Raw genomic sequence first — 72,089 nt, forward strand, 5'->3', positions numbered from 1 at the left:
TATAGCAATAATTATAATAATTATTATTATACACTAGGAGCCAAGTTTGTCACTGAAGTATAGCAAGATAAGATGGAGAAATATTAATCTTTGTATTTTTCTTACTTACCCTCACTTCCCAACCTTCCTTAAATTACTCAGAACTATTTACATTCCCTGAAGGAGAACTTGGATTATAACAGTAGGAAGGGAGAGGAAAAGATACCATTCGTGTTTATTTTTGGTTTCCCAATGAGGCTCTAGAGAACCCTACGGAAAGGTCTGGAGGGGAGCAGAACATCGATTGGAAAGGTTCGGAAAGAGAAGACAGGGATTGTTTTCCTTCTTGGCCTGTTCACACAAGTTGTAGGTGGGGAAGGGGAGAGAGAGACACATACCCACATATTGGAACACCTCCTGCTAATGTGGATCTTAATGAGATAGAACACAGAGAAACGGTGCTAACGTGCCTTCAGCACAAGGCATTAGGGGAAGTTAGCTCCGCCTCGTGGCAACAGAGAGAAGGCTTGAAGAAGTTAGCCTTAGAATGGAGTGTTAATGATGGATACGAGTCTCTGTAGATGGGTACTGTGGGAACAGATTCAAGAGGAAATTACTATCTATCTGGCACCTAATTCAATTCTCTACCACACTGAAATATATGAGACCTGTATAACATCGTTACAGTGACTACTGATGATCTCAGTCCACATGAACTTAGCAACCTCAAACTTGGCAAAGGTTGGTGGGCCATGTTCACCAGGAAGGTCTCTAACCAGGATCCCTTCAGTGTCTCCTTATTTTCCTCTGACGCTCTCCTCTTTGCTCCCCTGGCCCACTCTCCTGATTTGACATTCTCAAGTCGCTTTGTTCTCAGACCTACTCTCTGCTTGTAGTCACCCATCACTAACCTGAAAATACATACCTCTGTTAAAGTGTTCAGTGCATCTTCACTGTGGGAGTATAGACATAACGTTCCCATCTTTGTGGTCAAGCCTTTCAGTGACTCATTAGTAACTGATGGGGAAAAATTTCAGACCTGCTAGAACAATCAAGAAATAGTTTGGAAAAGTTACAAATGACCTTAAAGATAGTCTATTCTGTTTTTATAAACTATTGATATCGAGACCCAAAGGGAATGGATAATTTGTCTAAATCTGGAAGGTTCTAAGGGTTAGATGTGAAACTTGGACCTGGATGTAAGTCAAGTAATCTTCCTCTGCCACCTGCTAAGGGAATGAGGAGAGTGTTCAGCAGCCACACCAAGGTAAGAGTCTGTAGGTTGTCACCTTCCCTATATCCTTTATCTGAAGGCCAACCCTCAATCTGGACTTGGTGTGGAATTTCCACTAATTTACTTTTCCAAATTAAGGACCAAATCCCACATATTAACTCTATACTAACTAGTGAACAACAATAATTTATCTTCCTTGGGCTCATAATATACTACACATGGGAGTGAATTAGGAACTGGATAGTCTCAAATTTAATGAGACTAAATTATAATTAGTAATAAGGGTCTTATCCAATGTCACTTTGAAAATTGTTGACAAAATGAGGAATCATCTCATTTCCATTTTAATGCACTTAGTAAGGAGCCTGAATATACCAAAGAATTAATGAAATTTGCAGAACTATTTTTAGAAAGCATAGCTATACAGTTGTGATTCAAAAATAATCAATGACTTAGAAGAATCTACTTAAAATTTTGAATAACTTATCTCAAATCACAGATTGATACACTTATAGGTAGAGAACCTTAAATATATTAATACAAAAAGCCATATCTGGGAAAAAGAGGAAAAAATAGAACTAATCTTTGGTTGATTTACAATGTATTGTTACAGAAGAGGATATAAGATGCAATTTGGAACTGGTGCAAGAAAAGTCAGTGTTGGGAGCTAAGACTGGATTTTCAGAAAAATGTAGAGAAAAAAGAAGTCATTCAAAACAAGGGCAATAGAGCGATTGTCTCATTTCGTGACTAAGGTGCCTGAAAGTCAATATGAACATGATGATCAAAGGCTCAGTTAGGTAAAGACTAAAGTAATAAATGATTAACAGTCATGGTAAACACAAAGAGAAATGCACAATGACATAAATAATAAGAGAAGCTAGAGAGAATTTTCTGCACCAGTTACAATGAAAAAAAAATGTAGAAGGCTCATACTTGAAGACATGTTTCCAAAAATGAATTGGAATCCTAAAACTTCCAGTTAAAGAAAACCTAACATGATGATAGTGATTTATTTAAAAAATGAGTTGACAGACCAGTAAGTGGCTACAAATATCTGCAAATTCAGCTATGAAGGTTGGTACACTTAAAATGAGCCCTTTCCATCATTTTTATTCTGTCAAAGAACATAAGTAATTGGAAATGCCTAGTATATGCCTTCTCTCAGTCTTCATGATAGTTGAAGAATACTAATCCAACAAAATTGAACCTAAAATACAGTCTTTGGATAATACTTATGAGGAACTATATTATATTTGTCCAATTTTAACACCTTGCTTGTGAACACTGCCCTCAGATCCCAGCAAGAGCAGCCCCCATTCTGGCACCATGTTGGAAAAGCCAACTTTTGGCTTTCCTCAGGCCATGCCCCTTCACCAAGCAGGTGTCTGAGGGTCCAAGGGTTATTCTCACCTGTAACCCGTGCCTCCCCTTTTAGACCATACTTCAGGTACCCAAGAATCCAGAATTTTCTTCCCAGAGTTCCCTGAGGCCACTTTTAGGCCTGTGCTGGCCTCTTCTTTGCTTCTTTCTCTCCAGAAGATGGAACATGCCACCAGTACCTGGCCCTAGGAAGCCAAGGAGAGGCTGGCTGCAGTGTGTATGTGGAGAAAAGCAGTGTTCAGAGCTTGTGATTAAAGGCAAAAGTGTCTGCTGGTGTCTGAGGCCCCCATGGGGCAGGAAGGAGCCCTGAATGGACTGGGAGCCCATGTCCCATTCTCTGAAAGCCACCATGTTCTTTGCAGAGCTCTGAGGAATGTAACACGTGTAACATGAATCTGGTCTTTCAGTCAGCATGAGGACTCTTTGTTTTCAAGATTGTAAGATAGAACAGATTTAATGTAAACGTTATTAGCATGATTTACATATTTGAAATATTTAAACATGTGGTAAGCGATCTTGCCTTTGGCTGGCAAATTTCTAGAGGCATGCTTGTTGCTTTCCCCCCTCCAGGCTATTTGAGGTATCTGGGGGCAGACTATACCTTATTTCTCCAGTGTTTTTTATCATACCTGACAAGATGCCTCATACAGGCCTGGGGCTTCAAACTGAATTGAAGGAAAATTCAGAGACACGTAAACTGAAGGTAGGAGAAGGTGAGGCACATATTTTCAGCAGTTAGACTTTTCATCAATCTGCCCCCTTTCTCTGACTCTCCCACCACAGAGAGGAATAGTCAGGAACTTTATGTCACACTAGGAACCTGGGGTCCCTGATGAACAAGGTCACCACAGCAGCTTCCGTATTTTGTATTTTACAACCTTTCATCCTGTGCTCCATATACCACCCAGGTCCCTGGAACCTTCCTTTAGAGTCTGAATAGCATTTCAAGGACAAGGCAGTTAGAATTCCCCTTGGCTGTTTTTGTCCCTCCTCAAGGAAATCAACAAAGGCTCCAGAACTTTAACTTTGTATTTCTGGATATACAGTATTTCAGAAAAAATTTATTGCTTCTTTTATTGAGGTTTTAAAGGACTGTTGATAATATCCTGTCAATGCACAGTTTTTAACCATACAATGGAAAGTGAACTTTTTTCCAATGGCTCCTTATTATCCTCTTCCTTCCTCTCCCCCTCCTTCCCTCCACCCTTCCCTCCACCCTTCCCTTCCCTCCTTCCTTCCTTCCTCCCTACTTTTCTTTCAACATAAACTATAATCATTTAAATGCAATTATCATTCTTTTGAGTAGAACCGCACGTAATTCTCGTTCCCTTACAGCGCACACATAATATAGACATCACATTATTCTGTATCATATTATTTTGTATAAATTACACAATTCTGAAAACAGTGTGTTTCTTCATCTTTAATTCACCCTGAAAAGCAATGATATTTTCTTCTGTCTGTTACTATTTACGTATGTCACTATGACTCAAAAAAAATGGCCAACTTGGGCTAGGGTCACAAATGCAGTAATAATTATGAGCAAATTAAGGAACCCGGGACATATTTATATTTTTGCTATTGTCAGTCATAATCCCTACCATGTTTATGAAACTAATAAGACTTCTTTGTTTTTTATGGTAGCTCTGGTTGGCTGTCAGAGATGATATTTTTAAAATTCCTTTGCAGGTAGTTACATTCCTACAAGATTTACCCAAGCTAAGAAATCATTACTCGTTGACAGGCTCTCCCGAAGACCTCCAATTCACAGATTTTCCTTGAATCCCTGTTTGTCAGCCATAGGTTAGGGCAAATTCTGGAAGCTCTCTGAGCTTCAGTTTCCATGTTTGCAAATAGAATAGTTTTACCTATTTTACAGGGTTCCTGTAGGCATTCGAGATATCAGTTAAGGTGCCTGCATGCCATGGGTAAACAGTAAGTGTGGTTTCCTTGACCTTGCTGTCTCTCTTCTCCCCAGTGGTATATTCTCTATTAGCCATTTGATGTCTGAGTTTGATGTTAGTCCTGTAGTTGAAGAGTCAAGCTTCAGTTACCAAATCTATTTCTTCTTTCTGAATTGGTCCCCTTGCAACTGGTTTGACTTTTTGGTATTAGGGTTGATAGAGAAGTGATTTTTCTCCAGGCATATTATTTATCATTTTTTTTCTGCTTTGGTCAAAAATTAAAAAAAAAAAAAAGATACCCACAAACATTGATTTTTCCTCCACAGCAGATGGTAATAGCAATTAGAGGGAGTTAGAATCCTGACCCTCGGTGGCAGGCAAGTCCTCACTGTGTGGCAGAACTGGGTAGAAGATGATCTGGACATCACAACCAGAGTGCACTCGTCCAAAACAATCCCTCCTATCAGACAATGATTCACCAGGTGTCTGCTCCAAAGTTAACCTGGCAGAACACAGAGAAAGATACATTAACACCTGTATTTTCTCTTATAATCCACTTCCATAAATTATAACATTTAGATGCAACCCTCTGCCCCAACGAAGCATTAAAAGGCACCATGATGGTCACTTCCCAAATCAGTTTTAAATAGTAAAAAGGAAGGCCAAGTTTCTTGAAGGCCCATGATATATCCCTGAGTGAGGGTTTACTGATACCTGACTTACTCAGCAACACCAAAAGTTTCTGTCAAGAGACTTTCCTATTGTAAGTTCATCTGGAAAATGGCTTCTTGGAATGGGGCCTATTTCTTTTGTGAAAATGCTTCATCGTTTTAACATGAAATTATGGGCATTATCCACAATCTTAAACCCAAATTATTTGATTTTGTATTGAACACAAATAAAAAATGAGAGCGTAATGTTGTTTCTGGATTTTCAGGCAGACAATCTGGTTACCTTAGTTTAACCTTCTATTTTCTATTGATGGAATAGAAGAGCAAGACTGATCATTTGTAACTCTCCACTTCTATACATGCTGTCTGTGGGAGCGAGGGGAACCTCCCATTCTGTATCTCTTTGTAACTTATTATTTTTAGAAAATGGAACCACATCCCTTCTCTTATATAACCCTCATTTTCACATGTCTTACAGATTGAATGGCTAATTTGTCGGCATCAATGTCCCTAACAAAGTAGTGCTAGGTCTTCTGCAGCAACAAGGGATTACTTTTAAATTGGTCCTTCTTAATGAAGGACCATAATAAGTAATATCACTCTGTGTCCTTGGCTTTACAAGGTTGGGAAGAATCACAGTAATCTGAATCCCAAACTGGCCAGACCAAAACAAGCTTAGCTTTTCCTCGAGTTTCTTACCATAGCTATTTCTGGGATGTTCCTCCAGAAATTCAAACTTATTCCTCCAACCCATTCGTGTTGCTTCTTGCCCCCAGGTCTTGTGGGAATGCCCTGGAACATGATTACACTGCTTTGGATTCAGCCTTCCCAATCCTCATGTATTGCCCAGTGATAGACAATGGAAATGTTTTTCTAGACAAACTCCACCACATATGGACGAGAGTTTCCATCAGGGCAAATTTTCAGAACTCCATAATCAGATATCAGTGTAGTTCCGAAAGAATGGGCTCTTCAGTCCTGAATAAGACCACATATGGGGCCTCAACACTATAATCCACGTTGGAATTCATACACTGGAATGAGGTGAGCAAATGTTCCCATTTCCTTCTGCTGTCTGTGTACAAAGTTATAGCAAGAATAACATATACAACTCCTAAAAATAAAGAGTAAATCTCAGAGACAATAATAATCAGAATTGTATTTAGGAAAGAAATCATTCTCAGAATGAGACTTCGGATTGTACAGTCAACCCCCTACCTGCTGACTTCTCAAGCATGAATCACTGTAAGACGCTCGAACCTCTGTAGACCCATCCTCCCCTATGAAAGAGAACTGGCAGGGAGTTCTGGCTGTCACTTCTACATATGGTGCCCAGTCGACAAAATATGTTTCAATGCACTGCTTGCCTCCCTGTGATAAAAGGCATTTTGGCACAAGACTCTATAGAAAATTGGGCACCAAATAGGCCTTTGAAATCCATGACCATCAAGAGGCACAAATTCTACTCTTTCTAAACGTAATGTGCTCGGCCATTTATTTGCCAAAGCATCACGCATTACAAGACTAGACCAACATATACTGTAACAGTGCAAATATGGACCAATTTTTTACATTCAGGGTTCTTATTTGATTTTTTTTTTAACAGAATCAAGACATTCCAGTCACGTGAACAGGTTGGAGACTTTCTTTAGTTGAACTAGTTTGTTGCTTGTTTGTTCTCGGTTATAAGATATAACTGTAAGATAAGGAACTGAAAAGAATGTCATTGGAACAGTGACATTTTCTGAGAGTTAGCGAGCACTCTAACCTGTTGAACATGTTACACCTAGAAGAGGACAGATCCAGTGTAGGGGTTGGCAAACTGGCACACAGACCCAGTGGGCCTGCTGCCTGTTTTTGTAAATAAAGTTTTATTGAAACATAGCAATGCCATTGATTTCCAAGTTGTCTGGGGCCGTTTTCATATCCCAATAGCAGAGCTGTTGCTATAGAGACTGTATGGATCACAATGCTTAAAATATTTAGTCCTGGGGCGCCTGGGTGGCGCAGTCATTAAGCGTCGGCCTTTGGCTCAGGGTGTGATCCTGGCGTTATAGGATCGAGCCCCACATCAGGCTCCTCTGCTAGGAGCCTGCTTCTTCCTCTCCCACTCCCCCTGCTAGTGTTCCCTCTCTCGCTGGCTGTCTCTCTCTGACAAATAAATAAATAAAATCTTTAAAAAATTAATTAATTAATTAATTAATTAAATAAAATATTTAGTCCTTTACAGAGAAGGTTGCCAATCCCTGATCTAGTGTACCGCTATCTTTCCTGTGAAATTATTTTATAAACTTTCTATTAAAGGTGAAGGCGCATAAACACTGGTTTGAAAAGATGCTATACTCCAGGATTAGGTCATCCTGTGAACTTCCCTCAGTGAGAGTCCGTATGAGGATATGTAAAGATCTCAAGAACAACAGTACAATGTTGTTTGTGTATGTGCTGATGGGACAATTGTCTCATTTCAGCGTGTTGTGACACAGACTGTGTCACCCCAAGGAAATGTTCTGGGGTTCAGCTCTATTGAAAGTGGAAGACATAAGGCCCACTGCTTGCTAATCTCATTGCCTGGAAAAGAGGGGAAAAATTTTTTTAAAGAATATTTCTCTCTAATCATCTTTCCCTTTAAGTGGATTGTTTGAGAGACATTAAAATAGCTGAAGCAGCCTGGAGAATCTAGTTTAACAAACAAACAAACCCAGCATGCTCTAAGTTCAAAAGGTCTGCTGCATATTCACGATCTATCTCTCTATACATATTTTATTTAACCTTCTGTAAATATTGTCATTGTGGAGTGCTTTGGACAGGCTAATGCGTTGGGATGTTTTGTTAATGGAAACAGAGACAACAATGCAGAAGGCAACCCCAGGACGGGAAGAGGAGGAGGCAGACGGAGAGAGGAAGGGGCAGACTGAAGGCAGAGCCCAGGGTGTTAGAGAGAGAGAGGTGAGGCCCAGACCCTGCATAGAGCTGACTTCTTCATTAGCACGACCTGGAACCATGCCAGAGCATTCCACAACTTCAGGAGCTCATCGGGTTTCCTCCCCTCTCCCCCTTCTCTCCCTCTCCCTGTCTCTGCAAACTTAAAAAGCACAGACAGAATGGTATTTCTCCCACAGTAGAATGCACTCCTCTTCATTCGAAAATCAAGTCTGCAGAAAAATGGGAATTCGCTTTTAGTTCTGGATAATCACAGACTAACTTTCCTTTTAAGCATCTTCTGTTCCTTAGTAAGAGTTGAAGCTTTAAAGCTCTCCCTGTGTTCACGATTTCCTTCCTCCACGGTGTGTGCAGTTGGCTAGGTTATGGGTGACCGTCCCCCTGCTTCCTGTCCCACCTAAGCAGCCCCGCTGGCTCCCTGGGCAAGGTGTCTGGGCTGCCACCTGTGTCTTGTGCATTCCTAGCTCCTTTTATTAAAGAGCAACACTGCCGGTGCTTGAACTGGGAATATATTCTCTTCCTTTTCTGCCTCCTTGTTTCCTTCTCCTCCTCCCTCTCCCTCTGTCCCTTCGCCTTTACTCTTTTTGTTGTTGTGGTGGTGGTGGTGGTGGTGGTGGTGGTGGTGGTGGTGGTGGTGTTTCCCACAGCAAAAAAAAAAAAAACAAAAACAAAAACTGCCCGGGACGGCCCAAGTCCACGCTGGCGGCTGGCGTTGGTGGTGCAGGTGTGCGGAGCCCTCCTCCTCACGGTCGCCACAGCAACCCGCCGCTCTAATCTGCTGAATATGAAAGGGAGAAGCAGAAAGAGAAAAGCCATCCACCCCCTTCTGCTCCATCCCGGAGTCCAAAAGAAGGATACCGGCTCCAGGCATTCCTGATCATCCCCAGCCATCGCCCAGGCAACAGTCACAGGGAGCTGGCGGGCCTGGCGGGAGCCAGTCCCCTCCCAAGTTCCGACCTCCTCCTTCCCCTCCTCCGCTTCTCCCATTCTGGGCCTCCCGAAGCCCCGCACAAACCCACATCCCACTCTGGCCTCCCTGCCTGGTACAGCCAGCCAGGGATCACCGACTCACACAGGGCGTAATTCCATCAAGTTCTTCTAATGACGTCCCAACAACACGCGCACGCGTGTGTGTGTGTGTGTGTGTGTGTGTGTGTGCATGTCTGTATATATGCGTGTGGATTCATGCCTGCGTGTAGGAGACTTGCACCTCTAGTCACCTTTCAGATGAACTGTGTTTACGTGCTACAAAGATCAAAATGGACAGAGCTGGTAGTTTGAAAAAGCAGTCCCTTGCCACTTGCATTAATTCCTGCATTCCGGGCTTGCAGTGGGTTTGCAGGCCGCGGGCTCCCTAGCTCCATATCCAGCAGTGAAAGCTCCCATGTGTCTCACCACCGTCATGTTGATGCAGCTGGGTTTGACACTGCTTACCTCAGCAGTTTGTGGTGCTGGTGGTGCTGGTGGTGCTGGGGGGGGGGGGGTTGGTTGAAAGACAGAAGGCTTCCTTGTGATCCCAGCCTTTTCCTATCAAATGACACTCAGCCATGGTTTGGGTGACTTATTTACTGGCGCTGGACCAGGAAAAACAAAAATGAACGTTCACAACTAATAAATCCTCCAGCTTAGATAGCCCCGGCAACAGTGGTGGGATTACATCAAAATGTTCCGCCTGATACCACAGGGCTCCCTGGCAGTGTGGAACCTAATAAGTCAGGGGTAGGCAAAGTGGGTAAAACAAGACAGGAACAGAGAAATGTTTTATATGCGGGGTCTTAGACACCCTCAAAACCTTTGAGCTTGAATCATAGGATGGGCTTCCCCAGGGGGAGGGTTCTAAATGAGGAAAGAGGAGGCAGTGTGCTGGAATCCCTGGACTAGGAGATGGCTAAGCCTGCCACCTTTTGCTTTTATCCTTGGAAATGAAGCCACACGCACATTAACCATGATGCAGGAGGCGGGCCTGCGTTGACTGGACAGCAAAATCGCAGCTTTCTCAGCTGCACTGGAAGAAACTATTTTTATAGAGGACACAAGGTCAAGAATGTTTAGCAAACAAAATTGTATGTCATCCACTCCTAGATAATTCTCCAAGGACCTTCCTCCTCCCAGGCCCTTATTGAAAGTGAGGGCATCTCTTTATGGCTAGTGCGACAGTGTTTTTTATTTGTTTTGGAATTGATCTTCTGGACAGAAGCACTTTTTTTTTTCATCAGTAAAAATCCAGAAAAGCCAGCCACAAAACCACTGACTTTGGTTAAGATTTCCTCATTTTGTCCCCCTATGACCACCTCTAATTCCATAAATAACTATACTTTCTGTGATGATTAACTCTGCTAATTGAACTTTTGTAGTTAATGGTTAAGACTTCACATGCAAGGTTCAATCTTTGGATAGAAATGTGGACAAAAAGTGGGGAACATTTTAAACATCACCCAGATGTTTAGTCTACGTAGTGCTAAATCCTTGACTATTTGGAAGGATAAACGATAACTATGATTGATTTTGTTCTGCCCTTTTAATTTTGGTTTTGTTTTCATGACCCTCCGAGAAACAGTGAGGGACGGCTCTTCCTTCATGACAGATTAAACCACACCCACCCACTAGTTCTGCCTGCTATTATGCAGAAAAGCAATACTATTTTTGTTTTGCTTTTGCATCGCGATGCAACTGGGCTCTGACATCATGGCAGTGCCCGGAACATGCCTGTAGCAAGTAGGTAACATGATCTACTTGCTTTCCAAAGCACCTGACACAAAAGCATCTTATAAAATCCTTCAGAGTTCTGCGGAATGATTATCTTCGAAACTTGTTCTTTGGGATAAAAGCAGATACAGGAAATATACAAAGGTCGATTGTGCCATCTTTGTGTGCTTAGAATTTTCACTGTCTACCAGTGAAGTAGTTGTTCAAATTCTTCTACTAGTTCACAGGAAAGTAATTGAATCTCTCTCTGATTGAATCCAGCTCAATTATTCTCTCTGTCATAGAGATATTATCTATAGTCATTGTCTCCTGGGAGAATCAAGTATTGTCTGAATGCTATTTAGAAATCCTTAGGAAAAAAGGCATTATGCGATCAAATCAACTTCAAATTCTGTTTAATTCCTTGAATCCTTATTTTGATTACTTCGTCTCTGTTATTACACTAATACTTTGGAGGCACCCAAAATGTGCGAGACACTATGTAAGCTCTTGGGATTCAAAGAGTTTGTGGTTTAGAGGGGGAGATAGGAGCATAAAAATTATGGCCAACTTTTATTGAGTGCTTACTATATGCCAGGTACTGCTTTAGACATTTTATATGTACTAATACATTTAAGTCTTAAAACAACTCTATGAGGTAGGTAACATTATTTCTCCTGTCTTTAAGAAAGGAAATGGAGACACAAGAGGTCAAATTACATACCCCAAATCACGTGCTACCTTCTTTTTAAAGCAGTGCTCGGAAAATATATGACTGCTTTGCGTTTATAACCCACTGAGTTCAGTATCCTCAATACACCGTTAATAAGCAAAAGCTTGCCAGATGGAAAAAGGGATGGCGAACATATTAGTAGAGGGAATTTAGAACCCCCAAATTAAGCCCTGACATCATCCTAACCTCTCAGGGTTTCTAAGAACTCTCACTTAGGTGATGGATAAGATCTTGCAGTAAAAATGTTTTCAAGGTTGTCTCTATAAAGTGCCACTCATGCATATTTCAACTTAGTTTCAGGAAAATTTGTTTTAGGTTGTTTCAAACTTAAATATATTAATTTTTCTAAAGTGCTTAAGAGAGCACATGGTATAAATGAACTTAATTGGGAGGTTCTACGCTAACTGAAAAAAAAATCTAAAGAAGAGTTGGGATGTGGGTGGCACTCTAAAGGATAGAGAGACAAAAGCCACCCTGTGTGAGAATCAGGAAACAGAAGAGCTAATCCTGGTGGTCTCTGAGCCTTCCCTCAAGTCTGTAAGACCTTCATCTAAAATACACGGGGGGAAAGGGCTACATGGTCCAAGGAACCATTAAATATTAAAGCAGGGCCCTGACACAATCAGATCTGTTTTACGTAGCAAGGTAATTTCTGTAACAATGCAAAGGATGAGAGAAGAGGTGAGAAGGTTGCAGCAGAGAGGCCAACTGAGACACCAGTGCAAAACCAGGCCAGGGCTGCTGCTGCTGCTGCTGAGGTGTCCGTGGGATGGGAGATGGGAAAATTTGGACAGATATTTAGGAAGTAGAATTTCCAGACCATTGTCCTTGATCGGATAATGAAATGTGGTCCCTGACAATGTGAGGAAATGGGGGTCCTGCTAGTATGAGGAAAAGTGATGAGTCCTTGATTTGGGGCATGGATGGCGAGTATATGACGGTATTCACTAGCAGGAGGATATTTGGAAGGCAAGGTGTTAAGTTAGTTTTAGGCTTGTTGAGTTTAAAGTACTCAACATGCAAGGGTGCATACAATAGGCAATTAAAGGCATGGTGTGGTTCCCGAAGAGATAGATTTTATTTTATTTAATTTTTTAAAGATTTATCCATTTATTTTTGAGAGAGCGCGCATGCACACGAGTGGGGGAGGGGCAAAGGGAGAGGTAGAAAATACCCAAGCACCCTCCCCCAGCTGAGCACAGAGCCAGAGGTGGGCCTTGATCCCCGACGCATGAGACCATGACCTGAGCCAAAACCAAGAATCGGTATCCAACTGACTGAGCCACCCAGGCACCTCCCCCCACCACCCAAAGGGATAGATTTTAGAGTCTTATACAGAGGGATTAAGTATTTCAAGAGATGGGAGTATATGGGAACACTAAGGAAAAACAGAGTTGAGAGAGAATATATGTGGAGTCAAGGACAAAACTTGGGAAACTCACGGGAAAACACTTCGGGTCACTTTAAGTAAGATTTTAGACAGTGAGGGCGCCTGGGTGGCACAGCGGTTAAGCGTCTGCCTTCGGCTCAGGGCGTGATCCTGGCGTTATGGGATCGAGCCCCACATCAGGCTCCTCCGCTAGGAGCCTGCTTCTTCCTCTCCCACTCCCCCTGCTTGTGTTCCCTCTCTCGCTGGCTGTCTCTATCTCTGTCAAAATAAATAAAATCTTTAAAAAAAAAAAAAAGAAAACTGATCGAGCTTCTTTCACTGTCTAAAATCTTTTTCTTTTTTTTAAAGATTTTATTTATTTTGACAGAGATAGAGACAGCCAGCGAGAGAGGGAACACAAGCAGGGGGAGTGGGAGAGGAAGAAGCAGGCTCCTAGCGGAGGAGCCTGATGTGGGGCTCGATCCCATAACGCCAGGATCACGCCCTGAGCCGAAGGCAGACGCTTAACCGCTGTGCCACCCAGGCGCCCCTCGATCAGTTTTCTAAAAACAGATCCAAAACTCTTTTCTTACCTCAGAAGTACTGTTCCTCCATGATTTCTTCCTGTAGCTTCTAATCCATCATCAAAGCTAATCTACATTTTGAAATCATCACCCAATTCAAGATAATGTTGGTCTTGAAACTTCACAAGCTTAGACATCTTGGCACTGTCAAGCTTTTGAAACATAACTCAGTCCCTCAACCCTGTAGAGGTCACTAAGAACATTCTCGTGCCTGAAAGCTGTGGGTGCTATCAATCACTGATTAAAAATGCCATCTCTTGCAAAGGCTGGCTCAGCAGAGGGGCTCAGCACCGTCTTGATGAGGAGAGAAAATGAATCCTAATTACTACCTTTGTTCTCTTGAAGCTGGTTTCAAGAAACACAGAAAGACTACCTTCTGTTTACTTACCTCTCCTGACTCTATTCTTACAGGAGGGCATTTAGGCGCTCGATTTGTAGAATCACTGTGGGGTGCGATATGCTTCTTTTACCCGTGATTATCATTGAAAAGTGTATTCAACCTCCCAATGCTCAATATTTAAAAATTAAAAAAAATTAAAATGCAGCCTCTGTGTGGTTTATTTATAATAGGCTGTATTGAAAAGACAAAGTACTAATTGGAATACGATCCTCAATAAAACTGCAATGAAATGAGTTGCCCTCCCAGAGTTTATTTTTTCTTTTATCCTCACTAATAGAAGCAACCATGTGTTCGGGCTTAAGGTCATCACTTGGGAGCAGATATTAAGTGACCTTGCTTAATTTTGTAAGTATAAGGGAAGCAGGCTGTTGGCCTTGGGGAAAAGATGGATGTGACCTTTTGTTTAACTTAATAAATAAGCTCTTCTTTCTGTTATATAACCCGATGGGGAGAAAACAGACAAATCTGAATAAGGAGAGGGGCCCAATAAATTCTCCGTCTCATCTCCTTGAGACTGAGATTAGAAAAAGGCTTGGGACAGACTAGAAGGGCCCTTACTCAGGATCCTGAAATAAAGTTACCTCAAGATAGTGATTCTCACCTGGGGCTGATTTTGTCCCCTGGGAGACATTTGGCAGTATCTAGAGATAGTTTTGGTCGTCACGACTGGGGAGCCGTGCTCCTGGAATTTAAGAGGTAGAGGCCATAGATTTTCTTAAACATTCTACAATGCACCTGACAGTCCCTCAAACAAAGAATGATCTGGTCACAAATGTCAAAAGTGGTGAGGTGGGAAACCCTGCCTGAAAGGTAGAGAGACACAGAACTGATGGCTTACACCTTCTATTGTTGGGAGAAAGAGAGGAGAATGCTGGCTTTGGCCCATGAATGGCAATCTCTGAAACCAGTTTTGTTCCAGTTCTTTGTGGCTGGCAAGTGTGCTAAGAAACAGCCCCTTTGGGAATAGAACTAAATGGTGACTAAAGCCTGTCACAGTTGTATGCGTGTGCGTTGCTAACGGAGGACAACCCAGAGGGATCATACCTCTTCTGTGCTCAGTATACAACTTTGAAGGTAACTCTGAATCTTCACCATGAGACCAAAACCAACTTTGGAATTACTTTGTCCACGATGAAAAGTTGCTGGGTGATGGAACTGGTAACTTTGGATCTTAGCAAGGTGCTGAAGGGAGACTCTTCTTCACTGAAAATAATCCTAGAAATTGGGGCTCATTCAACATCAAATAAGAGGAGTCAACACCCTTCCCAAGAACCTTAAAGGAGTCACTTTGCTTCCCACACTGCCCATGAGGCCACTTCTGTTCAGCAAACAGTTTTTCTCCATTGTACCAAGCTCACCAAGGGAGGATTGAACCAGCCTGGAGTCTCTTGCTGCCTCCCGCATCGTACTCCCCCACATCCTCACACCCACCACCAACCTCCAGGAACATACAGAAGGAAAAAAGTGAGGACTACCATCTGCATGCCTGTGTGGAACCTTAACTTATATCCCATGACCCAACAGAAACATGCTATCTTTTCCCAGTAGGATAAAGAAGGCTAAGGCAATTATGGTTGGCATGACTTATCCTCTACTTTCACATGGACAAGACCCAGAGTGCAAGATTTTAAGGTATTAGGGCCAAAAGTGAGTCTAGAGAATTTTGGCCCAGTGTTTTCCAGAGTGGTACATATCACCGTGCTTGTATAAAGGAAGATTTTATGTGGTACATGGATATGACTTTCAATAGCACTAAATCCATACCTTTCAATTCTGTTTCAATCTTTCTAATTAGGGTCAAGTTTCTTTTTTTTTTTATAATGATTTTTTATTATATTACGTAGGGTCAAGTTTCTTAATACTGAGAGGCAAGAGAGAACTTAAAATCTCGGGAATTGGGTTTGCATTATGACTCTGTAACATAAATTGACTCTGCGACCCAATGTTGACCAATGAAAAAGTAAGTGGAAGACTTTTGGGGAATTCTTGGAGAGATTTTTCTACTCTGAAGTTTTTTTTTTTTAATTTAATTTATTTATTTGACAGAGAGAGAGCACAAGCAGGAGAAGCAGCAGAGGGAGAGGGAGAAGCAGACTCCCACTGAACAAGGAGCCTGACACTGGGCTCGATCCCAGGACCCTGGGATCATGACCTGAGCCAAAGGCAGACCCTCAACGGGCTGAGTCACCCAGGCGCCCCTGAAATTTTTTCTTTCAGCCCCTCTATTATATTGTTATTGTGGAGCAAACTCTGTGAAGGCAGGAGGACTCCAGCTTTTCCTCCACTGTATGTCCAGGTCTGGTCCTACCCAGCACTGCTGCCATCCACAGGCACTTCATACATATTTGCTGGGTGAACAAATAAAAGAATCATATGAATAACTTACTAGTGATCTTTTTTTCATTGTAATGATGGCTTTCAAGTGCACAGATTTGCCCCCAGGCTTAATGTTAAATCACCTGTGATTTTCCCACTAAACTTTTGTTTGTTAATAGATTCGTTGGGGTATGATTGACATAATATAAACTGCAAATATTCAAAGTGTAGAATTTGATCAGCTTTGACATATGTGTACACCTGTGAAACCATCGCCACAATCAAGATAATGAACACATCCATCATCCTAAAAATTTACTGGTTCCCCTTAGTAATCTCTACCTCTTATCTCTCTACCTCTCCTCCCCAAGAACCATTCATATGCTTTCTGTCACTACAGAAGCATCTGCATTTCACAGAGTCTTACAGAAATGGAATCTTTTTATCAGGCTTCTTCCACTCACAATAGTTATTGAAAGATTTGTTTGTGTTGTTGCACGTATCAGTAGTTCATTCTTCTTTGCTACTGAGCAACATTCCATTGTGTAAACATACCATGATTTGTTTATCCATGTTTACCTTTTGAGTTTTGTCCTGTTTTAAGCTTCTATGAATATTCACGTACTTGTCTTTGTATGGATGTATGCTTTCTTTTCTCTTGGGTGAATACTTAGTAGAGAAATGGCTGGAGAGTATGGTGGGTATATGCTTAGCATCGTACAAACTACCATAATATTAATCAATGGTGGCTGTTCAATTTTCATTCCCGTCAGCAGTGTTTCAGAGTTTTGGTTGTTCCCTATCCTTGACAGCACTTGATGTGGTCAAACACTTTAATTTAAGGTGTTCTAGTAATCATGTCATGGTATCTCATTTTGGTTTTTATTTGCATTTCCATAATGACTGATGATGTTGAAAATCTTTCCATGTGCTTATTTACCACCTGCGTATCCTCTCTGGAGATGTGTCCCTTCTGATCTTTTGCCATCTCCTTATGGGGCGGTTTGTTCTTCCATGACTGCATTTTTGAGTTCTTTATATATTCTGCATACAAGTCCTTTATCAGATACATGCTTTCCAAATATGTTCTCCCAATCTGTGGTTTGTCTTTTTCTTATTTTAATGTATTTTTTGAAGAGAAATTTTTAAATTTGATAAAGTCCAGCTTATCATGTGTTTCTTCCGTGGATAACAGCGTTGGTGTCATATCTAAGAAATCTTTGCCAAATCTGTGGTCATGAAGAGTTTCTCCCATGTTTTCTGCTAGAAGTTTTATAGTTTTAGGTTTAAAATGTAAATGTATGATTCATGTGATTAAGTTTTTATATGGTATGAGATATGGATCAAAGTCCATTCTTTTTTTTTTTTTTTGGCTTATGGATATCCAACTGTTCCAGCATTATGTGTTGAAAAGACGATCAACTATCATTTGCCCACAGCATGGTATTTACATCTCTGTAAACAAACAAGTAAAAACATATACATGAGGCTTCAGTTTTGGACTCTCCATTCTACTTGTCAATCTGAATGCAAATATCACACTGTCTTTATTACTACAGCTTCACAATAAATCTTGACATTAAGTAGTGTAAATCCTCTCACTTTGTTCTTCTTTATAAAAGTTGTTTTGTCTATGCTAGGACCTTTGCATTTCTATATGAATGCAGAATCAGCTTGTTAATTTTGGGAAAAGATAAATAATAAATAAATAAATAAATAAATAAATAAATAAATAAATAAATATATAAAGCCATGGTTTTGCCTGGGACTGTGTAGGACATACAGGTCAGCGTGAAGATATGAAGAAACTGATGACTTGCCCAGGATCATCGGTAAAGTGGATATCATTGTAGCCCTTCCCTCATATGGTTATAATGGGGATTATATGAGGGAATTTCTCTAGAGCACTTAGAACAATGTGTGGCATATGGTAAGCACTCAATAAAAAATCCTATTATTCCCTTTCTTTAAACCTTCAAAGGCAAACTCCATTGTTTAGAGAACAAAATCCCAAAGCCTTAACATTTCATCTAACATGCATTATCACCTGGATGATATTTTCTTTTCCGGACTCACTTAGCATCACTCTATCCATTGAACACTGCCTCCTGTCCATACCAAAATACTATCTATGCCCCAACCATGCCATGCTATTTTTGGTCACTGTTTCTTTTTTCACATACTGTCTCCACTTCCTAGAAAGAGTGCTTTTTCTCCTTGTTATAATTCAACTCACCCTTCCAGACCCACATGAAACACTGCTTACCCTATGCAATTGTTGTAAGACACAGTACTCAGAGCTTCCTGTTTCTCTGAGCTACAATAGTATATACATTGCATTATAATTATATTTTTGCATACTTGTCTCCTCGATACACACATTTCCCAGGAGACAGTGTGAATATTTTCAGAGTAGAACCGAGTGTTACTTATTTTCACAGTCTTTGTGCCTAACACAGTATCTAGTACACAGTATATACCTAATGATTTTATACTGAATAATATGTAAACTTTTATTCCATATATGGTAAAATTGAAATTTACTTTGATAAGCATTCATACTTGCTATCTGCATCGACATTGCCATTAAAAAAATAAAAGCAATAATATTTCTACTTTAGCAATACGCATGATTTTTGTTTTTGTTTTTGCCATTAAAGTTTGAGCTTGAGAAGTAGTGCTCTGAGACAATAAAAACTCCTAATTTTTTCCCAGTAGAAAAATAAAAACAAGACAGAACTATAAAAGTGCCTGGCACAAAACTAAAAGGGAATCCCTCTCTTTTGCTCTCTTGGCTCCAGCAAACATGGGGGTATAGACAGGAGGCAGTTCAGCAATAGCTCAGCCTAGGGCATTGCCAAAGAAGCCCTTAACAAGAGAATGGGCTCCTTGTTAGAGCAACACTAAGGGATATGAGTGAAACTGAAAGGAGGCACTCAAATAATTCCCTCTGCAACCTCAAAGGGCCACCACAATTCCCCTGTGTTTAAGAGGACCCCCACATCCAGGAAAAAAAGATTCCAGCCTGTGGAAACAACCCCTAGCCAAAGGCCTGAGCCTCCCCCATGGGAGGGCCCAGCAGGAAATGCCTCTTTGCCTTGCAGGGGAGTTCAACACTTCAAGTTACCAGAGATATGTGTTTGTGGTTTATATAAAGGTGGGGAAATTCTACTTTGGACCCACACCTTAAATAATTAGCTTTCCCAGTGGTAAATTTTGCAATTAGACCAATATGTTTACAGTCAAGTATATGGCATATATATTTGACAAGAGAAATTTTCCATAATTCAGGTCTAGAAAAATTATCCTTAATCCAGATGTGGGAGAAAATAAATTGAGAACATAAAATATTTTAGGTCTAGTCCCATGATAGGCCAAACCCAATATTATGGCGAGCCAGGGCCCCTTTTTGGAGCGAAGTACTTTCCTGCATGAAGTAAATAACTTCTTCCTAAGCATGAAATGTTACTCTCCAGAGGGTATTTTAGTTGCCTGGAGTTTCTGTACGATGGAGATTGTTTAGTAAATTTGAGCTGAGTCCTGTTTCTTTTTCCATCTCTTAGACTCTAGTCTAATATTTATCTAATGCTGCTTAAAAAAAAAAAAATCCTGTTCAATTTGATTCTTCAGAAATGAGGCAAATTATCTCAGTGGAACAAACAAGCAAACAGAAGGTAGTTTTTAAAGATACTCAAAAGTTGGGGGGAAAACATCCAAACTTAAAAGGAGATATTATAAACAGAAATCATCTCAAGTGTTTCAACATTTAGGAACTTTGGGTTCACTTCCACCTGCTGTGTCTTACTGGAAGGCAGACTAAGGAAATAGCTGCCCAGAGGGGGAAAGAAGGCTATGCTAGAAACTTCCTGCTGGAGAGAACATTCATCAACCTCCAAAGCAAGCATTATCCACTCCTTGGCTTACGCTGTTTTGCTAAGGGTTATACACAGTGAGTTAGGAGTTTGTAACCAGAATCTTAATATTTATGTGATAAATAAATCATGAAATTAATGATTTATGTCAAACTGAAATACAGATTTTTATATATTTGGTGTGTGAATGAAATAGAAGGAAACTAAAGAGTTAAGCATATCGATGTTTTATCCCCAAATGTAAATAACATGGTAAACCTAAGAAAATAGCATTCTTTTTTTCCCCAATAAAAACTATTTAAACTGATATGTCTTCATATTTGTAATAGTTCTCAGAAAGCTTGGATTCAAATTTGAAGATCATCAAATGTGAAGCTTACCCAAGACACACTAATCACATTCATTTATGTAAGTATTTTTTAATTTTTCTGTCTCCTCCATTTGTCAGATATTGGGAAATGTGTCTGTCAAACTCTTGACCTAGGATTGTAGATTTATTTATTTTTTTTTAAAAGATTTCGTTTATTTATTTGACAGAGATAGAGACAGCCAGCAAGAGAGGGAACACAAGCAGGGGGAGTGGGAGAGGAAGAAGCAGGCTCCTAGCGGAGGAGCCTGATGTGGGGCTCGATCCCATAACGCCGGGACCACGCCCTGAGCCGAAGGCAGATGCTCAACCACTGTGCCACCCGGGCGTCCCTAGGATTGTAGATTTATTAACCATTCTGTAAAATTTAGTCCATTTTGCCTTATGTAGTTGAAGCTTACATTATTGGGTACATACAAGTTCAGAATTACTCTGTTTTCTTAATGAATTAATAACAGCTGACTCTTACAAAACACTATGTGGTACACATAATCTAAGTATGGTTACGTATATTAACTCTTTTTCAGTCCTTACAATAACCCTAAGAGGGAGATATTATTATCTCCATTTTATAGTTGAGTAAAGAGATTAAGTTTGAAGAGCTTAAATAATTTACCCAAGTTCACACATCACTATGAGGCAAAGTCAGGATCTGTGACTAGATACATGGCTCCTAAAAAATGTGCTTTTAACCAATATAATGTATTGTCTTCCTGTCTTCTGTTATTATCTAGTGGCTCTCTTTATCACTAAGAATGAATTTGCATAGTTTATACTGTTTGGTATTATTACAGCCATGTAAAAAAAAGTCCAGAATTTGGCAGCCTAAGGCTGGTAAGGGGATTACATAGGTGTCCAGAAACAGACATCTTTTATCTTTCTTTTCTGCAGTTTGCAACTTCAAGGAAATTCATGGTCTAAGAAAGCTGCTGAAACTCCAGCCAACACAAATATATTCCATTTCAGAAAGAAGAAAGGCAGAGGGCAAAAAAATGCTTATCTATCTAAAATTGTGCTCTCTAATACAGTAACTGCCAGCTACATGTGACTATTGAGTAGTTGAAATATGGCTAGTCTGAGCTGAGATGGGCTGAAAATGTAAAATACACACCTAAATTTGAGGACTTCATACAAAAAAAAGTTTATAAATTATCTCAATAATTTGTTTTATTGATTTTGTGTTGAAATGATAACATTTTGGATATATTGGGTTAAATAAAGTATATTACTAAAATTAACTTCATCTGTTTCTTCTTACTTTTTTAGGAATTGTTTATTTATTTTAGAGAAAAGAGAGAGAGAGAGAGAGCATGCACAAGTTGGGGGAGGGGCAGAGGGAGAGAGGATCTCAATCAGATTCCGCACCAAGCATGGAGCTCTACGCAGGGCTGGATCCCACAACCCCGAGATCAACCCAAGCCAAAATCAAGAGCTGGCCACTCAACCAATAATTGAGCCACCCAGGTGCCCCTCTTCTTACTTTTTTATATAGTGACTAGAAAAATTTAAATTACATATGTGACTCCCATTGTGGCTTCCCTTATATTTCTATTGAAAGTGATGACTTAAAGAGTTTCCTTGGAATTCCTCCCAACAGTTTCTGCTTATATTTTATTGACAAGTATTTAGCCCCATAGATAACTAATAAGAGAGACTGCAGAATGTAGTCTTCCGACTAAGCCTATTGCCATCTCCAACTATCACTATAAGGGAGCATCAGAAAATGGAGACTTGGAGAGACAGCTGGCAGCCTCTCTCTCCTTTTGAAGAAACTACAAACTATCTCCAGAGCAGCTGTCCCATCGTGCATCTCTACATCCTCACAGCACTCGGTATTGCCTGCCTTTGATTTTTGCTGTTCTAGAAGGTATGTAGCAGTATCTCATGTGGTTTTAAGTTCATTTTCCCTGATGACTAACGATGTTGAGGTTCTTTATATATGCTTATTTGACACCTGCATCACTTCTTTGGTAAAGATTCTTTTCATATCATTGCTCATTTACAAAAAATTTTTTTCTTATTATTCACTTATAACAATTATTTATCTATTCTGGACACAGGTCTTCATAAGGTAAGTACTTTGCATAAATTATTGCTCAGTTTGTGACTTACGTATTTATTTTTATTCCTAGTGTCTTTTCTGAGGTTCTATATTTTTGATGAATTTTAATATATCAATATATTTGCTTAATAGTTTGTGGTTTTTAGGGACTTTCTAAGAAATCTTTGCCTAACCCCAAATCAAAAAAATTTTCTCCTATGTTTTTTAACAGATTTTTTTTTAAATTTTGGCACTTACATGTAGGTTTATGTTTCTCAAATTAATTTTTTATATAATGTGAGATAAGGAATCACAGCCCAATGGTTCACCTCACCCTCTTGAGTCTAAAATATAATGGAAGATTTCTTCTGTGCCCAGTTGCTGCCTCAAGACAAAGGAAAAGGAAAGATGGGGAAGAAAAGCCAAACAACTGAGGATTTACCTCAACAGAATGATTTTATGGAAGAGTCTTACTTAAAACTTAAATCTAAGTTTCGATAATAGATCAATTATTTGATTGGGAAATTTAAACTTCTTTCCATAACTATGTAGAAATAGAAGCCTCTGAACAAGTTCTAGCTATAGAAAATAAAATTATCCCTTTATATATCTGTTACATAGCATTGATTTCTAACCTGCTTCAACTGAATCAAATCATGAAAAATAATAATCATATTGTTTATAAGACTTCAGTATTATACATCTTTCAATAAGAATTTAAAAAGGAAGTGTTACTTGCCACTTTTCTTATTTAAATTAAAAGTCATGTAAAACTCAGAACTCTTGATTTTGTCTTCTCCTGGTGAGGACGAGAGTTGGACAAAATATTTCTAGATTGATCTGTCTCTCCATCCACTGTTGTCACGATCATATTGGTCACCAATGGGAAAGACCCTCTTCTTAACAAGGGACAGATGACCCTTCCTTTGACTTCTTGTAGGTTATCTAGCACAAGACTGTAACATTCAATGTGACTTTCCTAAGGGCTTCAAGATAACAAAAGGAAATTAATAGCAGAATCTAGGCAATCTGGGCTACATAATAAGGTTAATTTGTTGAAGTCAGCTATCCATTATACAGGCTCTTTCCTTTTTGGGTTCTTTATGGGACATAGAGAAGCCCTGTAAGTAAGAATACTTTCTTGGATGTACAGAGTCTTGAGTTGAGAACAAGAGAAAAAAATAGCAAATCTTTTTTTCTCTCATTTCCATAGATTTTGCCCCTCATGTCTGGTTCTGGTTGAGAGAGACTGAAAATGGTCTCACTCTTTTGGAAGCTGAAACTACCTCCACAAAGAAATGTTCTTCTTGATAACCACATGTTAATATAGTAGCTCAGACATTCCTAAGGAAGGGATTGTTTTATCACACTAAGTGTGGACATACGCTGTCTGAGGAATATAAAAATTTGGAAGACCCAGTTCCAGTCCTCAAGAAATTTGCAATCTAGTTCAGGTTATGAGCTACGTAAGCATGCTAAACCAATAATTCAAAGTAAGTGATGTATTATTTCATAGCGTTTCAGAAAAACTAAAGGTCATTGTGGAATAAGGATGGTCTTGAATTAGACCTTGAGACATCAACCTGAAGAAGAGACACTCGAAGCAGGGACACCGTGTAAATAAAGGTGAGGGCAGTGGATCATGAGAGAGTTTAAAGGATTGTTCCAGCAAGTTTGGTTAGTGACATGAGTAGACATGAAATTAGAAGAGTGGAGAAAAGTCAGAGGTTGGGCTTCCTCCTTTAGGAAGCAGGTGCCAACACAAATTCTGAGCAGGGTGAATTCATGATATCAAGCATGATTTTTAGATAATTAACCCAAAGGTGGGGATGGGGATATAGTGGCAGGAAGAGCTTCAAGGCAGTCAAGGCAGCTCGGAGGCTGGATGTGATAATGATACATTTCTGAAATGATAAGAATTTGCCCTAGGGTGGTGGTAATAAAATAAAGAAGACAGAAACCAAAGAAATTAGAAGGAAAATGGACTAAGATTCATGACAATGGAAGGTGGGATCTTTGCAGTTTGTACTCTTTTTTATTAATCCTCTGAAATTGATTTATATGCATAAGCTATCCAAATATGTAAATTGGATCACTTCTTTGGACACTAAAAGTGAAACTGAGCTCAATGACGGTTTGAAACTGAACTCACTCAAAAGTGAGTGCTCAAAATATATAATACAGGGCCGCCTGGGTGGCACAGCAGTTAAGCATCTGCCTTCGGCTCAGGGCATGACCCCGGCATTATGGGATCGAGCCCCACATCAGGCTCTTCTGCTGGGAGCCTGCTTCTTCCTCTCCCACTCCCCCTGCTTGTGTTCCCTGTCTCGCTGGCTGTCTCTAGCTCTGTCAAATAAATAAATAAAATCTTTAAAAAATATATATGTATATATATATATAATACAGATCCATCTAACACCTCCCCACCACCTCTTCCCACTGCTTGAATTCATCTCAGTAAAATACGGTTCCAAAAGAACGTCTCAAAATGGTAAATTTCCTCCATATTATTGAAAAGTGACTCAAGCTATTTCACAGCACTGATGGGTCAGTTACATCTTGACCAAAAAATAAGTCTTGAAGCATGTCTCCCGACTACTGACAACAGCTGAATTCACCGCTGGGAGCCAGATACTGAAAATGTGTTCCACTTTGCCATATAGGCCTGGGCTTCAGACAGAGGCTATGAATATTAGCACTTGGCATGGAATGCTCCCGGCGTCCTCTTCCTCTCCTTACCACTCTTGAGTCATTAGAATGACAAGTAAGCTCGTTTTCTCCTGGAATTTCAAGGGGCAACAGTTAATTTCCTTTCAGGTGGGACTTTCTGTGGTTTTCTTGTTTGTTTGTTTTGTTTTTAAACTTGTCTTTGTTTTAACGACCTGTTTTGCTGAAAATGCTTTTATGCTGGTGCAAATCTAGACAAAGAAAACTTTTATGCAAAATAAACAAAATAGAATGTACTGAGCCAGGCTTTCTTTGCAGGACATGTTCCTCAGGCTATTTCTGAGAGGTTATTTATGGACGGTTGTTTATCCCCTGGAGCCTGACTTCATCTCTTGGTGAACTGAAACGACTCTGTGTTTAGTACATTGGTCTGCCACCCCTGGGAATGGCTGGATGTCAAATATTTACCCCTGTGGGATCGAACAGAAATCAGAGATGCACAGAAAAAATAGAAATCAAATCCAGTGCCTTTGGGAATTGGTAAAATTTTAAAGTAAATGAATTTTTAAGAAACACCATTTGAAATAAAATGATAGCACAGTGAAACTTTCTTTATTGGAAGCGGCGGGTGGGGAGGGGGAGACCCCTCTGAAATATAAAGTTACTTCAAGCAGAAGGGTATTTTCATCTTATTACTTTCTCAGTGACTACACCCATCCCATTCCCTCACCTGGCTCAGTACCAGGCCCAGAGGGAGAGGTTTTAAATTTTTATTTTTTTAATTGAAAACGGATGCTACACCTTGTTTTTCATGCCTGCATTTTTCATCAGAAAAAGAAAAAAAAACACCTAGCCAAGTACTAGTTTTGTACTCCTGCAACCTCATAAAACCTAGGAATCAAAACCTGGCGTTCAGCTCTTACAGATAGTCACATTGGAAAAATCGAGAAACTCCCAAACTAGTTTACTGTCTTCCCAAGACTTATTTCAAATCGTGTGCCCCTCTCCTGTGCCTACACCGCCCCCCCCATGCAGAGTGTTCCTTTGGCATTCTACTTCCTGTATTGTCAGAAACAAAGCTACATTTAAAAGGTTAAGTCAAATAAACCCAGCTACAAAAAAGGTTGTAAAATAATCAGTCGTGAAGAGCAAGGAAAGAGGACAGCCACTGAAACCATAAAGGGACTACTTCGTGGATAGCTGTGCTTTAAATAAAGTTCACATGAGCTATGTAACATGAGATGCTTCTAAAATGCAGAGGACAGAGCACAGACATGTTTGTGCATTTCTCTTTCCTTTGACAAGTCTTTTTGAATTGCGTCTGGACTGCGTACTCTCTGCGGCTTGCACACAGGGAGCTGGGAAGCTTGCTTTGGTGTTCTCCCCTTTCAAGCTCGTGCACGATCAGGAAACAAGAACAATTCTATCTCCCTCTTCACGATGAAAGTGACACCAAATTCTGGCTGGATCTGCTCAGTCTCAGAACCAGCCTCCCTGTGAAATTTCGTCGGAGCTCACTAGAATTTTGGGAAGCTGGTAATCACAGGTTGCCCTGCCCTCTGTGAGAATGACAGCATTTGGAAGGCAGCTTGGCAGACGAAATATAAAAGTAAATGTTTGGCAGCTTTGGAGGTCCTCAAGTTTGGCAAGGCGAGTATAATCAACAAAGGGGCATTGCTTTGAATTGTATTTAAAAATATAAGTCCCTGCAGACTGGAGAACTGTGCGCTCCGAGAGGATCTTGTGCTGTTTGCCCCTCGGCACCGAGGGGAGGACACCGCTCACACAAGCCGGCTTTGTTTTAATTAGTGCGCTGAGCAGTCCTCCCCACCACACTCCCTTTTCAGCGCGCCGTAGTTTACAATGGTCGCTAACCCCCTCAGCTAAAAATTGTTACTAAGAAAAATTCCACAGAAACCAAAAGAAAAGAGCCAGGCAGAGACTGTGCTTTTAAAGAGTTTTTCCAGACTGACTCGGCAGAGCTCTCTGCAGGGAATGAGTTGCTGAACTATTATTACTTGAATGGATTTCAGCTCCAGGGATGTCCCCCAAGGTTAACAAGATAGTTCAGTTAAAAATAACATTAAATTCTTTACCCTTCCCCTTACCCCAAGGAGGTGGGGGGGGGGGGGTCACATTTAAATCACATGAAGGATCTGGTTTAAAGTGACAAGAGCCAAGAAATTCAAAATGAAGGAAGGGTAGAGCTCTATCTATCTCTAAGATCTGTCTTTGAGGGTGAAAAATATAAAAGCTCAGTGCAGTGAATGAAGGATGAAGTGCCACCTTTCACCCAGCATTAGTGCGCTTTTGTGCCTCCTGAGGCAGGCCCTTCGGGGTACCGAAGCAGTAGATACGGAGGAATGGGGTTTAAAGGACAAAAAGGAAGTTAAGGCGGGGATGAGGAGTACAATTATGAAATAATGCCTTGGACAAACGTTGATTTCAATTTAGTAAAGAAAAGCGTTTGGTTCTCATGCCCTTGGCAAGAACCTTGCCATCTGATTAATTACGCTTGGGGTTTTCTGGGCTCTATGCGTCTCCTTTTTATTTTCCACATTGCACGCACACACAAAATTCCATTCTTCATTTTCATCGAAACCTTTTTCTTTTAATTAAAAAAAGAGGTGCTCAAATGGAGTGGTAATTTTGGTATTTGAAATTCATGGCTTATCAGACCACTAGATTCCAACAGCTGTGAAGATGTCATTAGCCACTGTGCGTGGCCAATGGCTGAGTGTAAACCAGCATCACCCGCTAATTCTGAGGGAAAGAGGCTGGCTTTGGACCTACGTCCATGGTTTCCTTCAAGGTATACAATTATTTCAACTAAGTACTTTTCAAACTCGGATTTTAAGCTAAGGGGTTTTCAAGTTAAAACTTGCAAAATGTTTACAGTGTCAAGCTACTTTGATTCCATTATATTTGTGCATATTTTTACAACCAAATGTAAAATTTAAAGGTTTTTGAGAAGAAACGTTATGTGCTATATTATTAGTGTCATCTACATTCTCATGCGATATCAGAGAAGCTTAATTTTTTTTTCATTTTGAAAACTAGTATAATTTTCAGGCAATTACCCATGTACTTTTTATCTCTATCTGAATAAAAAGGAAATTTGTTTTTTATTTGCCTCACTCTGACTCCTGTTTGTTATAAACACCTCAAACTGACCTTTTAAACTCTCTAATCTTATGCTGAAACTAATATTTCCTTATTTCTAACACTGATTTAATATTCATCGACCTAAAGGAAAAAAGCCCATTTCCTACATATTTGTTGGTGGACATTTTAATAAATTGACCCATTTTCATCAGTGTGCGAGCCAGCATCTCCTCGTAGCATGCTTGGTGCCTGCAACCACATTTGGTAAAATGTAATAACCGGAATTTTCGAAATGCGGACAGATATCCACAAGAAACAAGCTGCTCCACTAAAGTCATGTCATAAACAAATAGAGCTCTGTGCTTGACCCTCTGGGTTCCTTAGTGTTGGACTTAACTTCGAGATTTTACATAACCCTGTCCTTCTCATGCAGCGCTGATGGCATTGACCAACAATAGCAGTACTTTGACCTTATGTCATTTGTGTGTGTGTAATTTTGGTGGATTTCACAAAGCCATCTACAGTGTTTTGCTATCTAGTCTCTTAACAGCACATTTTTAAATGGTGGCCAGCTGGCCGAGATTAGAGACCCACTCTGGGGCCAGAGGAAAGAAATCAACAAGCCCACACACGAACTAGAGCTCTGATGTCTGGCTCCATTGATGCCATTAATTTAAGAACTAACCAACTTTATTGATACAAAACATACCGCCATCTTAGCTTTTGAGGAGAGGATCCCACCGTGAAGTTCTGGAAGTTAGTAACGCAGATATTAAGTGTGTGGCTTTAGGAGGAACGCAATAGAGGGGTTTCAACCTCTGGCGCTGACGCTTCATGAGCTGGGTAACTTAGGTAGGGCTGGATAGTTATTACTCCCTTAAGCCTCATTTTTGTCACCTGTAAGATGGGGATAAGATCTGTTTCATAAGGTAGAATCATTATATAAAATTGTGGAAAAGTGTTTATTGAGTGACTGACAAAAAACACTCAGTAAATGGTAGCTGTAATGATTATTGTTTTATTTTGTTGTTATATTTTGCTCCCTATATATTTTTTAAGATTTTATTTATTTGAGAGAGTGAGCACAAGGTGGGGGAGAGTCAGAGAGAGAAGCAGACTCCCCTGCTGAACAGGGAGCCAGACGCTGGGCTTGAGCCCAAGACCTGGGGATCATGACCTGAGTCAAAGGCAGCCGCTTAACCGACTGAGCCACCCAGGTGCCCCTCTCCCTATAATTTAAAGCAGCATTTGGCCATTTTAAATTCCCTACCTAAGGAATTTTGAAAGATTTAAAGGGAAAAGCACCCTGAAGACACTTGTTTTTTCTGTCTTTTGTAAAATCTAAAACCATTCAAGAAATCATTGAGGCATCCCAATGAAGAAGGCAGGAGTGAGATTTCTCTTTAGAAGCTGTCACTGGCCAAAGGAGATTCTGTGAAGTGCTAAAAGCTGTGTGTCCTGCTCCTGAGTGTCTTTGATGCGGGAAGTGGGAAGAGTTATCTGCTCCAAATGGGTAGGGGCCATCCTGGCCATCCTGGCTTTCTTTTTTTTTCTTTTTTTTAAAGATTTTATTTATTTATTTATTTGACAGAGAGAGACAGCCAGCAAGAAAGGGAACACAACCATGGGGAATGGGAGAGGAAGAAGCAGTCTCCCAGCGGGGTAGGGAGCCCGATGTGGGAATCGATCCCAGGACTCCAGAATCACCCCCTGGGCCGAAGGCAGACGCTTAACAACTGAGCCACCCAGGCGCCCCTCCTGGCTTTCTTTTATTACTTTATTCATGACAGAATAATACACCTTGATTTAAAAACTGGAACATCGTTCAAATACCAATTCCAAGGACAGCAGAGCAGAAGAACTGGGTTTGAGTTCTGCATCTTTAGTGGCTGACTTGGTGACTTTGGGCTCCCACAGGTGGACACAGGATCACAGTGACTGAAAATGAGATGGAGGGGGCTGGAGGCTGGCTGTTCTCCCACCCATGTCAGCTCAGATAGCCACTTCCATTTCTTCCCTTCCAGAAACAAAGAGCCAAGAAATCTTGGATGAAGACTAAGCATAGCTGTGTGGCCCTGAGCATGTCATTTAACGTCCTTGCTTTTCTCTTGGAAATGAGGTTAAGAATGCTCATCTTTCTGTCAGTTAAGTGTCTGGCTCTTGATCTCGGCTCAGATCACCGTCTCCGGGTCCTGAGATGGAGCCCCGAGTTGGTCTCCGCGCTCAGGAGGGAGTCTGCTTCAGGATTTCTCTCCTTCTCCCCCCACTCATGTTCTCTCTCTCCCAAATAAATAAATTTTTTTTTTTTAAGAATGCTCAGCTCTCTGAAGACACAAGGGTTGAAATAGAAGACCATTTTAAGGTCTTTTTCAGTGATGAAATCATTACAAAAATGTAGTGAGGTTTGTGTCCTTCTTGCTGTATTCAAGGCGCTGGGTGGGAATAACAGATTTTTCAACTCACTCATTTGATCCATAGATGTTAAATTATTACTATGCTGTTCTCTCTGTATTCCGACACAAAGAGAAAGTGGGGCTGTAACCAAATCATGAGTTTTCTTCCTCCAAAACATAGTGATCAAATTCAGTGAACTAAACTGAATCATTCTCAGACTATATCCCAGCCCATGAGTAAACAGACAATATGATTTGATCCTGTTAAGAATCAGGTTTCTAATAGAAGTAAAATGGAAACATTAAGTTAAGTCATGATTGTACTTTTACTATCAACTTAAAAGACTTTAGGCTTAATCTGAAAACATTTCCCCCAAGCACTCCAGTTTTGACAGCCCTTTACGGATTTGTTTTTCTCAAAATCATCTAATCCTATACTTTGCAGATTGTTTCCCACGCAACTCTAGTGCTGAAGAAATGTTACAAGAAAGTATGTGAAGAAAAAACAAACAAAAAAGCTTTTTCTCATCAAGTTTGGTATATGTTGGGTAAACAAGTTCACTTCATTTTCTATATTATAGTACATCTTGGAAACCTGAACATCTTACTACGCGTTGCGGCTTTTAAGAGGAGGATACGCTATGTGGCATTTCTCAAATTTATTTTACCAAGGAAATATTTGTTTCAAAGAGCGTCTCCTGGAAAAACAATGAGACAAACTGGAAAACTCTGGCAAGGACCTAAGCATCTTTTTTAAAATGTCTAAATTCTTAGGCTGAAGACAAGTATAACTTCTGGATCTAGACATCAGCTGGACGAATATACGGAGATGCTATCTGCTTGAGCTAACTCGAGACTTAAAAGAAATGCTAAGTTTCCACCCCCACGAAGGGGAGCCGTCTGAGGAGAGTCAAATATTCACATTCTTTACTTTTTAATATATAAAAGTGATAGGTTCTCAATGTGGAAAAATTTTTAAAAAATAGCATGAAGAAAATAAAAAAAGGTCCCTCTACTATTCAGCTATTTGGTGCTATCCCCTCTCAGTTTTTATTCCTTAGGTATGGACACATACATCTTTTGTATATTTTATATATATAACTTTTAGAATGTTTTCCCATTTTATTTGAACTCATTAGAATTCCCCCTTCTTATTAAAAATCTTTGAAAACTCACAGTTTACAATGGTTGCAAAATATTCCATCATATGGATGTACCATAATTTCTGTTGTTGGACATTTAGGCTGTTTCTAATTTTTCACTATTATAAATAGAGCTATTGTGAATATCCCTGCACATAAATCTTTGTCTGTGTTTGTTTATTTCCTTAGGATGGATTCCTAGAAGTGGAATTATTGTGTCTAATGGCATGGATTTTTTTTCAAGGCTCTTTAAACACTAAAGCCTAATAGCTTGCCAGAATATTTTTATCAATCTACACTCCAATAGCTCATGAAAGTGGACAGTAGAATAATGACTGTGGTCGTTTAGGCATCTCTGAATAAAAGTATCTAAAGGAATTCTTTACCCTGAATTTTATGAAGATAAAGAACTTACCCACAATTATTATACTCACACGTTGTATTAAAATTCTAATCATTTTTTATCATATATAAAAGGGTATAGAATATCAATTTACGGGTCTACCACATAAGGCGTTAGTAATCTGCAAATAATAAAGATGAGTAGCTAGTTTTAATTCTGACATCTCTTCTCTTGGCTCCATGAAACTCTGTTCTCCATAATCTGCTCTTAACTGGAGTTTCACATTCCTGCTTTGAGGCTATCATTACCAAATTTTCATTTTTATTCATACATTTGAATGGAAATTGAAAATACAATCTTTCTGTTGAATAGCTTTCACTTCGAATAGTTGGTATCCCCTGTGTTCATTCCCTGATCTTTGCGCTGCTCCTAGAGCTCTCTTCTGTTTTCTTTTCCCAGAAATTCTTCCTCCATTTAGGTGTTCACTCACTCTTTTATTTTATTTGGATCTCTGTTCAAATATCACCTCTGAAAGTGCATACTTCCTGCTTTCCTCTCTTCACATGACTTGGTTTTTCCTAACAACTATTATTATTTGACTTTATATTATTTATTTTTATTTATATTTGTGTTTTGTTCTTTCCCTTTTCCCAACAAGAATGAAAACTTCATGAGGGCAGGAACTTAACCGACTACTTTATCCACTAAAGTAGCCCTATCAAACCCAGAGTGTATCATAGAAACTCAATAAATATTTGATGAATGAATACAAGAAATTTTTCTACATCCAACTTCCTTCGACCCAAACTGCTTCATTTGCTAATGAAAATGTCTGTGTGATTGCATAGCCATAGCTGTCTCTAAGTCCACATTCTATGTCTGCCTTCTTCCTGGACCACATATTTTTTTTTTTTTCCTGTGGGATCAGAGGTTTTAGTCACAGGCAATGCTGAAAGGAGGAGCACTTAGACACCATTTAATGAGAAGAGTCATTTCCTGCTTAACCTCTAATCTGTAAATTGATCTCCCACTGAGCAGAAATATGAACACTAGAATGCTTTCTGTTCAACACTTTTACATCTGCCTGAGCTCAGGGGTCCTATTATTTACTTAAACCTAATATCGTGAGGCTGGAAAAGAAGCTAGTTCTAGAACAGATCTGTGGTGACAGGTGTACTGAGAAGGTGGACAGGCACGGGGAGCTGGTATGAGTAATATTTATTTAATTTATAATATTTGTCTATTTATTTCTTAGTGTTCTTGGTGCTTTTGCCATTTTTTACTTCTCTCTCTTTCTCTCTCTTAATCTCAAAGAGTGTTCTCTCCTACTTCCACGTTGGTTTGAAATTGACCTTCAGCCAGCACCGTCGTTCACTATTAAAGACTGAGGAAATGTGGCCTAGAGAAATGGTGTAGGGTTGAACTTATGAGTTCCAGTTTTGTTGCCTGTACCTGGGAAACTGATAAAAATCACTTAAATCTTCAGAGCCCTAGTTACTTCGTTAGAAGATGAGAAATTGGACTAGATGATCTCTGAGTTCCTATCGTACAAATATTCCAAAATTATGAACCATGGAAAAGCTTCCTAAGTGTTTTCCATGGAATTCTGAACCCCACAAATGTCCCTAGACATCATAGGGGTCCAAGAAGTTCCAAAGGACCAAGGCAACTAAGTCAAGGAAAGTCAGGGCACCATAACCCCTTAAGAAATGCAGATTACATGTGAGCATATTAAGTGCTGATCTGTATCACCTCCCCATCTTATTTACCCACTAAAGATTCTTAATCTTTTTTATTTGTCCTAGAAAGGAGTAGCACCACTTCCTTGATCATTTTACTCTTTCTTTTCTTAACTCCTTCAGATAAACCACACATTTCTTGAAATCCAGTAGTTGAAGCTCTATATGTATGTGAGAAAAAGATACGTTGTGGTTTGGATACACACAGGGTTTTGTGTATCTCTCCTGATTATCACCTAAATTGTATTAGGTCTTTCGGGAGGCAGCAGAACCAGCAGTTCATGGAGGCAATGCCTCTGGAGAACACCTTCGGACATCTCTCTTAGAAGGGTCTTCCTTAGAGTCTACCTTTTGTGAGTGTCAGTCGGCATTCTGCATCTAGAACAAGTAAGTGATTCCTTCTTTCACCCAATATCCCTTTTTAAAAATGAAGGTTACTGTTAGCATTCTCTCTTGTTCAGAATAAACAGCCCTACGTCCTTGAGTTCAGAGGTAGTGAATTGTTGGCTTATGGGCTTGATCAAGTTTGGAAAGAGTGTATTCATTGTACACACTGATTTTTGTTGTTGCTGTTGTTGTTGTTGGCTTGTTTAATAACTGGGCCAATGCATAAAAATTGGGCCATTTTGCATAAATACCCAAAGTTCAGTTTTCCCTTGAAAAAATGAGGAGTTCTGGTAGCCGTGGGTAAGTATTCCTACACTGTGGCCAGAGGTGGGTGGTGCTTGCCTTTGTTCGGACAGGCCTAAGTTCTGTAGTGTGCCACAGCCCAGTCATTCTCTGCCGGGGTGCGTGACCCAGGGCAGACTGCCAGTTTTTGTTTCTCATCAGGCTTCCACTGATTTTTTCCCCTAGTAGTAGAGAAATATTTCTCTGCTCCTCTTCCATTTCAGTTATTTATATCAGTAGACTGGGTACTTACTGTAAGTGCTTGAATGAGCAACTCATGCTTTACAACTTGCACAGATGACGTCGTTTCAAATCTTAATCCTAGACTCTTTTAAATGAGGTTTATAGCCTCCCTTTGCTTTAAAGGTGACCCATAAGTGATACAGTGCTCTTGAAATTGTCTAGCTAAGTATAATAGAACAAGGATCATCAAAGATTGTTTATACGATATTGAGTAAGGAATAGAATAAGCCTGTGGAAAAAGCTAAGTTATTTTCTTTTCTTTTTTTTTAAGATTTTATTTATTTATTTATTTGAGAGAGAGAGAGCATGAGCGGAGGTAAAGGATAGGGGTAGAGGGAGAAACGGACTCCCACTGAGCGGGGAGCCCAACACAGGGCCCAATCCCAGGACTCTGGGATCATGACCTGAGCCGAAGGCAGATGCTTAACTGACTGAGCCACCGAGGTGCCCCAAAAGCTAAGTTATTTTCAAGCCAGGCTCCCTTATGCAGTACTTGTTTATTTTATTTTATTTTTATTTTTAAAATTTAAATTCAATTAATTAACACATAATGTGTTATTGGTTTCAGAGGTAGAGGTCAGTGATTCATGAGTCTTATATAATACCCAGTGCTCATTACATCACATGCCCACCTTGATGTCCATCACCCACTAGAGTACTTGTTTAGTTGGGGTTTAGTCCTAAGAGCAGCACCTTACCTGTTGTAAGTCACCTGGTAAGATGGTCATCATTTCAGCAGTGAAGAAAACACAGGACACACATTCAGAAGAATCACAATGTGGCTTGGGTTCTTACATTCACCAGCTGCGTGCTCTTGGTTATATCTTTGCCTTCTGGGGCTCCATTTCCACATCTTTAAAAAAAAGTGCACTCCATTCCTAAGATCGAGAATAAAATAGCTTTGTCCTGTGCGGTTTGTTTCAAATCTAAAAATAATTTTATTGCTTTAAAAAACATTCTTTTACATTTCCCCCCTAATTTTCCAATGCTTCAGCACATCCTACAATCCAGTGTCTCTGACACTCTCATGAAAGTTTGTGCCATTTCTAAAGTCTTTCTGGTCACCTTTTACACATATTCTTCCAAGAGATTCTCCTGCTTTATAAGCTTCTGCTTTCCTTCCTTATTGTGATCAGGTATGAAAAGATAATTAGGATTTAAATTTTGGCATCTTTGTACCACTATCTGCCCCTTTCGTTTTCGAGATATTTTTAGGCCCTGGAAGTAGTCCTTTTTTGTGTTTACTTGTGTGTTTGTTTTGCCTTTTTCATTCCTACCCTCCTCCTATCTAGAGTGCCTATTTCATTTTGCTTAGTCTTTCCCTCCCCAAATTATTAAGTTACTAAAGGCTACAAGGTCACATTATCCCAATCTGCCAACAAGAGGATCTAAACATTCAGATCATTATACTCTCTCTACCTTTTGGGTGTAGAAATCTTAAGCTAAGTAAGTCAGGAACTCTCCAGATGCTTTGCTTTTAGCCAAATTAGATTTCCAGTAAATACTTCTAATCTTTCCTAGATCCTCTGATTTTAGTGAAATGCTATTACATACTCAATGGCCGATCAATATAAGCTTTAATAATAGTTAAGAGAAAGGATAATTAGAATCAGAAATCCGTAAGCCAAAGGGCTCAGTTTAAAGAAGAGACTCAGCATGCGAAAAAAGAATTTCTACCTTATTCTCATTGATTCTAAGCCCCAGTCAGAGTAATAGCAACTTAAATTTTGCCTGATTACAGATGCGAGAGTTGGTTTCATGAAACCATAAGATGACTGCTAAGCCAAAGTTTTCACCATTTCTTCTTGGGTTCCTCCCCATCGCTGCCCACCACACACCCTTTTCTATGGCAACAGAGAAGCCAAGTGCCGGAGCTTGCTGGCAGGTGATTGAAAGTGCTGTTTGCAACTGAGCAGAAGCCCAGGGAAACGAGCATCACAAGGGAACTCACAGAATCAGAGAGCTGCTTCCTTTGCTACTCAAATGACTTCGACTTGGGAATTTGGGTGGTGCTTGGGACTCTGCAAACGTTGCTCCTTTCCCCCCTCTCCATGCAGTGAGCCTCTTCTACGGCAGAGAAAGAGACAGCAGCCAAGAGAAAGGGTCTTGAAGACTAAGGTCCATGCTGGAAATGTCACTTTTGTGAGTTTTAAAACCATAAGACACGGTTGGAGAAAGCATACCTCTCTGACTGTCTCGTTTCTTACCTTCACATTTTCTTACCATAACTAATTCAGTTTCTATCATCATTCTTCTGCTCTAAGTTCCCAGCCATGACACTTGTCCTGGTTGCATGGCCCAAATGCCTGCTCTGGTCAGCAGGATGCACATGTGGTCACCGGGCTCCTCCTCCTCTCTGTTCTTCATCCCTGAGGGCAACTATATTTAACATTGCTGATTAGAGCAGACTTTCCAGTGACTAGCAGATGACAGTAATTCATATCGTAGAGCTGCTTCATATAATAAGCATGACCTAGCAGACAGAGCACATGCCTCTCTTCTCCAAAGAGAATGGTGCGGTTCCATGGCCTTGCCCTAGTGGTGTCAGGTTAAGATCACTGACAAGAGAAAGTAGTTCAGCTGCCATCGTGGTTGACCACACCATAGTCGGGAGCTCAAGAGTAAGAGCGGAGGGGCTCTATAATTCCCACCTGGAATATAAAAGCAGCAAGCAGCTACACTGCATAGCATATTAAAATAGTAATTATTTGCTGTCCTTAGGCTTAGCGTATGAAAAAAATTGCCTAGAATAATTTAAATATGCTATATAGGCTGAATATAAAGAAATCTAACATTTTATTCCCTGTCAGCATGGCTCTATTAAATTTCAAAGCATGCTTTTCTTTTCTGGAAGCACATGCATGGAAGATGTTACATGTCTGTCTATGAGGAGAAAAAGGTTGTGTTTTTAAATTATCTTGACCAAACTGCTATTCAACATCGAAGCTAATCACTTATCCCACATTAATTTTCTCTTCAAGCCTACTATTTTCTTTTTGTCGTGAACTAACGGCAATTAGCATATTTTTAAATTTTAAACTAAATCTACCAAATAATTTATATTATAACATTCTATCATCCGAGTTTCGAAAGTTTGTTTAGAAAAGAATTGAATTTGAAAATCATTTTTAACACATGCAATGATTAAAACATCAAAAACCTTGATGAGTTCTTAGATATTTTTCATTAGGTTTTAAGGCAAGACCCCTTTAGAATAGAGATTCCAGAGTTTGTACCTTTATCTCAAAACAGGGCAGGATTTGATACTGGGTTAACAGATCATTTGTCGTTTAATGATGTCAAGTTTTAGTAAAAACATGGCTCCTGGAAACTCAAAATCTACTTAACACAACATTTTGAAAGGTAGGAATCTTATTTTCCTTCATGGGTACTTAGAAATTATAGTTGAATGAGTTCGTGAATATAAATAGAACTTTTTCTCTTAACCGGAGGTGTTACCTCCATCTGGCTAACTTCCGCTCAGGTAATTACACCAGGCCTTTTGAAATTACTCCTGAAGTTCTAATTAGACACAATCTTCTTTGCTTCCTCTTGTAAACTGCTGCCTTGAGTCTTGCTCTGAAGTGTGTTTCAACTCTATGCCCACTCCCTTCTTCCCGACTATTTTTGTGATTTTGCTAATTAATGCTCACAATAACGCTACGTGATCTGAAGGGGACCACGGAAGTGCAACATCTTCTCGTCAGCTTCTCTACTGACATTTCACAAGGGCTTCTGAAGTGAAACAAAGCAAAGTTGGGATGGAAACAATAAACATTCTGTGACAACCCTGGTGCATACCATTAGGGATGTTGCTTATTTTTCCCCAGAATAATTTCCTGGCACTTATCAGGCCCCCTAGAAGAGGGAGCTTTGAACCAGATGCTGAATCACTTTGCAAGTGTGAATGATTATGTTATTAACAGTTCACTGTATAAGAACACCTGCAGCAGTGAATTATCTTAATCAGCTTAATAGAATATTTTTAAAATCGCCTCAGTGAAGTACTGAAACCAAGAATTTCCCTTGAAATGTGAGGAGATGGAACAAAATCAAGAAATGTGCACATTCTCAAATTTAAAATGATTGTCCTGTGATTTTTTTTTTTAATTTATTTTTTATTTATTTATTTATTTATTTTGCGAGGGCTATTCAGCCACAGGCTTTCCTAGTCTGGAAGCTTATGTGAAAATTTCTGAGAATGTATAGATTCAATATGTCATCCCTTATGTGTATCTTTCTCGCATAATGACTTTGAAACAATACCAATGAAGGAATTATATCCATCAAAACTATTGAAAAATTTTCTCATTAAAAACACAAAAAATTACTCAAATGAAGTTACGTCCTATGTATTTGACAGCCTAGGAAGATACATTATTCTCTAAAATACTATGTATCAGGTAAGAAAAATTGAGGGACGCTGCATAAGAGACTGTGTTGTTATTGAAATTAAATCTCTTTGAGAGTGTTAGAAATGGCTTAAATTACAGGGCTGAGATAGGTCAAAATAAGAATTAAAAAAAAAATCTCTATTTTTGGTAAGTGGCAAGGGTCTGCATTATTTTCAGTTACTTTTTAATAAATTCCAAGTTTGGGACACTAGGCGTTTCTAGATAACATTACTGATAGAGTTAAACGGACTCATCACAGAAGGAGGTAATTCAACAATTTAGATTCTTTCACAGGGATAATGAAGTGAGAGTTTCTGGAAAAATGTCAGACGTATTACTCCTTTTCCAGAAATCTCTTGCTTGGTGAAAGATCTGAACTGGTAGAGGTGTTAATTTTTCACTCAAACATGTGATTGTTTTTCTTATTTTCTGCTGAGGAAAAACCGATGGGCTATTCCTCAGTCTCCAAAGGTGGTCAGTAGGATTAAAGCATGGTAAGGTCAAAGCTGGTCCTCTGACAAGAAGAAAGTCGTAAATTACAGCTGCAAGTTCTGAGAGGCTGGTGTTGGGCATCACAACGATATTCCAGTCAAGAAGGTAAACCCATGGAAAACAAATGGGCCAAGCTTCTGAGCCACACTATGCTGTCATCAAACACTGGAAGTTTGTTCTACCTTCTTCCTCTGTCCTCAGACCCCAGTATTTCAAAACCAGGACAAGAACTGGCTGGTTACCCTGGTGATCTGGCACGCACATTGTAAATATTTACATCATAAAATTCAGAGCCTAACATTAGCTATGATGTTGACACTCCAGCAGCACACTTCCAAAAGTTCCTTCACATGGGACTAAGTCAAGTAATCAAAATACAGAAAAATATTTGAACGAGAAAAAGACATTATTATAATGAATTAAATGCTTCCCAGTACCTACACCAAGCAGGCCTTTAATTCACAATATTAAAATAGCTGGGCAGTTAAGGATCCCACATTTCCATGGAGAAGGCACTTGTCTACTTGGGAGGCAGCATGATGTAGTGGAAAGAACATGATTTAGAGGCTCGTAGACCTGAATTCACATCCTAGCTCATACACTTAACAGCTCTGTAAACTTGGGCAGTCACTTCTCTCAGTTTTCTCATTTAAAAAACACCTACTTTGCAGTGTCTTGTGAGGACTGGACATGGTGACAGAAACTACACAGCAGCATCCCTACTGGATGGGGACAATCAAGAATAGCATCAATATGGGTGTTTTCTGTTCATTAAAATGGAATTATTTAACCCCATTGCTTAAATTGACTTTGTTTAGTCATTTCAGCAGGACATTCATCCTTCTAAAGAACGTACCTCACACGGTAGTTCACACATACTGGTCTTCCGATCCATAGTCCCTTTTAAATGATATCTGTGCTTGCCTGACTTGCTGCCTCACATTCCAGCTTTCTTCTTCTGTTCTTGGCATATATTCGTTAATGATAATAATCTGATGGCCTTACTAGATGATGAACTTTACAAGGGTAGGGCCTATGTCAGTGTCCTTCACACTTAGCATGGTGCAGTGAATGAATACTTGTTGAATAAGCAAAGAAAGAAAAGCATGAGAAGTTCTCATTATCATCATGCTGTATATTAGCTTAAGAAGGCAACCCATCACTATGTATACACAGGAACTGAAACTACCTAGGAGATCAAATTAATTTCAATGACTATAGGAGGAAGTGAACTGGCTAAATTATTCATCTTAGTATCATTTAAATATACATAAAAGCAGAGGGAATTGTATAAGAACCTCTAAGTACCCACCATCTCCCTTCAGGAGCCATTATCTTCCAACTGATTTTGTCTTATCTATTTACACTTCGAAACACGAAACACAAAACCTCTCCAGAGGGACACTCTCTGGGCCCAGGTTGTCCAGGTCTGAGCCTCACTCTTAAATTACAAGATCCATATGATCCCAATCAACTTGAACATGAATTGACAGATTCAAAGAAATGCAGTTCAGATGTCCAAGAAGTTCAGTGAATGGAAATTGCTTTTAAAGATTACAATGTAACTATTAAAATTATTAAAGACAGGGGCGCCTGGGTGGCACAGCGGTTGGGTGTCTGCCTTCGGCTCAGGGCGTGATCCCAGTGTTATGGGATCGAGCCCCACATCAGGCTCCTCTGCTATGAGCCTGCTTCTTCCTCTCCCACTCCCCCTGCTTGTGTTCCCTCTCTCACTGGCTGTCTCTATCTCTGTCAAATAAATAAATAAAATCTTTTAAAAAAATTATTAAAGACATAAATTAAGGAGTTGAGAGAAGCAGCTTGCAGGAATTGACCATTCTAAAATAGGGAGTAATACCAGACAAGCAAGAAATGGCTGCAAGTGAAAAGGGGGTCTGTGAGTGGACCAAAAGTGAAAGCCACTGACAGTTTTCAAGAATTAACAAAAAGGAAGAATTTTCCTATTTAAGAAGTACAGCAAGTTATACAGAATAAAAACAAATCCATACCGAAAATCATTTTGTGAAAATTTCTGAACATAAATGACAAAGAGGAAATTTTAAATGCTGGGAGAGTAAAAAGATAATTTTCAAAGGAATGTAAATTATAGAAACAGATTTCCCACACAGCCTATAGAAGCCAAATAACAATGGAGTCATTTCCTGAGTGAGCTGAGAACAAATAGTTGTCAGCCTGGAATTCCTGGCCAAGACAGAGGGTGAAATAAAGATATTTTTGTTTACAGATTTAGAGGATTGTACTCAAACACTTGCTGAAGGAGCTACTCTACTATCTATTTCAGAAAGAAGAAATATAAACTCAGCAAGGTGTGTCGCACAAGAAACGACAGTAATACAACAAAAAATGACAAACATATGAGTAAATTTAAATAAGCAGTGACTATATAAAAATAATAACCATAATAATGAATAGTTTAGGGGAATAAAATAAAGGTGAAACTAAAAGAGCGAAGAACAATGAATTAAATAACAGGAAGGAGGGGGATGTCTGGGTGGCACAGTCAGTTAAGTATCCAACTCTTGATTTTGGCTCAGGTCATGATCTCAGGGTGGTGAGATGGACCCCAGCCTCCTCCAGCTCTGCACTAGATGGGCAGCCCACTTAAGATTCTCTCTCTCCCTCTTCCTCTGCCTCTCCCACCCCCCCCCCACCAGGTTCTCATGTGCATGCGTGTACATGCTCCCTCTCTCTCTCTCTCAAAAAAAAAAAAAAATTCAGGAAGGAGGTAATTGGAAGGCAAATATGCTAACCCCTATACCACCAATGCTCCATCAAGAGGGAGTAATTGGTTTTGAAGCATTTAAGATACCACTGTGCTGAGAAGGGGTTGTGCTGTATTTTCTGTTCATCCCACCTGATACACTCTTCACTCTATACCTACCCTCTGCCCAGGAAGGCTGACCTGAATATATTACATCATCCTGATTCTCAGCTGTCTGGCTTCTTGTTGAGTTCCGTCAACTGAAAATCCTGGCAGAAGATCAAAGAGAGGGTGGGAAGGGAGGTCAAGTAAATGTATTCTCCTTGCTCTCTTCTTGTGGGTTTACTTAGGATTACCATGTCCTTTAACAAAGTTACTGCTGGAATCAAGGAAAGAGAGGCACAGTGATTCCAGGTTCCTATTACTTCTCTCTCTTTTCTTTGCTTTGAGACTAGAAATAGTGACACCCATTGCTGCTTGACCCATGTTCCTGGACCCTCCAATATGAATCCCCTCACCTACCTCATCTTTGTAAATAAGCTCTGGATGAGTCAACCTTCTTCACGTTATCTTAATTTGACAATACCATTGTTTTCCTTTTGACCCTTGACTAATACAGAGGAAAACGTATTGATTAAATTTATACTTTTTAAAGTTAAAAAATAAAAAGTTAATAGTAGCCACAAAAAGAATGGAAAGAAAATGATCAATTTGCAAAGAAGAGAAGAAAATAAAGTAGATTCAACAGTAAAAATCCAATCAAATGCAAGAAAGGACAGGAAAATTCGTGCTAAACTGAAAACACAAAGTAACATTGTGGAAAATAATTAAGCCAGAGTTCCAGTGCTGGTCATAGTGAGGTAGCATATATTAGACTTACTCTTCATAGATAGAGTTATAAAAGTTGGACCCCCAAAATAAAACCAAAACAAAGGAACAACACAACACAACCCTCGATCCTCTGAAGGCATTAGAGAACATCCAAAGTAGCCAGAAATCGTAGGTAACATCATTCTTGAAAGGAGGGATGTTTTCCAGGTGAGCCCCCCACATGTGCCTGTCCTCTCCTCCAAGGGCACTTCCCACTTCGCAGCAGGCCAGTGAGGCATCTTATTGCACTGGGAAGACTAGGGATTTGGGGCTGCCAGAGAGACTTGAAATAAGTAGGGAAAAACCCTGAAAAGCAGAGTCAAGAGGAGAAAACTGTATCTACTTACAAATGCCCTCAAATCACTGGCTGACTTCTGGACTGTCTCAGGGCCAGACTTTGAGGAACCGAGTGGAAAGCATTAACAGGAAGGCTGATGGGCTGAATAGAGATCTCGACAGCTGGGAAGACAGAGTTTAGAGTTCAAGTCCCAATAAGATTAAAGAGCATGGGAACCATCTCCAGCATTTTACTGGGATTCCAGAAGGCCACCCACTAGAACTAAGGGCAAATTACAACACACCAGCCATTTATAAATCCTCTATAGTAATGTCTGCAAACTTTGCCTGTTTTTGTAAATAAAGTTTTATTGGACCACAGTCACCATATCCACTGCTTTAGTTATTGTTTACGGCTGCCTTAATGTTACAGCAACAGTTGAGTACTTGCATGCCCATATCCTTCTACCCTCTGGAGGAAAAAAAAAAATTCCCAGAAGGTTTGCTGTTTGACCCTTTTATTGACCACCTCTGTACAGGAGCTAAGAGATCCCCTTGCGTTGTAATTTGCCTGCAAGAAAAATGAACCTCCACTGGGAGAAAAGAACATCTTCAAGTGTCTTAATTTTTCATCCACATTGACATACATCAAAAATCATGAGGCATGCTAAAACAGTACAAATTGACTAGAAACCAAGAAAAACAATAAGAGAGACAGATTTTGTTTCTGTCGTGATTTAGATATTTTAAGAAGACAGGCACTTAATGTTTTAGCCATTTTACTTGACAATATTATAGACTTAGAAAACATTGTAAAAATAGTATATCAAAGTTCTCTTCAGCCTTCACTTTTCTTTCCTCAATGTTACCATCTCATCTTATATAATCATAGTATAATTTTCTAAATCAGAAAATTAACATTGAAGCAATATTATTAACCTCAGACCTTATTTGAATTTCACCAACTGTCCCATTAATTTTTTTCTTTTCTGATTCAGGATCCAATCCAGGATCCCACAATGTATTTAATTTCACATCTCCTTAATTTCACCTGGTCAGGAACAGTTTCTGAGTATTTCTTTGTCTTTTATGACCATGATATTTTTGAAGTACACTGACTAGTTATTTTGTAAAATGTTCCTCAATTTGTGTTCATCTGATGTTTTCTCATGATTGGATTGAGATTATACATTTTTGGCAAAAATATCACAGAAGTCATTTTGGACCCTTTGCAGTGCATTGTGTCAGTGGGTACATGATGCCTTATTACTGGTGATGTTAACTTTGATTGCTTGATTAGAGGTGTGTCTGTCAGGTTTCTCCACTATACAAGTATTATTTTTTTTCTTTGTAATTAGTAAGTATCATGTGGGGAAATACTTTGGGGCCATGCAAAAGTCCTGATTCTCATCATAATTTCACCTACTAATTTCAGCAGCCATTGATGTTTTTATCTGCAACAATTATTAATGGGTTATTCGCCAAGTGGGGATTTTCTATTGCTATCATTCTTTCTGCATTAATTAGCTGGAATTTTACTGTATTGAATAGTTTATCCATCTCATCATTTAGTGATTGATCCAGCTATCTATGTATATCACCAGGAACTCATGTATATGTATTTTATTTTATGATACATAATCCAACACTGTCATTATTTATTTTGTCACTTAAATTATCTCATATTTGGCCATTGGCAGCAAAGGTTTTTGGCATTTCCTTACTTTTTGACACATGAGATGTCTCAAGCTCCTCTGAATACAGGCAAAGAGAAAATATCCAATTGAGAAACAGAAAGTCTTAAAAAAAGAACAGAGACTAAGATATGGAGATTATGGACAAATGATTTAGCACATTAGTAAATGGAATTGCAGAAGGAAAAGATAGGAAATGGAGCAAAAATAGTGTTTGAAACAATAGTGGTTGAGAATTTTCCAAAAAATGACAGAAATCAGCCCATGGATTCAAAAACGTCAGAGAAAACTAAGGATAAATAGAAAAATCACACTTAGGAACATCATAGGCAAATTGCTGAGAATTGAACAAAACAAGAAAAATATAACATCATCCAAAACAAGATATATTACCCTCTAATAAACAATAATAATTCTAATGGTTTCACAACAGCATCTATAGAATCCATAACTCAACGAAATGACATTCTTAAGATTCTGAAAGAAAATACAGAAATTACCAATCTATAATTCTAGACTTAACCACCCCCCCAAATCCTTAAACTGAAACCAAATTAAAATGCTTTCCTACCAATAAAATCCAATAGAATGTATTGCTAGTAGGGACACAGAGCAAAGATAAGCAAGTTTTTCAGGCTGAAGGAAAGTGTCCCAAGATGGAAACAAAACTGTATAAAGCAATGAAGAGCAACCAGTGGCAAATATGTGGGTAAATACAAAAATATAAGAGAATACTAGCTGTTTAAAACAATTAGAAATACGTTGAGGTGTTTATACGTACAGAGATGTTAAACATACAACACAAGAAGCACAGATGGTTATTGTGTGACTTTTGTTTTGTTTCAGAAAAGTCAAAAATCATTAATTTGACTTTTCAAATTAAGAAACCAGAAGGAAATAATAAATGTAAGAGCAATGCTAACTGATTTTAAATTTCATCTATTCGACCTCTTAGTCTGAGTCAAACCTGGGCTCAGCTCTTCATCCTTAGTGCCACTGACTTTGTTTAGGACTCATTTCCAGCCTTGATGATTATAGTATCCTCTGTAATTGTAGTAAGAGGCAGCATGGTTATTATGGTCAGAACTTGGTGAGTTAAGGCAGACCTGGGGCACCTGGGTGGCTCAGTCGTTAAGCATCTGCCTTCGGCTCAGGTCATGATCCCAGCGTTCTGGGATCGAGCCCTGCATCCAGCTCCCTGCTCAGCGGGAAGCCTGCTTCTCCCTCTCCCACTCCCCCTGCTTGTGTTCCCTCTCTCTCTGTCAAATAAGTAAATAAAATCTTAAAAAAAAAAAAAAAAAAAGACAGACCTGAGTGAAAACTTTGGCTTTTCTTTGCCACATACCATGTGAAAGCTTGGGCAAGATCATTTATTACTCTGAGACTTAGTTTACTTATATATAATATGGTAGATGAAAATAGATTTCATGAAAAAATTTCAAATTTGAAAATTTGACCTCTTGAAATTGTTGGGAGGGTTAAATGAGATGATATGGTTTAGTATAGTCACTGGCAGATTGTACGTGTTCAGTAAATGTTCTATTTATTCTCTCATTGCCTCCAGTCTTTTCACCTCTAATTCTGTATTCCTTTTTCAGAAAAGACAAATTCTGATCATATTATGCCCCTGCCAATATTCTTCAATAGTTGCCTTTTGGTAACAGGATAAAAGGTAGATTTCTTCGCATGGCCTACCAGAAATTTAATGATTCAATCCTTATCTAACCAGTCAACATTCGTGTTCTGCAATTCTCTAATGTGAACTGTAAGCTAGAACAATTCTGAGAAAATTCGTATTTTCAAAAACACACCATGCTCTAATGTCTATATCTTGGGAAATGTGTTCCGTTTTCCTGGAAGGTTCTCTTTCCATTTATCTGATAAGAAAATTCTTTCTTATCCTCCATGTCTCAGTTCATTTACAGCCTCTTTTGTAAAAGCTTCCCTGGCTTCCCTATGTTTCCACTGAAGTACGTATGTACCTTCGTTACTGTGCTTATCATATTGGATTGTGATTACTGACATGACCATTCCCTACTAAACTGTAAAATCCAGGATAGGGACCGTGGCTTTTCTACTTTGTATGTGTGTAACAATTAGGGTAGTACTTGGCATGGTAGCAGAAGTTCAATAAATGTTGGTTAAAAGATGGAAAAAAAGTAATTGACTTCAGAGAAGAGTTCTCAGAGAAAATCAATGAAGTCAAAGGTTGGTTTGTTGAAAAGTGTAATATAAATTAATTGACATATAATAATAAATGCTAGGTAGGATATATCTTACTATAAGAGATAGAGAAGATATATAATTATCAGTATCAGAAATGAAATAGGAGATATCACTACAGATCCTGTAGATATTTAAAAAGGAAAAGGTGCTATTATAAACTAATGTCTGTCAATAAGTTCAACAATGTAATGAAATAAACAAATTATAAAAGCACAAATTCCCAAACTAACACAAGTAAAAATTTAAAAATTTGAGTGCTATATCTCTTAAATTTAATTTATAATAAAAAATCTTCCACACACAAAAACACTCCAGGCCAAGACGTTTCTATTAATGAATGCTTTTAAACATTTAAGCAAGAATTAATACCAATATTACTTTGAAACTCCTTCAGAAAAGAAAAAAAGGAGGAACAATTCCCAATTCATTTTATTTTATTTTATTTTTTTAATTTTTTTTTATTATATTAGGTTAGTCACCATACAGTACATCCCTGGTTTCTGATGTAAAGTTCGATGATTCATTAGTTGCGTATAACACCCAGTGCACCATGCTATACATGACCTCCTTAGTACCCATCACCACTCTATCCCATTCCCCCACCCCCCCTCCCCTCTGAAGCCCTCAGTTTGTTTCTCAGAGTCCATAGTCTCTCATGTTTCATTCCCCCTTCTGATTACCCCCCCCTTCTTTATCGCTTTCTTCCCCTACCGATCTTCCTAGTTCTTATGTTCCATAGATGAAAGAAATCATATGATAATTGTCTTTCTCTGCTTGACTTATTTCACTTAGCATTATCTCCTCCAGTGCTGTCCATGCTCCAGCAAATGTTGAGAACTCGTTCTTTCTGATAGCTGAGTAATATTCCATTGTATATATGGACCACAACTTCTTAATCCAGTCATCTGTTGAAGGGCATCTTGGTTCCTTCCACGATTTAGCTATTGTGGACAATGCTGCTATGAACATTGGGGTGCACATGGCCCTTCTCTTCACTGTGTCTGTATCTTTGCGGTAAATACCCAGTAGTGCAATGGCTGGGTCATAGGGTAGCTCAATTTTTAACTTTTTAAGGGACCTCCACACTGTTTTCCAAAGTGGCTGTACCAACTTGCATTCCCACCAACAATATAGGAGGGATGCCCTTTCTCCACATCCTCTCCAGCAATTGTTTCTTGCCTTGTCAATTTTTGCCATTCTAACTGGCGTAAGGTGGTATCTTAGTGTGATTTTGATTTGAATTTCCCTGATGGCTAATGATTTTGAACATTTTTCATGTGTCTGTTAGCCATTTGTATGTCATCATTGGAAAACTGTCTCTTCATATCTTCTGCCCACTTTATGATTTGTTTATTTGTTTCTCGTGTATTGAGTTTGAGAAGTTCTTTGTAGATCTTGGATACCAGTCTTTCATCGGTAGCATCATTTGCAAATATATTCTCCCATTCCGTGGGCTGCCTCTTAGTTTTTCTGACTGTTTCCTTCGCTGTGCAGAAGCTTTTTATCTTGATGAAGTCCCACAAGTTTATTTTTTCTTTTGTTTCTCTTGCCTTTGGAGATGTGTCATGAAAAAGGTTGCTTTGGCTGATGTTGTTGAGGTTGCTGCCTATGTTCTCCTCTAGGATTTTGATGGATTCCTGTCTCACATTGAGGTCTTTCATCCATTTGGAGTTTATCTTTGTGTATGGTGTGAGAGAGTGGACAAGTTTCATTCTTTTGCATGTAGCTGTCCAATTTTCCCAGCACCATTTATTGAAGAGACTGTCTTTTTTTCACTGGACGTTTTTTCCTGCTTTATCAAAGATTAGTTGACCAAAGAGCCGAGGGTTCATTTCTGGGTTCTCTATTCTGGTCCATTGGTCTATGTGTCTGTTTTTGTGCCAGTACCATGCTGTTTTTGTGCCAGTACCATGCTGTCTTTGTGATCACAGCTTTGTAGTACAGCTCGAAATCCGCCATTGTGATGCCCCCAGCTTTGTTTTTCCTTTTCAACAGTTCCTTGGCGATTCAGGGCCTTTTCTCGTTCCATACAAATTTGAGGGCTATTTATTCCATTTCTTTGAAAAATGTCCTCGGTATTTTGATCGGGATAGCATTGAAAGTGTAGATTGCTCTGGGTAGCATGGACATTTTAACTATGTTAATTCTTCCGATCCATGAGCATGGAATATTTTTCCATCTTTTTGTGTCTTCCTCAATGTCTTTCAAGAGTGATTTATAGTTTCTAGAATATAGGTCCTTTACGTCTCTGGTTAAGTTAATTCCAAGGTAACGTATGGTTTTTGGTGCTATTGTAAATGGGATGGATTCCCTAATTTCTCTTTCTTCAGTCTCATTATTTGTGTATAGAAATGCAACTGATTTCTGAGCATTGATTTTGTATCCCGCCACATTACTGAATTGCTCTATAACTTCTAAGAGTTTGGGCATGGATTCTTTTGGGTTTTCCATATAGAGTATCATGTCATCTGCAAAGAGAGACATTTTGACTTCTTCTTTGCCAATTTGGATACCTTTTATCCCTTTTTGTTGTCTGATTGCTGTTGCAAGGACTTCTAGTACTATGTTGAATAATAGTGGCGAGAGTGGGCATCCTTGTTGTGTTCCTGATCTTAAGGGAAAGGCTTCCAGCTTGTCCCCATTGAGAATGATATTTGTTGTAGGCTTTTCATAGATGGTTTTTATGAGATTGAGGAATGTACCCTCTATTCCTACACTCTGAAGGGTTTTAATCAGGAAAGGATGCTGTATTTTGTCAAATGCTTTTTCTGCATCAATTGAGAGGATCATATGGTTCCTGAGTCTTTTCTTGTTGATATGATGCATCACGCTGATCGATTCGCGAATGTTGAACCACGCTTGCATCCCAGGTATGAATCCCACTTGGTCATGATGGATAATCCTTTTAATGTACTGTTGGATTCTATTAGCCAGGATCTTCTTGAGGATTTTGGCATCCATGTTCATTAGGGAAATTGGTCTGTAATTCTCCTTTTTGAGGGGGTCTTTGCCTGGTTTGGGGATCAAGGTAATATTGGCCTCATAGAATGAGTTTGGTAGTTTTCCTTCTGTTTCTATTTTTTGAAATAGCTTTAGGAGAATAGGTATTAGTTCTTCTTTGAATGTTTGGTAGAATTCCTCAGGAAAACCATCCAGGCCTGGAGTTTTTTTTTTTTTTTTTTTTTTTAGAAGGTTGTTTATCACTGACTCAATCTCTTCATAATTAATTGGCCTGTTTAAAAAATCAATTTCTTCCTGTTTCAGTCTTGGTAGTTTATAGGTTTCCAGGAAGGCCTCCATCTCTTCCAGATTGCTTCATTTATTGGCATATAGCTGTTGATAAAAATTTCTAATAATCCTTCCAATTTCATTGGTGTTGGTTGTGACCTCTCCTTTTTCATTCATAATTTTATTAATTTAGGTCCTTTCTCTATTCTTTTGGATAAGTCTTGCCAGTGGTCTGTCCATTTTATTGATTCTTTCAAAGAACCAGCTTCTAGTTCTGTTGATCTGCTCTACTGTACTCCTGGTTTCTAATTCATTGATTTCTGCTCTCATCTTGGTCAACTCTTCCTCGTGCGTGGATTAGGCCTGTCCCTCTGTTGCTGTTCCAGCTTCTTGAGGTGAGAATATAAAAACTGCATTTTAGATTTTTCTATTCTTTTGAGTGAGGCTTGGATGGCTATGTATTTCCCCCTTAGGACTGCCTTTGCAGTATCCCATAGGTTTTGGACCATTGTGTTTTCATTCTCGTTGGTCTCCATAAATTGTTTAAATTGTTTTTTGATTTCCTGGTTTATCGAGTCATTCCTGAGCAGAATGGTTCTTAGTCTGCAAGTGTTTGAGTTTCTTCCAAATTTTTCCTTGTGGTTGAGTTCCAATTTCAGAGCGTTGTGGTCTGAGAATATGCAGAGAATAATTTCAGTCTTTTGGTATCAGTTGAGACCTGTTTTGTGCCCCAGAACATGGTCTATTCTTGAGAATGTTCCATGGGCATTAGAATAGGATGAGTATTCTTTGGTTCTGGGGTGTAGTGTTCTATATATATCTATGAGGTCCAACTCATCGAGTATGGCATTCAAAGCTCTTGTTTCTTTGCTGATTTCTTGTTTAGGTGATCTGTCTACTGCTGATAGTGGAGTGTTCAGGTCTCCTACTATTAGTGTATTTTAATCTATATGTCTCTTTATTGTGGTTAAGAGTTGGTTTGTGTTTCTTGCTGCTCCCCTGTTGGGGGCATTTATATTTATAATTATCATATCCACTTGTTGGATACATCCTTTAAGAATAATATAGTGCCCTTCTGTGTCTCTAACTATAGTCTTTAGTTTAAAGTCTGATCTCTCTGATATGAGAATTGTTACCCCAGCTTGCTTTTGAGGTCCATTGGTGTGAAAGATGGTATTCCATCCCTTTACTTTCAGTTTGAATGTATCTTTAGGTTCAAAATTAGTCTCTTGTAGACAGCAAATGGATGGGTCATGTCTTTTTATCCAATCTGCAACCCTGTGGCACGTTATGGGAGCATTTAGGCCATTTACATTGAGACTGATTATCAAGAGATATGATTTTAAGGATGCCATGTTGCCAGGAAAGTCTTTGTTTCTATAGATTGTGACTTTCTGTTCTGTATCACTCTTGGGGCCTTTTTACTTTTATAGAACCCCCTCTAATATCTCCTGTAAGGCTGGTTTCATGGTTACGAAATTGGTCAATGACTGGCGATTCTGGAAGGTCTTTTTTCTCCATCCATTCTGAATGACAGCCTTGCTGGATAAAGGATCCTTGGCTGCATGTTTTTCTCTGAAAGAGCTTTAAAAATGGCCCCCCAACCCTTTCTCTCATTCCAGGTCTGTGTAGACAGGTCTGACGTAATTTTGATAACTTTCCCTTGGTACGTGAGAAATTTCTTTGCCCTGGCCGCTTTCAATACTGTATCCTTGGATCTAGTATTTGCGAAATGCACTATGATGTGACGTGGCGTAGTTTTGTCATGGTTGAGCTTGGGAGGGGTCCTCTCTGCCTCTTGGACATGAATGTTTGTTTCCCTTGCTAGATTACGGAAGTTTTCAGCTACAATTTGTTCAAATATCTCTTCTATTTTTTTTAATGATTTTTTATTATATTATGTTAGTCACCATACAGTACATCCCCAGTTTCCGATGTAAAGCTCGATGATTCATTAGTTGCATATAACACCCAGTGCACCATGCAATACATGCCCGCCTTACTACCCATCACCGGTCTATCCCATTCCCCTACCCCCCTCCCCTCTGAGGCCCTCAGTTTGTTTCTCATAGTCCATAGTCTCTCATGTCCTCTGTTTTTCTCCACCCCCTTGGGGATGCCGATGATTCTGACATTGGAACGTTTCATTGAGTCAGTAATCTCCCGTAACCTACATTCCTGAGTGTGGATTTTTTTGAGTCCAGATTCTATTTTAGCTTTTTCTTCTACTAACCCATCCTCCAATTCGCTGATACGTTCTTTGCCTCATTCACCCTGGCCGCCAGAGCCTCTAGTTTTGACTGCATTTGGCTCATAGAATTTTTAATTTCTGCCAGATTCGCTCTCATTTCCGCCCTTAGAGATTCTATATTCTCATTAACATTTTTGTTAATACTTTTTTCAAGTCTGTACATCATCTTGACCATTGTTACTCTGAATTCCACTTCTGATAATTTGGTTATATCCATATCCATTAGTTCTGTGGCAGAGGCCACAGACTCATTGTCTTTTCTTTGCTGTGGGGATTTCTCCTTCTTGTCATTCTGATGAGGAGAGGTTGCGGGGTTGTCCAGAGCCCAAATTATTGACCGGGACCCAGGCCATGCGCCCTTGTTTTATAGGGATCTTAGGGATGTGGGCTTCTTGATTTTTCAGCCTGCCTTCTGGGGGAGGGACCTGTCACGCCGATACTCAGGCAACCCTGTTTTGGTAGAGTCTCTGTGTCCCCTGCGAGGGGGGATGGGGATGGGCACACTCTGAGCCGGTCTTTCCAGGCTTTTATCCTCTGGCGGCTTTCCCTGGCAGTTTGCTGTGCCTCTTCTGAAAGTCAAAGCAGTAGTGGCCGAATCTCAGCCTCTGTCTCAGAACAGAGGGATTGCGGACCGTTCTCCACTGATGTTCTGGCCACTTTAACTCTGTTTCTGTTGGTGCTGCTCAACCCTGCAGCGTCCCGGGATGTGCACCCACACCCGGCGTCCCAGCCCTCACTTCCAGGGCAGGCATGTCTCTGTCCTTTGTGTTCCTAACACTGCCAGCCGCCAGCCGCCCCTGCGCACTCCCGGAGCTCCCGGTCTCAGTCTGGTTCTAGTGAGCCCACCAGAGCTCCGTTTCAGTCTGGTGGCATGCATTCCCTGGCTCACGGTCTCAGTCTGCTCTTGTGCCAGTCCGCGAGTCTGCCGCTCCCTCGTGCAGGTGGCTACTGCTTCCCGGCGCCGGAACGCGGTGGCTCCCTCCCCCTTCCGTTTATCTTCTGATATCTGTGCGCGGTTTCACGGCTCCCCGCTTCGTACCTCAATACTCAGCGCTAGAGATGTTCATTGTAGAGATCCAGATGTATCTTCCTGCATCTCAGTCTGATTCCGTGGATGTTCAGGCTGGTCTGGTACCTATCCAGCTCGACTCCGGGGACCGGCTGAAAAAGGGGTCCCCTACTCCTCCGCCATCTTAACTCCAAAAAAACCCCAATTCATTTTATAAAGGCCAGACAGTGATGACTGACATGGGCATTAATAAAAAAGAAAATTATGGGTCAATATTTCTTATGAAGATATATGCAAAAACTCCTGGATAAAATAATGGAGAATTGACTGCAGTGATATATAAAAAGCATTATACATCATGATCAGGTGGGATTTATTCCAGATATGAAAGGTTCATTTAACCTTTAAAAATCAATCATATTTTATCACATTAAACTAATAAAGGAGGCAAAATTTTATATACAGAAATGTTCAGTTTTATAGATGCAGAAAAATGATAAAATTTAGTACCTCTTCATAATAAACTGATCAAAAAATTAAGAATAAGAGTGACTTTTTTTAATCTGATAAAAGTCTTTTATTTGAAAAATCACACAGCTAGCACTGTAGTTAACAGTAAAATATTGAATGTTTTCACCCCAAGATCGGGAAGAGCACAAAGATTTCCACTTTTTACTATTTCTTTTTTTTTTTTTTTAAAGATTTTATTTATTTATTTGACAGAGATAGAGACAGCCAACGAGAGAGGAAACACAAGCAGGGGGAGTGGGAGAGGAAGAAGCAGGCTCATAGCGGAAGAGCCTGATGTGGGGCTCGATCCCGGAATGCCGGGATCACACCCTGAGCTGAAGGCAGACTCTTAACCGCTGTGCCACCCAGGCGCCCCTACTATTTCTATTCAGTGTTACAATAAAGATTTTAGTCACTGTAATATGGCATAAAAAAGGGCATAAAAATTGGAAAGAAAGACATAAAGCTATATTTTAACAAAAAAATACAAAACAATCTATAAACTATTAGAATAAATGAACTTAGCAATGTTGTTAGGTACAATGTCATTTTAAAAATTAAATTACAAAAAATTTAAATTATATTTCTATATTCTAGTAATAAAAATAGTGGCAAAAATTTTAAATAAGACTATGATAGCATTAAAAAAGTTTATATACTAGGAATAAGGTTAGCAACCCACTTAAATTTAAAAATTTAAAATTTAAACTTCTACAATGAAGATGACAAATCATAATTGGAAAAATAATAAAAGATTTCAATAAATGGAGTAACATGCCATGTTCATGGATTGGTAGATTTAATATTATTAAGATGTCAATGCTCCTCAAATTGAATTATAGCTTTAATACAATCAAATCAGAATGCCAGTAAGTGTGTGTATATAAATTGATGAGTCGATTCTAAAATTTATGTGAAGATTAAGAGTACTTAGAATAATGGACAAAACGTTGGCATAAAAAAGTGAGGTTTTTGATCTAACATTACAGTATTTCAAGATTTACTACAAAGATTTACTAAATTAGCATGACAAAATAGTAATGTCATAAAATGGACAAATATTTCAATGAGACAGAACAGAGAGTCCAGAAATAGGCCCACAATCAAATGGCCAGTTATTTTATGAGAAAGACACTAATGGAATGTATTAAAGAAAGATTGGTCTTTTCAACAAATGATATAGAAGTATAGGAACCCATATGGGGGAAAAATCTCAATTTCTTCTTCACAAAAGTCATTTCAAGATGCCATAGACAAAAATGTACAAGCAAAAACTTCTACAAGAAAACATTAGAAAATACTTTCATAAACTCAGATAACCAATATTTTGAAATGCCACGCAAAAAACCACTAATCATTTTTAAAAATGATAAATTAAATTTTATAAATATTTTAAACTTCTGTCATCAAAAGATTCTAATACAAAAATGTAAGGGAATCCAGACCAGAAGAGGTACTAGTGAAGGACTAGTCTCCAGAATACATAATTTCCACAAATCCATAAGAAAAGCAAAAATAACTAAATTTTTAAAAGGAAAAGGACTTGAGCAGGCACTTCACAAAAGGTAGTATCCAAGTGGCTAAGAAGGATAAAAAATAATGTACTCTACATCATTATTCCTCAGAGAGGGGCAAAATAAAATCACAATGATATAACACTACGTATTAGCCAGAATAGTTAAAATGTGAAACTGTTGGAGCTAACTGGAGCTCTCCTACATCACTGTTGGTAAGGTAAAATGATACAAGTACTCTATAAAGTGGGAAGTTCCTACTAAACGTAATAATGTATTTTCTATATGACTCAGCAACTCCACTCTTGCATATGTTCCCAACAGAAAGGAGAAATTTTAGAAAGTCCACTAAATACATGAAGTTGATGGTTCACAGAAGTTTGATTCAAAATGGCCCCAAACTAGAAAGAGCCAAAATTCTCAAAAAAAGAGGATCGATAGGGGTGCCTAGCAGGCTCATTCAGTAGAGTATGCAACTCTTGATCTTGGGGTTGTGAGTTCAAGCCCCATGTTGGGAGGAGAGATTACTTTAAAGAATAATCATAAAAAAAAAAGAGCACAGAAAAATTGGGACATAGTCATATAATGAAATACTACACAGAATTAAAGAAAACTATTAGTATATGCCACAGCTTGGATAAATCTGACAGGCATTATGTTGAACAAAAGGAGCCAGAACCAGAAGAGTATATATTGTATCATTCTATTTATATGAAACAAGAGCAGGTAAAACTAATTGATGATTACAGAAATCAGAGTAGTGGTTAGCACTAAAGGGAAGTATAGGTTTAGAGAAGGCAAGAGGGATTCTCCTGGGATTCTGGAAATGTCCCAAATCTTATGAGTAACTACAACTCATAAGATACATATTTAAAAATCATCAAATTTTGTACTCAGAATTACATGCTAGATCTCAATTATCACAATAAATGTATGTGAACAAAATCCATCAGTAAAAATATGAGTACTTGCTGTATGACCAAGAGAGAAAGTATCCTCTATGTAAATTCTCTATGTTGAAGAAAAGAAACATGCTACTTTTAGTTCATATCATATGAAAATATTTTCAAGTAGGTAAAGCACCAAAATTTGAAAAGCAAAACTGTAAACATATTAGAATAATATGTAGAAAAATATCTTGGACATTTATTAAACAAAATAAAACAAACCCTCAAAAAAAAGAATGATGAATGAATGCCTTAGGAAAAGCAATAAGATTAAATGCACCATAAAAGTGAAAATATCAGCTGCAATGGGGAAGGAATATCTTCAAGTATTATAACTGACAAAGGATTAATTTTTAAATTATATTTTTAAGAGATCCTAAAATCAATATCAAAAGTACAGATGACTTAGACCAAAAGGGTAAGGCAAAGAATATGAAAGGAAATAAAAGAAAGTTAAATTGGTATGTGTAATCAAAGTATGAAAAGATGATAAACCTCACTAAGTCAGGAAAAAATGCAAATAAAAAGTAATTTATGTACATGTCAGCTGCGTAAAATTATGAATTTTATTAACACAAGTGTTTGGAAAGAGTGAAACTCATCTATTTTTAGTATGAGAATACTTACTTGTAAAGAGTTAGATAGTAAAGTTGAACATCTACATATATTTATGACCTATAAGGGAGGCATAATAATGGTACCCCAAAGATGATCACGTCCTAATCCCTAAAATCTATAAATATGTTACATTACATGGCAAAAGAGACACTGCAGATGTGATAAGGAATATGGATATGGGGAGAGTATCCTGGATTATCCAGGTGGACCCAATGTAATCACGAGGGCTTTTGAGGGTGAAAGACAAAGGCAGAAGAGTCAGGAGATGTGCTGATGGATGCAGAGCTCAGACTGTTAACTTGCTGGCCTTAAAGATGGAAGGGGCAGTGGTTACAAGCCAAGAAATGTGAGCTGCCTCCAAAAGCTGGAAATGGTCTTAGAGGGTATTATGCTAAGTGAAATAAGTCAGACTGAGAAGAACAAATATCATATGATTTCACTCATATGTGGAATCTAAAAAACAAAAAACAAGAAAAACCAAGAAATGCCCCCAAACAGATGAATAAAGAAAAAACAGAATCAGACCAATAAATAACAGAGAATAAACAGATGAGGAAAGGATGGGAGAAAGATGGGCAGAATGGGTGAAGGGGACTGGAAGATATAGGCTTCTGGTTATGGAATGAATAAGTCACAGAGAATATAGTCAATGGTACTGTAGTAGCATTGTACGGTGACAGATGATAGCTACACTGGTGGTGAGCACAGCATAACGTATAGAGAAGTTGAATCACTGTGTTGTAGACCTGAAAATAATGTGACATTGTGTGCAAATTATTACCTCCACACACCCTTTTTTTTTTAAAACTGGAAAAGGGGGCACCTGGGTGGCTCAATCATTTATGTGGCTGGCTCCTGATTTCAGCTCAGCTCATGATCTTGGGGTCCTGGGATTGAGCCCCAAATTGGGCTCCATGCTCAATGTGGAGTCTGCTTGAGATTCTCTCTCCTTCTTCCTCTGTCCCTCTCCCTGCTTGTTCTGTCTCTCTAAAATAAATAAATCTGAAAGAAAGAAGAAAGAAAGAAAGAAAGAAAGAAAGAAAGAAAGAAAGAAAGAAAGAAAGAAAGAAAGAAAGAAAGAAGAAAGCCGGAAAAAGTAAGAAAATGGTCCTCCCTGGAGGCTCACCTCCAAAAGGAATGCAACCCTGCCAACACCTTGATTTTAGTTCATTTCATTTCAGACTTCTGACCTCTACAACTCTAAGGTAAAAAAATTTGTGTTGTTTTGAGCCACAATGTTTGTGGCACTTTGGAAAACTAATACAACCTAGCATTTCCATTTCTAGATATAACCATTTCCATTTCTCAAAGTATCTGAGGATACATACAAGACTGTTCCTGGAAATACAGTAATAGTAAAAACTTGAAACCAAACTATCTTCCATTAGGGAAACAAATAGATTGCAATTTATTTATATTTTATGGTTTTGGGTCACAGTTAAAAAAATGAATAAATTAGGTATATATTCAACATGGAGATATTTCAAAAGTATATTCATGAGTGACAAACCAAGTACAGATGACAAAGGCAATACATGTATTAGTTTCTTGTGGCTGCTGTAACAATTTATTATGAATTTAGTGGCTTAAAACAACCCAGATTTATTTTCTTACTGTTCTGGAGGTCAGAAGCTGAAAATGAGTCTTACACAGATAAAATCAAGGTGTTGGCAGGGTTGGTTCCTTCTGGAATCTCTAGGGCGGAATCCATTCCCTTGTCTTTTCTAGCTCTAGAAGCCACCTGTAGCTTTCTCCAAGAAGTACAACAAAAAGAAAGGACAAGAGAGTAAAGAATATATGTATGAGTGATTTTACTGACATTTCATGTGAAGTGAGCTCAATACTATGGGAAGTGAGGAGGGGAGGGGGCAGATAGATAGAAAGGAAATCATTGAGTTGATGAATTGGAGGCACCAAGAGATAAAATTTTGCAGGAGAAAGATACAAGGATGGGACAGCTTCATGTCGGAATAAGGATTTTCAAGGTAGAGCAATTTCAGGTGATAACAACGTCCGGAATATGACCATGGAAATAGGCAGGCATTTAGTTGATTCTGATAATGTCAGGAGCTTGGATGGAAAATAAAAATATCATTCAGCTGTTAAAATCTTCAGTAGATCATGTTAATAACTAGGGCAATACCTTGAGCAATTACATAGATTATGGTGTCATTCTGTGATAAAGGGAACAGAAGACAGGAAGGGGTAGCTTTGGGCGGTAAGTCTACCAGCTTAGTTTTGTACCCATTGAGTTTGAGTTTCCTACATGGTGGCAAAATAGATCAGTCCGGTAGGGAACTGGCCATATAGATTGGACAGCAAGAAGAATAACAGGACATTATTAATCATAGATAATAATTTCATTAAGCAAACTAAAATGAGATAAACCAAGTAGATTGTACAGATTATTTAAATTCTGTCAGAAAACTTATGTGATATATCACTGTACTTTTATAATACCTGAAATTTTCACTTATAATTTATGTGGCATATGATTTATATATTCCTTATATTTTACACACACATGCGCATACTTCATCAACTTTAGCATTAGCTTTTTGATTTCCAGGCCATATTTTATCATTGATTTTGTTTCTGCAGTGCTTAATAGAGGGCTATGAATATACTAGATAATATATATCTCTCTTTCATTTACTAAGTATACAAATATTCAGTCAACTTTTGAATCATGCTTCTGGGGTTTTCTCAAACGCAGATAACATTTGTCTATGCTCTATTTTGATGATATTAAAGTCTTCTCTGTTCACTCACTTTAGGAAGTGGATCTGATACAGTTAACATTTAATTCCCTCCTACAGGTATCTTGTCTTTCCACCTTTTGCTAGGGTAACTTAAGAATATTCTGTTTGTGACTGATTACATCCTGGCAGAGGAATAGGGTTAAGAAGTCGGGCAATGGCAATAATAAGGAAGTACAGCAAATTGATTAAGTTTCTGTTTAGAAATTTACTCTCGGACTAATTGCTTCTTTATGTAGGAGACTAAGCCCTGACCCTGGACTGAGTAAATAAGAACAAGTTTGAATTTTGAATTTTTACAAGCATGATGGAATTAATATAATCAATTTTCACACTGTATCCTAAAGCCATGTACACAGAAAGAGCAATGGACTTAAAAATCAGATAAAATCTGCTTTCAAGTTTTACTACTTTTTAGTTATATAGTTTTTGGCAAATTTGTGCTTCTCTGACCTTAAGTTTTTTCACCTGGAAAAATGGTGATAATGAAATGAAAGATATAAAACTACGTGGTTTATGAAGGCTTTCCACAAGCATGTCAATATAATTAGAAAGAACAAGGAAGTGTAACTTCATTCAGCGTAGTCACCGCTGTGAGGAAATCTCAACTAAGTCACCAATGCAATTGAAGATCTAAGTTCCTTCCAGGGAAGTTTGACACAAATGGGTTAGTTCACCCCAAAATTTATTTTTCAGGAGAAAATTAATTAAATATAAAAACACAGTGGTCAAATAATACAAGAAAAAGTATGATCTATGGTGGTGTTTTTTTTGCAGTTTTGGTGATTGGCTTGCATTTTGTCACCAAACCCCTCAGAGTTCTCAGAGACATTCCAAAGTTTCAATGAAAACCCTAGAAACCTTAATAAGAAAGTGCAGGTGTAAATCAATCAATCAATCAATCAATCAATCAATCAATCCCGGCTCAGTCAAGAAGAGGAAGAGGAAGAGAGATGGTTCAGTAACCCTCTCCTCTGATTAGGGCTTAAAATAAGCCCAGTGCATCCCAATAAACGGGCCCCAATGGGCGCTGCCTGTGACAGAGGTAATTGTTGACCTAGCTCTCCTCACAAAATACTGCTCTTCCATCTGCCCTAATTATTAGTCCTCATCTTTCTCCACTCTTGGGCTAAGACTTGGTCTGTTCTTAATTTGGGGTCTGCTGCATGGGAGTGCTTAGCATTGCTAATTTTGGAACGAATTCCTTGAAGTGGAACCTTTGAGAGAAACTAAATCCCAAACCCTGAATTCCTGGGTCGGTTGTCTGAAGTTTGCTACACTGTACTTTTCAAACCCAAGATGTCCTCTCAGGCTTGTTGGGAATCAGGAAACTATTTCAGAAGGACAGACGTTAAAATACACAGCCATGTCTCATGCAATTTCGCCAGGATTGGGTGTATATAAATGTGATCATCTTTAATATATGGCATTAATATTTAGCAAAAAAGTACTAAAGTATGACTACAACTAAAATAAATACATAAATACATAAGTAAGTAAAATGAAGTATGACTAAAACTGAAAATCAAGCAAATCATCCCTTAGAGTATGAGTTGGTGGTGGAAAGCCTGTGATTTTTTTTGAGGGGATGACCGCTAGGCTTCCCAAAGGGCATGGGTTTTAGTCTTCCTGTTTGGAGGATGGGAAGCATGTCTTTTTCTCCCCGGTTGATGTACTCTGGATACGGTGTGTGTTCTGTGTTCCGGAGGTGGGTTTGGACATGGTGGAGGGAGCCCGGCTTTGAGCCATTTGCCTGTGTGGATTTAATTAGGCTCTATATTGTATAGGGGTTGCAGCAGTACAAATAGCTTATTTGCTTATGTTTAACTACAGGATGTGATTGTCGAAATGGAAGGAAAAAAATACTTTTTCTATTTAAAAATCAATGTTATACATTAAATTAGGGGAAAAATGTAGAGACTCTGATAGATTAGCCACTGGATAAAAGATTATTCAAGTGAGGCATACCTCTGATGAATCTTAAGAAGCATCTACATTATGGTTCATAACTAATAATTTCTGGGTTACTGAAAGATTGATGAGTTGAGACTCGGACTTCAGAAATTTTACCTTTTGCATCCAGTTCACTGAAGGGACCATGTATTTTGTAGGCTGCAGTAGAAAGGTGGATAGAAAAGGTGTGAGATATTAGAAAGGACCTTGGGCAGAACCTCAAAGGGCCAGGATGCTATTTTCCGTTCTTCTGCTAACTTATCATGTTAGCAGAGCCTGCTCAAGTGAACTTGGGAGATTTAATTTCTTGCTTATAGAATTCCAACAGTAGCGGGAGCTCTGCCAATGACCAGCTGTGGGGCTTTGGACAAGTCACTTGACCCACCTGAGCTTATGCTCACATTTACAAAGTGAAAATCATAATACCTTCTAGAGTCGCACGAGGATTAAATGAAAAAATATACATAAAAGATCTCTCAGAAAAAAACTGAAACAGAATAGCTACCATTATGAAGGTGATTAATCATAAGCATATATAGTGCAATTAAATTTTATTTTAATGGTGTTCTTGTGTTTATAGTTGTTTCATATTTGCATTAAAGTATTTTGCAGGTCCCAGAAACTCTTATGTGAAGAAGTTACTTCCGTGTGGGGCTGCCTAATCTTACCCTTGACTTATCATACTTTTCTTTCTCAAAACCAAGCTGCTAGAGTGAGTTTGGATAGAGAAACAGAAAACATGAATACTCAGTGATTGTGGCATCTCTGTTGTACTTTCTTTTCAGCACAAGCTCTAGGAATAGCATGGAACCAGGAAATTTGTTACAAGCAGGATTAATTAAATGATTCACTGGGCCTGTGCAGAGTCTTTTTCGCTTTTCCTGTTGTACGTTAGAGAGAAAATCCAGTGTTAGAGAGAAAATGCTCTGCAGGGAATATACTCAAGATGTGGAAGTTCTAGTCTGTAAGTTAAACGTAGATGACTCCTGCGTACACTAGTCAGTGGAAGAGATCATTTTTGGATTTTCTCCCCCACCCCTCCCATTTCTTGGCTTTAAGTATTTTATTTTTGAGTTAGTTCATTTTTTTCCTTTTTCTTTTATCAGATGTGTTTTGCACATGAAAGGAGAGGATGCAGATAGAAAAGAGTTTAATTTTCCTATGGCTGAGAAGCGATATGTCTTTAGGGTAATTAAATTATGATTTTGTGACTCTTTCAATATGGATTATCAAACTTGATGCCTTTAGAGCCTACAGTAGATCCTTTGAAAGCCACGGCTAACATTTCACTTATTTTCCCGCCTGGAGACCTAGTCATCTCAAAAGGGAAAAATACGCTTTCTCCTTCAATTGTTGGATAGCATCTTCATATGTTTTATTTGTAAAACAAAACATACACATTATGAAAAGGACAAAACATGCACAGAGGGACAAGAAACCATGTAGCTTGCATAGGCACATATTTTTACATATTTGTTTCTAAATGTACAAACAGGATCTGCTCTACAAAATGCTCTAAGATGGTATTTGTTTCAAATTTATGTAACCAGCCATGTTGCAAGATGGTATTCAAAAAGAAGCTTAAAGATGTGTTATCCTCGCTTCGTATCGAACATCCTCTCTCTCTCCCTGCGGACCAATAAATAGCAGAGATGAAAAAATATTTAACGTCAAACAATACAGTAAACTACAGAAGTCTTTACGTTTCCAAAGCACAATCACAACTAAAAGAAAAGTTCCAGCCGGGAGAGAACCTTTTGTGCGCAAGTGGAGCTCAGTTAAAGTTCAGGGGGTTCCGGCTGTTTGGTAGATCTTAAAGTTTATGAGCAGATTTCCAGATGTGATACCATCAAACTGTACCTTGAGTTCAGTTCATTAAAATTTAGCTGTTGATCGGTACTCTCAATAGAATTCCCAACATTCTCTCTCTCTCATATATTCATTTTAATGGTCCTTTGGCAGGCTCGATCTTGTACTTGCAGTGTACATGACAGGCATCGCTCTTCGGCACATGATTATCTGATTCCTGAACCAGTGCATGCAAAACAAGACATGTGCGTTTCTGGAAAACCAGGCCTCGCCAAAAGAGTGGCTGGCACAGCCTCCCACTGGCAATCAAACCCAAGGATCTTTTAATTATGAAACAGAGCTGGAAAAAAAAGGAGAGAGACAGCACGAGAGAGAGAGAGAGAAAGAGAAAGAGAGAAAAGAGAAGAAAAAAGTACCCTGAAAAGCTAAATTATTACTGTGCTTCTATTCTACTAGCATATTGCCAAGGGTTCCAGCAGCGCTTACTCTGAACATAAACGTGTCTCTTAAATATGATTAAGGTTTTCCAAAATAGAGATTATTCCAGAATAATAAAACCCCTGGCCTGCCTGAGAAAGACTGAATCATCTTTTATTAGGAAACTTTCTATTTTCCTGGGTTACTAAAGTTGTTACATAAGGTCACAATTAGCACATCAGCTGGCCCTAACCTCCGAGAGATATGATCAAACACCCAGTAGAGCAAGATAGATGGTATGCACTGATAGGGCAAGTTACTCCCTCTGCATTTGTAGCTGTGGTGGGAAAGCATTACCTGGCTACCTGTGCTGACCAGTGCTTTCCCAGACGGAACTCGACTTGAAATAGGCTCCCTGCTCAAGTTTTGGACGAGCTTCCCTGCCAGTATGACTACTAGAAGACATCATAGAGATTTCTTTCAATCAGAGGCCAAGGCAATATAAAGGATCATTCCAAAAGACTGATAAATAAGAAGGGGAAGGACTAGCTGACAGAATTAATGTATTAAACACCCTAATTCCTTTTAAATAGATTTCAATGATTGATGGGAATTTGAATCTATTCTTTTCTGCTTTCTGACCACATTGTATTTCACAAATCTTATTAGAAAAGATTTCAGTTTTTTTAGAATTTAGAAATTAAATTCTAAATTTAGAATTTAGGGAACTTTTTCCTGCTGGATTAACTAATAAAATTTTTGATGAGTTAAATTTGGGAAGCAGGAGTGTACATTTTATTTATTCTTCATAAACTTGTATTTGGGATGATACTAGAACAAATTTTAATTGGATTAGAGAAAGAGAAAGCAGATGATAATCCTTTGTGAAAACAGATAAATAGCATTTTAAAGCAAGGATTGACAAAATGTAGGCACAGCGTATAGCATGCAGCTCTTGAGCTGAGAGTAGTATTTACATTTCTAAAATGGTTGTAAAAAAAGAGAGAGAGAGAATATGAAATAGAGACAATGTGCCCACAAAGCCTAAAATATTATTTAACCTTTATAGACAAAATTTGTCAACACCTGTTCTAAATTAAAGGGTATCTTACTGGGGCGCCTGGGTGGCGCAGTCATTAAGCGTCTGCCTTCAGCTCAGGGTGTGATCCCGGCATTATGGGATCGAGCCCCACATCAGGCTCCTCCGCTATGAGCCTGCTTCCTCCTCTCCCACTCCCCCTGCTTGTGTTCCCGTTCTCGCTGGCTGTCTCTAGTTCTGTCAAATAAATAAATAAAATCTTTAAAAAAAATAAATTAAGGATATCTCACTGTATACTTTTAAATTATTTCTCACCTATATTCTGTAATTGTAAATATATGAATCACAAAACTAAAGAAAGAACTAAGAATAATTTTTCAAAAGTTAACGATAGTATATTACGAATGTACACACTGTGTGATTCCATCTGTGTGAAGTTTAAAACCAAGCAACACTAAATCTATGACGCTAGAAATCAGATTACTGGTGACCTCTGGATGATATTGACAAGAAAGCTGCATGAGCGAACTTCTTAAGGTAAGGAAAATGTTTTATATCTTAATTGGGGTAGTGGTTACAAAAGGATATATACAGACTCAAAATTTCACTGAGCTTTCCAGTCAAAATGTACAATTGACTGAATGTACTATAGCGCAATAAAAAAAAAAAATAAATCACTAAATAAAAACATACATACATTCATGATTTACACACTTGCATTTTGTAGTATAGAACATAAAACAAAAGAAGAAGAGAGAAAATTTGCTTTGTTAGGGCCTACAAAGTTACCCCATTTAGACTGCCAAGAGATTTATCAACAATAGAGGCCAGGATACGATGGAATGTCCTTTAAAAACTAAAAGTCTAAATTAAAGCCTAAAATTCTGTAACTAGCTACAATGTCATTCAAAAACACAAAATAAAGCCCTCTTCAGGAAGCATAATAAGAAATCTTTGGATATATAGAGCATCAGTGAAAGAACTACTAAAGAGTGTGCTTCAGGAGGAAGGCAATAGAACTGAAAAGAAAGAAATGGTGGGGCCCCTGGCTGATTCAGTCGGTAGAGCAAGAGTCTCATTGATCTTGGGGTCATGAGTTTGGGCCCTATGTTGGGCATAGACCTTACTTTAAAAAAAAAATGGAATTAAAGAATCAATATAGAACTAGGAGAGAGATACATATGGGGATAAATATAATTAAGCATTTACTATAAAAAAGTAACCTTAATAAAATGATTAATTTAGAAGTGTTTGAAAAATAAGCTCAAATACCAGAAAGCTCATATAGAAATTCATTGAACTATATACTTAGTGTTTGTACATTTCACTGTGTATACTACACTGAAGTTTTAAAACACTCCTGGAATCAAAGTCCTCTTCTTCCACCAACATTAATGCAAAGGTAAGGGTCACCATTGTTTGATGGCCTCCTATTCACCCTATTGCTGAGGGATGGATTCCCACCCTAGCATTATGGGAATGGCTGAACACACGACACCTGACACTGAACAGATGAGATAAACAGCCGTTTATTAATTACATGGACCCATAACACAGGGAGGGAGGATATGGCTGCAGGACCATACAGGAGTTCCATGCTAGCATGAGAAAGATGGCTTTGATAGGAAGGTTTTGTTTGTAAGATCATGAGTTTGGGGTGCCCTCTCGTTCCCATGTGGGGGTATGACTTACTTGTTTGGATAATCCTATGGACTGGCAAGGACCTAAAACTCACATCTCAGGGAGAAGCAGGAATTGCACCTGTTCCTTTTAATGAAGAGTGTTTCTTGGCAAGGGGACCTCAGCTATGGGAACAGATTGGGGAGGAGAACTTGAAGGTAGGATCTTTAAGGCTCTCTGTTCTCCCAGATGTTGAGGCAACACATAACATCGGACCTTGATGTTCAACCCTATATCACAATGATTGCCTTGCCTAAGAACTCAACTAAGCCACGGGAGTGATAATACCCAAGCATTAGCATGCTTTGGGTAGTTATGAGAGGAGAATATCACTCAGTAATATGTCTAATCCTTATTTCTAGTGGGTCTGGCAGAGTAAAATTTGAATGAAGGGACGTAGAAGTGAAAAGGCACTGTAATGTAGAGTGTACTTATATTGTTGATAATAAGGCAGTAAGAAAAAAAATGGTATAGTCTCTAAGAATTGACATTTGTTCTTCAAGGAGCATGTGCACACGTATGTGTATATTTGTGTGTTTCTGAGAAAAAAAGGTCCACACTGAGTAGACTCCATGGGTTTTCTACTTCCATACCAGTGGGACTGCCTCATGAGAAACTGCCCTGTGTGTATCAAAGCCCCGAATGGATTCTCCTGCTGTAGGACCAGGAGCCTTATCATCAACTACTCAGACTTAAAGAGCATTTTGATGAAGGGGAGGAGAAATCCTGGAGCAAAATTAAATTCTGTAGGTGGAGATGTCTTAAAAAGTGAGTGGAAAATCAGAGTGGAGGTCTAAAGAAGATGCTCTAGCAGGGAAAGGGGTAGATCTATGGGTAAGTAAGGAAGTTTAGGAATTATATCTTCTAGAAGTATACTTACAGCAAAAGGACACAATGCTATGTTCTAATATTTCACTCCCATCTCTTCCTTACCCCTGTATATACTAATTTCTTTAAAGTTGGTAAGTATGAAGAAAAAACATTCTTTCAAATCTTAGAAAATGATGTTAGAAGAATAACTTTGTTTTACAATATTATTAATAGACTCTTCTGGAAAATATTTAGCATTTCTGATTTCGATGAGTTTAAGTTTTTTCCGGAAATTTGAATTTTCTTTACCCAGCTAATCACCATTCTCTTAGTAAGCCAAATGACTTTTAACTAGATATTTCCTTCTTATACCTAGCTAATAATATTTTCTGTCCACCTTTAGTTTCCTATAAAATCCAACCAAAGAGAAACCGAAGTGTACTCCCTTGCAGGCAAGTTTGAAATAAAATTTTGACATGCATTCACAATCAATTTGTCTGAAAAGTTGCTTTAAAAATAGACAAGTATCTATTTTTTTATTATAAAGAAAACATGGTAGAATGTACCCCATGACTGCAAATGCTTTCCTATAGTCAAATACAACTCTCTAATTTGAAATGTGGCAGAGAACACTTAGAGAAGCAGGAGGGGATAAATTCTTAGTTCAATAATTGCTGAAGAATAGATGTCAACTTGTGTGGTTGATCCTTGCAGATGTGTGTAAAAGCATTTAAATCTCTACCTGTCCATTTGTAGGCATATGTAGAGAAATCCTGTATCCAACTTGGTAGTCAAAAGCTTCATATATGGTCCTCAGAAAATGGGGGGGGGGGGGAGCCAATTAAGGCCTGGAGGAGCCTCTTGCAGTCAATCCATGGCCATCTAAAACATTTTCTCTAGGTGTATCAAATAGAGTTCATCAGCTACAGTAGTTTTTAACTGGAAGTAAGTTTGCCCTCCACCCACCTCTTCTGTGACACTTGGCAATGTCTGGAGACATTTTTAATTGTCAAGACTGGGGACGGAGAAGGATTGTCACTGATATGTATTTGATAGAGGGCAAAAATGCTGCTAAATATTCTATAGTACACAAGATAGTCCCTTACAACAAAGAATTATCCAGCCCAAAATGTCACTAGTGCCAAGGTTGAGAAACCCTGAGCTAAAATGTGAATGGTAGTAACTTAATGATGACAGTGTCGAAGTGGGCGAGAATGGCTAGAAGTGAATGATAAAAGAACTATCATATTATTCAAGGCTTTACCAAGAAAAGTCTTATGGAAATTATGTTACCCAAATGCAAAGTAAACTTTAAAATAGTAATAGTAGGTCAAATGGTAAAACTCTTCCCTCCTAAGGGGTTGCCAAGTTTCGAAGAGTTAGTTTGAATAGGAATGGGAATGAGTATAATAATTATTGAAGGCGAGGGAGGGAAGTAGGAGGGAGAGGGAGAGAGAAAGGAAGAGAGTGAGTCTCCAGCAATTAATAATATCCAGCCAACTGGAGTTAGCTGGGTTAAGATTCTGGCTGCCGTTGCCTGGGAAAAAGGCCTTTCTGTCGGGGAGGAAACCAGTGACCAAGTTCAGGATAGTGTCAAATTGAGGTTGTATTCCAATAGAGGGGCTATGAGTGGGAGCCAGAGAATCAGATTATTGGGGAAGTTGGGGGCAGGGGCGCCAAGATAACCAGCTGAGCGCAAAAGAACTGGAAGCAAAGCCAGGATAAGCAAAAGTCACATGGAACACAGCACAGGAACTGAGTGGTAAATTTGGCAGCTGGTTTCAGAATCCCAGGAGAAATACTCTGCAGATCAGTCTGTGGGCACAGCCACATTATGAGCTTGTGCCCACGGCCCTCAATCGCACTCTTCTGGCTCATCAGACCCAGTCTAATTTTATCCCAATGAAAACTAAAAGATCTCATTTGACATTTCCTTGGACGTCCTTGTACAATGTGTAATGAACCCAGACAGGAATAAATCTTGTTAAGGCTCAATTCTCAACGGAGGCAGCTACCTGCTCTATTCATCTTGGACCCCAGAATCTTGGTGTCAAAATCTGGTCTATTCATATATGCGGGCATTTTTCTAGAATAATATCTTGAGAGGTATTACAATCACTTAGTTTTTAAGGCAACAAGAGGATTGATTGAAAATGACTGATCTATATAGCATTTAACTCTTTAATGATTTTACTTCCAGAATAATCCAGGTTACTCTTGAAACAAAAAGGAAAAGACTCCAAGGAAGTTTAGTAAAATAACTTTACCAATAGTAAACAGGAAAAATAAACTGAATTGTAGAAATTTCAAACATAATAGACCTTGAAAGAAGTAATAAATTGAACCAGTGAAATGGGCATTGTGTCATGCACATTATAGACCTTCGTTATTTTATTCAGTCTTTCCAACCTGCAAGGTCTGTGTTGTTTTAATATATATACTAGGAAACTGACCTATGAATCATGTAGGTAGGCAGGAGAGCAGCAAAATATCTGGGGGCAGTATTTCATGTATAGTAGGCTGTTTGTTTGCTTGGGGTCAATAAAAGAACCACACATGGGCTTCAGACTTTAACAAGCATAAGTGTTTTAGCATGATAGTGAGAAAAATGGGAAGTAAAAATGAACTCCCACCTCAGAAGTAGAGATACACATACTAAGAAGATGCCTGTTTAATACAAACAGTGGCCACATTTCTTGATCTCATGATGACAGATTGATTCTACTTACCTGGGTGTGGAAAATGGAGGATACTTGGGCAATCCAAAAATAATGCCTTTGGGCAAAATCCAGATCTATAGACCTTTATTCAGTTAAAGAAAAACAAAATCAAAAACTCTAAGGCATGGGAAATTTGAACCATGTGTAGAAAAGAGACCTCTGAAGAGCAGATGAGGATCTTTCTGAAAATAGTTAATGACAAGCATCAAGATACAGGAAAAACTTATTTATCATATTTATATGCTAGGTTATGTGAGGTAAAAACAATTATCAAGTATCAGTGGCTTCCAACTAATAAGTGTAGTTCTTGCTCATACTACTTGTCTATCACAGATCAGCTTGAAAGTTCTGCTTATCTTTATGCCTTGTGTGGCTCAGGCTGATAGAACTTCCTTTTTTCCTTTGGTTTCCTTGACTGCAAAACCAGGAAAAGGGAGCATGGAAAACTAAACATTGACTCTTAAAGCTTTTAGCCAGAAGTGACATGCATTACTTTCACTCACATTGAATTTGCTAATGCGAGTCATAGAGCCAAACCACAGAGCAAGTTAGTTTAGAACAATCCTATTTTGTGCTCAAAATGAGAAAACTGATATTTGTTAAAAATTTCCCTAACAATTATCACAATCAACCCTTCAAGTCACAAATACATGGTTCACTTTTCTTTCTATCAGCAAATTATACTTGTCCACATCCCAAGTCCTCTCGAATTGCTACATTATATTTGCCTCCTTCCCAAGACCTATCCAATCACTACTTTGGGATAAAATTTTTTGATATGGAAATCCATGAACCAAAATGGCAATTATCTGCCCTTCATGGTTCCTGATGTAAAACTGCTAAAAAATCAGGTTATCCAAATAGACATTCCAATTTAGAAAAGAGGGGGAAAGATTCTGTAGGCCCTGGTCCAAAACAATTCTGAAATCTTCTGGGTCATTACAAGGTATTTCTGAAGGTAGAAAATTCTCTTTCATTAGCACTTGAGTCCATTCCCTGAAATAATTTCCAAGTTCTTGACTTTCGAGGCCCCTCAGTGATGTCTCTCTTTTTATGTTACCATCTTTGGCCACATGTGGAAACATTATCAAAGCTCTACCTTTGAGACTGATTAGCTTTCTCAGGCTTCCTGGATGTAGAATTTTGTGGGGCCAAAGGATCTTACTTGCAATTAGCCACAAATAATAAGGTAATTAGGAATGACCAAGCAATAAATATTCACAATCTATGTATGTATGTATCTATCTAGAGATATCTAGAGATATTGGTAGATATGTCTATCTCTACAAATATAGAAGGATAGATCCTGCACATTTGTTGCATCTATCTATAGAGAGTATAGGTATATAGAGATATATATCTCCGATCTTTA

At 38.7% G+C, this 72,089-nt stretch overlaps 1 long non-coding RNA gene across 4 annotated transcripts; it reads right to left on the reverse strand.

The window, feature by feature from the left end:
- Window positions 1–3,098: 3,098 nt before the first annotated feature.
- On the reverse strand, window positions 3,099–37,142 carry LOC123001437 (uncharacterized). 4 transcript variants are annotated; one of them, XR_006410341.3, is made up of 3 exons: window positions 36,731–37,140; window positions 35,478–35,657; window positions 3,099–5,002 (listed from the first exon to the last, which is right to left on the reverse strand). It is a non-coding gene; the product is annotated as an uncharacterized LOC123001437 (long non-coding RNA). The 4 variants fall into 4 exon arrangements; XR_006410339.3 differs by lacking the exon at window positions 3,099–5,002 and adding an exon at window positions 15,894–17,653 and having other exon boundaries at window positions 36,731–37,137; XR_006410340.3 differs by lacking the exon at window positions 3,099–5,002 and adding an exon at window positions 29,940–30,188.
- Between the last annotated feature and the right edge of the window lie 34,947 nt (window positions 37,143–72,089).

The sequence above is a fragment of the Ursus arctos genome, unplaced genomic scaffold (genome assembly GCF_023065955.2).
Source record: "Ursus arctos isolate Adak ecotype North America unplaced genomic scaffold, UrsArc2.0 scaffold_18, whole genome shotgun sequence".
Lineage (NCBI taxonomy): Eukaryota > Metazoa > Chordata > Mammalia > Carnivora > Ursidae > Ursus > Ursus arctos.